Source organism: Vicia villosa, unplaced genomic scaffold (genome assembly GCF_029867415.1).
Source record: "Vicia villosa cultivar HV-30 ecotype Madison, WI unplaced genomic scaffold, Vvil1.0 ctg.003663F_1_1, whole genome shotgun sequence".
Taxonomy (NCBI): domain Eukaryota; kingdom Viridiplantae; phylum Streptophyta; class Magnoliopsida; order Fabales; family Fabaceae; genus Vicia; species Vicia villosa.
Genome location: NW_026706263.1, coordinates 37,496 through 109,584, shown reverse-complemented (window position 1 = coordinate 109,584; position 72,089 = coordinate 37,496). Strand labels below are relative to the sequence as shown.

The 72,089-nt window shown below is 37.6% G+C and overlaps 2 protein-coding genes across 2 annotated transcripts; one reads left to right on the top strand and one right to left on the bottom strand.

The window, feature by feature from the left end:
- The first annotated feature begins 12,766 nt into the window (after nt 1-12,766).
- LOC131641323 (probable CCR4-associated factor 1 homolog 11) lies at nt 12,767-44,760 on the top strand. The gene is made up of 2 exons (XM_058911625.1): nt 12,767-12,909; nt 43,887-44,760. The coding sequence occupies exons 1-2, from the start codon at nt 12,767-12,769 to the stop codon at nt 44,758-44,760; spliced, it is 1,017 nt and encodes a 338-aa protein (XP_058767608.1).
- A 16,438-nt stretch (nt 44,761-61,198) lies between these two features.
- Nucleotides 61,199-64,928, bottom strand: LOC131641321 (glutathione S-transferase T1-like; the record flags this gene model as incomplete). Its single annotated transcript, XM_058911620.1, has 4 exons — nt 61,199-61,892; nt 64,423-64,476; nt 64,689-64,749; nt 64,820-64,928. Coding segments are annotated over 4 exons (318 nt in total), but the record flags the coding sequence as incomplete, so codon positions are not given.
- Nucleotides 64,929-72,089: the final 7,161 nt, after the last annotated feature.

The following is a 72,089-nucleotide window of genomic DNA, read 5'->3' as shown; positions in this document are numbered from 1 at the left end:
GGGAGCCAAGGGTGTTTAAACAAACCTCTTCTTGCCACATTATTCCGAACTTCCTGTCCTCAAACAATCCTCCCTTCATCTCTATATACTATTCCCGGTCGCTCTTTAAGATCAAAACTCTTCAAAAATTAAAAATTCGGTCAAAATTTGGGAGAATGATTTTGTAGGTCTTACACATATTATACTAGCAATATAAATTAAAATGCAAAGAGTAAAACCTCCCCCAAACTTGAACGAAACATTGACCTCAATGTTTCAGAACAAGCTCGAGAGAGGTGACTCACAGAGGGTAATGCACTCCATAGCTTCCACTTGAAATGCCCCTTTTATTTCCTGAAAATAAAACAAACAAACAGAGAAATTAATTATTAAAACTGTGGGTTGCCTCCCACAAAGCGCTTCGTTTAACGTCGCATGGCTCGACGGTCCATTACCCTTTATTATGGAGGGTATTTTCTATTCCACACCTGATTGCTTTTCACCTCCGCAACCAAAAACTCATGAAGATGAAAGGCATGAACAACTTTTCTCTTCAACTCACTTACCACATTCTTCTTGACTTTCTTAGCCTTCTTCGGACTTTTGATAGCTTCATGAGTTGTTTCTACCCGAGATGCTATGCTTGAAACTTTTTCTTGGAGCTGCTCAGGCTTTTTGTCTTTTTTCTCACTTTCTGTCATACCACCAGAATTTTGATCATTTACAACCGCCCTATGTTTTTTAACCCCTAACATCTTCAAGGTTACTTCTTCATCAAAAGATCTCAGCGTTAGTGTCCCCTTTTCAATGTCGAGGTTGCAGCGGCCTGTTGACAAAAATGGCCTCCCAAGAAGGATAGGAGTTTCTTCGTCTTCTGGAATATCCATGATGTGGAAGTCAACAGGGAATACAAACTTATCAACTTCCACTAGTACATCTTCAGCTACCCCATATGATTTCTTAATGGTGTGATCAGCAAACCTTAACTGTGTCTTACTCTCACTAATCTTTTCCAATTCAAGCTTTTTAAAAATTGACAAAGGCATTAAACTCACACTAGAACCAGAATCGAGGAGTACCTTTTTAAAAGTTATGTTATTGATAGTGCATGGTATTGCCACCGCTCCCGGGTCTTTCCTCTTTATTGGGATCTTTCTTGCTGACGAGACTAAACCGCACTTCTCAGTTGCAATCTTTTGTTCTCCTTCCACTGATCTCTTTTTCGCCATCACCTCCTTCATAAATTTCCTATACAAGGGCATGTGCTCAAGTGCTTCGAAGAATGGTAGATTTACCTCTAACTTTTTGAACAAGGCAGTGAACTTCTCAAAATCTTTCTCTTTTGACTTCTTCTTTGTCACTCTGGAAGGGAAAGGTAGTTTGATCACCGGTTCAGCATCTTTCTTATTTTTTTCTTCAACTGGTTTAACCGATGGTAGCACAACTTCTGGTTCTTTCGGATTTTCTCCTATTTCTAAATCCACCTCTATTACCATAGGGTCATCTATTTCCTCTTTTTCTTTTTCAGATTCAGCCACTCTTTTGCTCCTTGTTGTAACTGCATTAATCTTCTCTTGGTCTTTCGGATTTTTCACAGTTGAACTCGGAAAGTTACCTTGTGCCTGTAGAGTGAGGTGCTGTGCTATTTGACCCACCTGAACTTCTAGATTTTTGATTGAAGCTGTGGTGTTCCTATGGTTGTTTCTTGTCTCTTCTTGAAATTGAATGCATTGTCCAGCCAATCTCTCGATAGCTACTTCCCACTCCGCTTTCTGAGGGCCTTGTTGTTGTTGTTGATCTTTCCAAGCGAAGTTGGGATGATTCTTCCACCCAGGATTATAGGTGTTAGAATAAGGATTATTTTGCCTCAAGAATTTGATTTCTTCAATTTTCTTGGGAGTCGCAACACAATAAACAGTTTGATGAGGACCACTGCAAATTTCACAGATTACAGGTTGAGCTTGTTGCACTTGAGCCACCTGTTGTGTACCTATATTCATAGCCTTCAATCTTTTTTCAACCTCTGCAGCTATTGCATCTTCAACTCGGATTTTTGAGGTTTCCAGCTTGAGATCAATGATTCCTTCTAGTTTACTGGCATACCTATCATACAACTCCAAATGCTCATTTGCAGCTATTGCTTCAATGATCTTGATGATACCAGAGGCTGTTGTGAAATTTGTTGAGCCTCCAGCTGCTGTGTCGATTAACTGCTTTGTTTTCATTCTCAGCCCGTTCACAAACATTTGCATCTGTTCAGTTTTGTCCATATTGTGTGTCGGACATGCCACCAAAGTCCTCTTGAACCTTTTATAGGCATCCCCCAAAGATTCTCCCTCCTTTTGCTTGAAGTTCAGAATTTCATACCTTTTTCGTAGAAAGACTGACGCTGGAAAATATTCATTTAGGAAAGCTTTTTCCATCTCTCCCCACGATGTGATACTGCCTGCTGGTAGCGAATAGAACCACTCCTCTGCCTCTTCTGCTAGAGTAAAAGGGAACATCCTCAATCTCTTTGCTTCTTCGGTATGACCATCAATTTTTAGAGTGGTGCTCATGGTCAAAAATCTCTACAGATGCTTGTTTGCGTCTTCGTTAACCTTTCCGGTGAAAGGTTTCCTTTCAAGCTGATTGATTGTGCTAGGGTGTAGTTGAAAATTTGCAGCATTTACCGGTTGGTTGACAATTGTTTGTCTTCCCCCCGGTGTGTTTGCAGCACCGTAGTCACCAAGGAGCCTCTCAGGAGGAGGAGGATTTTCACCCATGGTTTCTTCTTCACTTTCAGACTCTGAATCGGAGTGAACTGACACAATTTCCTCTTCAGGGCCCAGATTAGCCAACCGAGCTTGTCTACGCCTTGCGTGCAAAGTTCTTTCAATTTCTGCGTCAAAAAGAAATTCAGCTGAGGCCTTACCTCGCATACACAGATTAGATAAATATGAGAATTAGGAAAAATAAATAGTGCAGAAAATAAAATTTTAGTCGCAGAGCAACAAAATTCTAATTGAAATAAATCTAGAACTCTATAATCTTCGGCAGTCCCCGGCAACGGCGCCAAAAACTTGATAGGAAAATAGCAAGTGTACTATTTTTGCCTATGTAGTAGTAATGGGAAAATCCCAAGTATCGAATCTCAAGGACTGCTTGACGATATAGAGTTTTATCAGTGTTTCAATTAAATAAAAGTTCAAAAAGGTTGTTTTGATTGGTTTTGCAAATAAAGTAAATAAACAGAATAATGGAACGATGAACAGAGATGAGTAGATTGCTAGGGACGGTGAATGATTCTTCATGCAACGAATTCTCTGTCTCAATACAATAACATGCTTTTCATAGTTAATTACCGGTTCTTTAGAGTATCTAATCCTAAGGCCTTAGTGAAAAGATCTTTGACCTCACAACCTAATTACTATGTCCATAGATAATTACGGTTATGATCAAGCATTCCAATAACAAGAAATTCCGGTTACAATATGATATCCCTAGTCCTAGGTGATATAAATACTATATGTTCTTAATCATGTCCACAAATAATATGCCGTCCAGCTACACTATTCATTCATATTCAGAATCCGTTTTTTCGACGGATAAAGCATTATTAACGGATGAAGAACAAATTAACAAATATGAAAAGTAAAATAGTTATTGCATCAATGGAATAAATTCATCACAATCAGAATCAGGGTCACCCCCCTAGCAATGGGGGGTTTAGCTACTCATAAAAATAACGGAAAACATAGTTTTGATTGTAGACATTACAGATAAATGAAGGAATCAGATCTTCAATGGCTAATGCTCATAGAATCCTTCACTCCTTGCATCAATCTTGAATTCTCCAGCCTCTCTAATGTATTTTCGCACTCCAAACTGTCCAACCCTTGTCCAAACGCACTCTGCTCCTTTTATTTCTGACTGACCGGGCTTTTCAGCAAGAAAGCCCAAATTTTCTCGTGCACACGCGTGTGGGCACGCGTTTGGTGCTGTGACACGCGTCCTGGCAGGGGGCGGCATTTCTTTTGCAATTCTGACTTCTGGGACGCGTGTGGGCACGCGTCTGATGACTTGGGACGTGCTGGGAACGCATGTGATGTTCTGAAACGCGTGTGGGCACGCGTCTAGGCAGAGGTGTGCCTTTCTGGCTCCTTGCATGACATGGGACGCGTGTGGGCACGCGTTTGCTCAGGAGACTGCAATTTTCTACCCCCACACGCGTGTGAGGACGCGTTTGAGCAGCAGGGGATCCTTTTTCAAGCTCCACACGCGTCTGGAGACGCGTCTAGCCAGTTTGTGTGCTTTTCTTCAGTTATGTATTTTTTTTGCACTGATTTACCCTTTTTCATTCACCTGAGCCTACAATCACTGAAACACACAATCAAAGCATAAAATGCGGAAAAAGGAAATAACACATAAAATAAAATACTTCAAAGACAACTAAAAATAACGGTAAAAACACGTGTAAAAACCACTGATCAACCGCGTTAACGCCAAAGTCGATGCCCTAACTCAGAAGATCGAAAGACTCACTGTAGCACCTGTAGCCTCCATGGCCGCTGTAAGCCCCAATTGTGAAATATGCGGAACGTCTGGACATGCTGCACGCGAGTGCCATCTTTTGGCAGGAGTTTCCACTGAACCAGTAAACTATGCTCAAGGAAACCCTTACTCAAACACGTATAACCCAGGATGGAAAAATCACCCTAACTTCTCGTATAAGAACAATAATGCCTTGTACGCGCCTGGTCAAGCACCCAGTGTACCACTTGGATATCAAAAGGCACCCTTAGCTGCTCCTAATGTCCCTAGGAAGTCTAACTTGGAATTAATGATGGAAAATTTCATAGCTAATCAAACTCAGACTAATAAGGATTTCCTAAACCAAAACATGCACACCAATGAGCAAATTAAACAGTAAGCGACTAAAGTAGACGCGTTGGCCACTCACAACAAGATGCTTGAAACACAAATCTCTCAAGTGGCACAACAACAAGCACCTACTGCTGCACCTGCCGGGACATTTCTTGGACAGCCACAACTGAATCCGAAAGGACATGCTCATGCTATTATTCTGCGAAGTGGTAGAGAGATGGACGAACCAACTGACCCTAGGCTTAAAAACCATGCTATGTTCCAAAGCCCTAGCAAGACAACTGAGGAGGAAAGTAGACCCAAGGATAAACCAAGTAACCCGAAAGAGAAAGAGGACAAGGAAGGCGAGACGGAGGAAAAAGAAGCGCCATATGTACCTCCACCACCTTATAAACCACCTATCCCGTACCCTCAAAGGTTCGAGAAATCTAAAAGCATAGGGCAGTTTAAGAAATTTGTAGAACTTCTTAAATAATTGAACATTACAATTCCTTTTACAGAAGCTATTACACAAATGCCCTCATATGCTAAGTTCCTAAAAGAAATCCTATCGAATAAGAAGAAAATAGAAGACAATGAGACCGTAACACTCACTGCCGAATGTAGTGCGATAATTCAAAATAAAATGCCACCTAAGCTGGAAGACCCAGGAAGTTTCTCCATACCCTACAATATAGGAAAATTTGTCATAGACAAAGCTCTGTGTGACTTAGGAGCTAGTATTAGCCTAATTCCTTTGTCCATTTGCGAGAAACTAAACATGGGAGACTTAAGACCAACCAAGATGTCGATACAACTTGCAGACCTATCTGTTAAGTATCCTGTAGGTGTTCTTGAAAACGTACCCGTCCGCATCGGAAAATTCTATATTCCTACGGATTTCATAATTATGGACATAAAGGAAGACGTCAATACCCTTATAATCTTAGGAAGACCCTTTCTAGCTACCACTGGAACTATTATAGACGTAAAGTAAGGCAAGCTGACATTCGAAGTAGGTGAGGAGAAGGTCGAGTTTATTTTAACATAATTCCTTCAAGCCACAACTATAGAAGATACATGTTATCTGGTGGACGTTATTGATGGATGTGTAAGAGAGATAGGATTATCGGAAGAATCTTACTCTGAAGTTATAAAGATTCCGATGCCCCTGATTTTCGAAGATGACAATTGGCGTCCGGAATATCGAGACAATAGTTTAAGTGAATGCTTAGCTTTAACACCCAACCTTATGCCTTGCCCTAAGAAACCAACCTTGGACCTTAAACCATTACCCAAGACTCTTAGGTATGAATACCTAGACGATGAGCTCAAAAGACCAGTAATAGTTAATGCAGAGCTAGGAGCCACAGAGACCGAGAAGCTATTACAAGTGTTAAGGAAATATCCATCCGCGTTAGAATATAACAATTCTGATCTGAAAGGAATAAGTCCTTCCATATGTATGCATTGCATCATATTGGAAGAAGATTGCAAAACCTCTAGGGAACATCAAAGAAGGATTAACCCTACCCTGAGCACAGTAGTTAAAGATGAAGTTACCAAACTTCTGAATGCCAGAATTATATATCCAATCTCTGATAGTCAGTGGGTAAGCTCGGTCCATTGTGTACCAAAAAAGGGAGGCATAACAGTTACCGTAAATAAGTCAGACGAATCTATCGCCGAAAGAAAGGTGACTGGAGCAAGGATGTGTATTGACTATCGCAAATTAAACAAAGCCACAAGGAAAGACCATTTCCCTCTTCCCTTTATTGACCAAATGCTCGAACGCTTAGCAAAACACTCTTATTACTGCTACCTGGATGGTTACTCAGGGTTCTTTCAGATCCCAATTCATCCTGACGACCAAGAGAAAACAACCTTCACATGCCCTTATGGAACATTCGCTTATAGACGAATGCCGTTCGGATTATGTAATGCCCCTACGACATTTCAGAGATGCATGATGTCAATTTTCGCTGACTACATAGACAACATCATTGAAGTTTTTATGGACGACTTCTCTGTATGAGGGGAGGATTTCGAAGGATGCCTCTCAAATCTAGAAAAAGTATTGGACAGATGCGTACAAGTTAACCTCGTCCTAAACTGGGAAAAATGTCACTTTATGGTTAAACAAGGGATTGTACTTGGACATGTAGTCTTCGAAAGAGGGATTGAAGTCGATAAAGCAAATATCGAAGTAATAGAGAACCTCCAACCCCCAAAAACAGTTAGAGAAATACGGAGCTTCTAAGGACACGCAGGTTTCTACCGAAGATTTATAAAGGACTTTTTTAAGATCTCTAAACCTCTGACCAGCCCCTTAATGAAAGACGTAGAGTTTAATTTCAACGATGAATGTTTAGAAGCATTTGAAGTACTAAAGACAACCCTCATATCCGCACCCATAATGCAACCACCCGACTGGAATTTACCCTTTGAAATTATGTGCGATGCAAGCGACTATGCTGTAGGAGCAGTCTTAAGCCAAAGGAAAGATAAGAAACTCCACGCAATATACTATGCAAGTAGGACCTTAGACCATGCGCAAATGAATTACGCCACAACCGAAAAGGAACTCTTGGTCGTGGTCTTCGCGTTAGATAAGTTTCGTTCTTATCTGATAGGAGCAAAGATAATAGTTTATACCGACCATGTAGCCATTAGGTATTTACTAGCTAAACAAGATGCAAAACCAAGACTATTAAGGTGGATCCTACTGTTACAAGAATTTGATTTGGAAATCAAAGATAAAAAGGGAGCCGAAAATGTAGTAGCTGACCAGTTATCTAGGATGGAAGGTATTAAACCTGAAGAAACACCAATCAATGATGATTTCCCTTATGAACGCTTGATAGCACATTTAGAATCCGAAAGCGACACATTGGAACAACCTAAAGCGCAAACCAAAACCATTAAGACGCTAAGCATCGGAACCACACTGCCATGGTATGCTGATTTTGTCAATTACCTAGCGGCGAGAGTGCTTCCGCCTGACATGACCTATCAACAAAAGAAGAAGTTCTTCCACGATCTTAAACAATATTATTGGGATGAACCTTTGCTATTCAAGAGAGGCGCTGATGGGATATTCCGCCGATGTGTTCCGGAAGAAGAGATAGAGAGTATAATACATCATTGCCATGATGCCCCCTATGGTGGGAACGCAAGCACATCAAAGACGTGCGCAAAGATTCTACAAGCCGGTCTCTTTTGGCCCAATCTGTGGAAGGATGTCCACGTCGCTGTTAGAAATTGCGACCGCTGTCAGCGCACTGGAAACATATCTAGGAGAGATGAGATGCCAAAAAAGGGCATTTTAGAAGTAGAAATCTTTGATGTGTGGGGAATAGATTTTATGGGACCTTTTCCATTTTCCTTTGGAAATAACTACATACTTGTCGCAGTTGATTACATGTCTAAATGGATAGAAGCTGTCGCCTCACCCACAAACGATGCACAAGTAGTGATTAAGCTGTTCAAAAATATAATTTTTCCAAGATTCGGTGTACCAAGGCTAGTTATTAGCGATGGAGGATCCCACTTCATATCTAGAATTTTCGAAAAACTTTTAGTAAAATATGGAGTTCGACACCGTGTAGCGACACCTTACCACCCTCAAACGAGTGGACAAGTTGAAGTCTCAAATAGACAAATTAAGCAAATACTTGAAAGGACTGTTGCCACATCTAGGAAGGATTGGTCAACTAAGTTACACGAAGCATTGTGGGCGTATAGAACCGCCTACAAGACACCTATAGGAACCACGCCTTTCAAATTAGTGTGCGGTAAATCATGCCATTTATCGGTAGAACTAGAGCACAAAGCCTACTAGGCCATAAAAACCTTAAACTTAAGCTACACTACCGCAGGCGAAAGGAGGCTATTAGATATCAACGAGTTGGAAGAAATTAGATTGGATGCTTACGAGAATGCTAGGATTTACAAAGAAACGACAAAGAAGTGGCACGATAAATGCATCTCTAGGAAGGAATTCAATGAAGGAGATGTGGTGTTATTGTTTAATTCTCGACTTAAGCTCTTTCCTGGAAAACTTCGCTCAAGATGGTCTGGTCCATTCGAAGTTACCAAAGTATTTCCGAGTGGCGCTGTCGAAATTAAAGGAAAATCAAGTGATAACTTCATTGTAAACGGGCAGTGACTAAAACATTACCATATTGTTGAAAACAAAGACTACATTGACAGTCTTAAGCTCGTAGAGTTAATCGTCGAGTCAAAGAACTGGCCGTCGATTCGTCGAGCTTACAACATTAAACAAAGCTCTTTCGTGGGAGACAACCCATCCTTTAACTTTAATTTTCTTTTAAATTATTTTGATTTTAATGTTTTATTAAAATTTATTTTCTTTTCTTTCTAAATTTTATTTTCAAAATACTAACTCCATTTGTTTTAAATCATACTAACTTAAAACTTATTCTGATTTTAAAAAATTCCAGGGTACTAACCTCTTTTCTGACTTTAGAGATGAACTTCACTGATGATATGGTAGTTACTTTTGGGAGTGAGGATCAGCAACGACAATATGAGATTCTGGCACAGCGTGAGATGGGTCTCACCGCTTTTTTGCATGATGCGACTCTGACCGTTCTAGGTATTCGAGAAAGTGTGCACTTTATGCTTCATCAGATTGGATGGGAGGATCTCCTTTCCACCCGTACACCCACATTCCACAACCTGACTTTAGAGTTTCTGAGTTCCCTCCGATATGAGACTAGACTTGGATTAGGATTCAACAGAGGAAGAGTTTCATTCAGGTTGTTTGGATTCACCTACTGTTTCACCACCCGTCAGCTGGCCGAGTTACTAGGATTTCCTAAAGGCATGGATGCCTTAATGGAAGTCGATGATGAGTACTTCCCAGATAACATAGTTGACTACTTTTGGAGTACCATATCTGGTAGAAACCAGAATGATCTATGATTCTCTTCAGAAATCCACAATCCCGCCATTAGGTATTTCCACATGATACTAGATTTCACTCTTTTTGGAAAACCTTTGTGCGATACCTCGGTGACTAAGGATGAGCTAGGCATTATGATGTGTGTTTTCCAAGGCAGACCAGTTATGGGAGTATCATTTATGCTTGCTAGGGTGGTCGTTCTGGCCCAAGATACCATTGGTCCTATCCTTGTAGGTGGTCTTGTCACTAAGATCGCCCGTGCCCTATCCTTGAGAGGTCCGCTTGCTAGATTGATTCCTTATGGAGGATTCAAATCCATGGACATGGAGTTTTGCTTCAACAAGAGCCTGATTAGCAACTATGATTCTCCACCTTATCAGCTTCTCGTGAACTATGAGCCTGTTCATCATTTTGCCTTACCCTGCATTAGGTTAACAAGTGTTCACAAGAAAGAAAATTGGATATATGACTTGGAAGGACAAGGTGAAAACGATCTCGAGGAGGAAGAAAGTGATCCGATGACACCGACTGGCTACCATGACATTGATACTACACCGGATGAGGATGTGCCTATGGTTGACCATGTTGCTGCTATTGAGACCCTTCAGAACGACGTTGCTGTACATCGTACCGATTTAGGGATACTCCGAGGAGATTTCCACGGATTTATGGATTTGGTCACGGTAATTCTCGACAGTTTTTATCAGCATTTTCAGTCTGTCCTTGCTCCGAAAAGTGGCTAATTGAAGACCACTAATTTAGATTTCTAACTCTTACATTTAGACAATGAGGACATCGTCTAGTTTAAGTGTAGGGGAAGGAAATGCTTAGTTAGGATTTACCGCTTTAGTAGTTCTAATTTTCAGTTTTTCAATTTCAGTATTTTAATTAGTTAGTATTTCTATTTAAGACAAAATTTTAATAAAATTCTTTATTCTGTTTTTATTTTAATTAGTCAGCAATTTCTTTATTCTGTTTTTATTTTTCTTTTCTCTGCTTTAGTTCATCTGCAAATCTGTGTGTGTGCATCACAAATTTTGCTTCTGCTATGTGCTAATGTCTGTGTTCACTATAATATTCACTGCTATGGTTAATTAATAAATATTGCTGCTAATGTATATGTGGAACACAACAAAATATTAGTCTGCTACCTATGCTTTACTCTGCTACTGTTATGAAAATTTTGTACTGGTGTAGGCTATTTATTTACTCTGCTGAAAATTATATGCACCTCATAATAAAAGTTTGACTATCAGTCAAAAGTATTCATGTCAATTATGGTGGTCCAATAGCATAACATGCAGTTGGTCAAAGAATCTCTGCACTCACGCTGAACACACTGCACACACGCAAGACTGTCACACATGCATGAACATGCATGTGCCTGCCATCCGTCACATGGGGGTCCACGCCGACCGTCCCATTCCCACAAGTGACGTTCGTCGCTTTTTCTTCAAATGCAGAATGGCATTTGCTTCGTTCCCACTTCATAATCAACTCTTTTTTTTCCTCTGTGCTGTTCAAACTTCTCAGTGCTTAATCAATTCTCATTTTCATCTTCATTTCAAACCTCACAATAATTTCCATTCAATACTCAGTCAATTCTTTTTCAACCTTCACACCACTATATAATCCCACTGCAACAAACAGAACAACAACCATTTTTCTGCTATTTCTTCTACAATTTTTTTTTCATACTCCCTGCAGAACATTTATTATGGCCAACCTTAACAACCAAAACTAAGTCGAGTTTCCTGGTGTCATTTTCCGGAACGGAGAAGCGGGAGAAATTTAATGCAACCGATACCTAAATTTCTCTCAAAGAAGGGTGGTGTCATCAAGATTCGCCCATATCGAAAACTTGCGAAGTTTGGGGCTGTTCGAAAACGGTGTGCGAATATTGCTCAATAAAACGGGTTTATCATTCGTATGCACACTAGACTTCCCCACATACGAGGAGTTAACCTTGGAGTTCCTAAGCTCGTATATCTACAACACACCCACCGACGCTTCTCACAACCTCATCGGAACCGCTACCTTCCAACTATTCAATCGAGAGTACACCATGAATCAAGACAACCTAAGCGCGATCTTTGGATTCACTCGTGTTGAGGGAGTCAACTATAGAATTCCACCCGAGCTTGACTGGCAAAGAACCTCAAATGATATTTGGTGACGAATATTCGGTAATGAAAATGTCGCTCCCGACATGTGCTTCTCTTCTCAAATTCATAATCCGATCATGCGTTACTTCCACCGCATTTTAGCTAATACTATTTTCAGAAGGACTAACAGCAACAAAGTCAATGGTAAGGAGTTATAATTCTTTTATTGTGCTTTTGTCAACCATCGGATCAATGCCAACACTTTCATTATGTCTCACATTCAAGCTCTCGTGTCAAGAGAAGGAAACACACCATTTTGTGTAGGATGGCTTGTCACTGGTATAGCGCGAGCCCTCAATCTAAATGAAAGGCTTGAAAATCTACCTTCTCTACCACCCTTTTTTATGGATATCAACAACTGCAGAGCTGGTCACCTCATCAAGGCAAGACAAGACGGAAGGTACAACCTCATGGTGCGAAACAGGGAAGTTCGCAGTGTTATACTGCTAAACAGCGAGATCACTAGGATAGACCGCAGAGACAACTGGATCTATGATCTCGACGCACCTGCTCCTGGTGAGAACTTAAAGGATAATCAAAATGATGCGGATAATGTGGATGAGGTCGAACAGGAAATGGATCAAGGAGAACCCCAGCCTGATGAAACCCCCAACCCAATCCTGAAAATGTTACTGGACCATCTGGAGATGAACCTCAAAGAAGGAATCAACCAGTCACACTGGATGACGTGTATAGAGAAATGATACGCAACCACGAGGAAGAAACTCAGTGTCATCAGAGGATTGAGGCAGGGCAGAATGAAATGATGACACTGATGCGTCAAAAGCAAAGAGATCAACACGATTATGCGCAATGAAATGATCAAAGCATTACAGCCCTCACGGAAGAAATGCATTGTTTGACATATCGTGTTGAAGGCTTACATGAGTATGTGTACCATGCTGGGATAGTTCCGCCTAGAGACGGCGATGATGGTCGAAGAGGAGGAAGAGCACGAACCCGAGGCCGAGCACGAGGAAGAGGAAACGAGTAGTGAGTTTCCATCATTTCTACCACACAAAGTCGCATTGAGGACAACGCAAAGTTTAAGTGTGGGGGAGGAAGCTTCCTGCTTTTCTATCTATTGTCAGTAGATTTTAATTCCTAGTATTTAATTTCCAGTATTTCTTGTCATTACCCTAAAAAAAATTTTTAATTTCCTGTCATTTCAATCCATGTATTTTAAGTTCAATATATGTGATTATCTTTCAGTTGTCGAATTCTCCATCTACTTGAACCATAATTTTTTTTTATTATATGCATAGCCTAACACGCTCAAAAAGTATGCGGATACACAATTTAAAGATATGTTAGAACCGAAGCACTATTAAACAAAATCGCTACAGTCTTGACACTATAGAACCCCGATTTATGCAAGATTCAATTTGAGTACCTATTATTTCAAAGTCTTTAACCTCTAGCTTTAAAGTAGCTTCGAGTAGTTTATTCTGCAGTCGGCACCGTCTTAAACACAAACTACGTAGAGAGCAGATGAATATAAGTGAATGATCCTGAAATTTTTCAGTAAAGAATTTAAAAGATTGCACTGACTAAGCTAGGTGAACCTCACCCGGTCATTTAACCCAAAGGATGTATATCTCGCGAACAATAAAGAAACCTATTGTCAGTTGGTTCAAAAGTATCTAGTATTGAACTTGGTAGGGCAAATTACGGTTCGATCCCCCGCAGCTTACAATTTGTTAAAGAAGTGGGTACCACAGAAATGTGCCAGAGCCCCGTGCTAATAAGGATCAGAGTCACTAACCGGTTACTCTACTATGTGCGTGTGAAGATAAAGGGCTTAATGTGATTGCGCTCGAATGAAAACAAGCAAAATCTAGCGAAAGGATCTAAATGAGCTATAATAACATGATTTGAATTGGTCTGCATAAGCTGGAGTTGTCTGGTGTCACCACTGTGTCTTTAGTGTTTATATTGAGCTTCTGTATATCTAGCGACGTATCGCCACGACCGCGTACGAATCGAGATGATTGTCATGCATGTGTAAAACCTTTTTCTTTGATTGTTTGCTTGAGGGCAAGCAAAGTTCAAGTGTAGGGGAGTTTGATAACATGAAAACGTATCGTATATTTAGCTTAATTTACATGTATTATTATCTTATTTTATTTCAATTTTATTATTTTATTTCGTGTTATGCCAGTATTTTGTATTTATTTCAGGAATTTATTAAATCAGGGCTCGCAAAAGAAATGATCGAAAAAAGGAGCCAAAATGAAGAGAAATTGCTACAAGGGACACTTGAATCAACGGGGGTGCAAATAAGAAGCAAAAGGCCCAAAAGTAATGCTGCAAGCAAGCCCAACGTGCAAAGGAAGTGATGCACGTGACGAGTGGCACAAGGGAGTGCCTGCCGTCCGTCGCATACCCCCTCCTGCCGGTCGGCACCTCCCCATTTACTAGTGTGTGATGTGAGTCACACACTCAAGCCCAGAAGACATTACCCAGTTTCTCTCCGCCATTTTATCTTCCAAAAGACCCGCTACTGTTGTGAAACAAGTTCAAATCCAAGAATCTGCACCTCTATAAATACCCATCAAGATTAATTGAAAGGGTGACAAAGCTTTAACCTACTGCCGTCATTTTCTTTTCTCTGCAAATTTCAATTTCTGCTACTTCTTCCTATCCACTTCCTGCAATAGATTTCCACACCGGAAATACTATTGCAACTCAGTTTTTCTTTCTAGCTTCGAATTTAGTTTCAATTTTTAGCATTAGATTTAATTTTAGAATTTAATTCCAGTACCGGATTCGAGAACCAGTGCTGCAAGATTTCAATATTCAGTCTGCAATTTAATTCAGGTTTATTTATTAGCATTTATTATTAATTACTGTTTATGTTAGTTTATCAAATTATGTCCGGATTATTTTATACCTGCTATATCTGTTCTGTTTCGTCTATTAAAATAATGTCCGGTTAAATATCCCTTATCGGTATGTAAAGTCATATAACCGAGGGAATCTAGTGACGCTGTCGATGTAATTTATTAACTAAAATTTATTTATCTGGCTATAATTTCTAAAAGCTTAATTAAACTGTTTTATAACGAGAGTTAAAAACGATAGAAGTTAGGATCGATAAAAACAGAAGTTTGAGATTTTAACTGGACCTTAGAAATTAGGCATTAACCTTAAATACAGCGAGAACGCTTTAAGGGTAATTAGTTTTCATTTGTTTTCAAAAATCACTTTAAACTTTAATTGATACAGCGAGAGCGCTCACTTAGGTTTAATAGTGAAATCATAATCAATAAACACGAGAGTGTGAGAGGAAGGTTTTTAAACTAATGATTTCTACAGAAAAGTAATTTTAAATTACAATCCGCATTGATAGTTTACTAGATCCCCGACGTCCGACTATTACATACCGATATAATTATTCTTTGATTTAATTTAATTCTATTCTTTATTTTCCCCCGTCTGATCTCAATCAATCAAACGATAGCCTTAGATTTACATAGTAACGATTAACTACATTAAGGTCGATTCTTAGTCCTTTGGGTTCGATATCTTTTTAAAACTACACGATAGACTGTGCACTTGCAGTCATAATCACAGACATACCCACTTTGTCGCGATCAATGATATGAATGGATTATAATGTTGATTTGGAGACCCTTGAATCATAGTTTAAGCCATGGATTTATGTCCTAATTAAAGTCAACTCTCCAGATGAATTAGGTCAAAACCCTAATTTGGGCACCTGATGAATTTAAAATTTGTTGACCTTGAATTGAGCCATCCTTGGGCCTTGATTTTGATGGTTAATCATTTTAGCACATGAGGAATATTAGGCTTCTTTGTGGGCCTCAAAAACCTAATTTGCTCAGTCTCCTCTTGATCAGTCTCCTGTCTTGGAACACAAGCAACAAGCAACAATTTTTTTTTTGTATTTTGGGTCAGTAAATGATGTATGCATGATGATAATAATGATGATGATGATCCTAATATTTTAAATGAGGTGGGGTCTCAGTGGTCGAAAATTGGGATACAACAGCTGCCCCTATTTAAGTTCCTAATACCCGATGAGGGGGAGATAGAATCTTCGTCTCAGCACGGTAAGAGGGACTTAAATACAAAAGATAGCACAATTTGGACCCTGAAATCCCTCATGCATGATATGGTATGAATGCAATATATATATATATATATATATATATATATATATATATATATATACATATATTTTACATGGAATAAACAAGTAAACAACGTCCTTCCTTCAAACTAGGAGAAAGGGACCAGATCTACTAGGGGTACATAATAAATTGTCCCCGACGCTGGAGAGACTATGAAAAACTACAAATTGTTCCTGATGCTTGAGAGACTTTCACTTGCTGGGAAAGAAAAACATTAGTCTCCTCAATGAATTATCCCTGACGGTGAGAGATCTATCTTTCATTGGGAAAGAACATTAGAACATCGAGCTCCTCAATGAACTATCTCTGAAGCTGAGAGACTTATCTTTCATTGGGAAAGAACAAACTTCAATACGAACTGTCTATCCTGCTGGGGAAACTTACATTCATAAAGGATAACTACCATGTTCTGCAACAGACTGTCTTCATCATCTCGAGAAGGCTAACCATCCATTGGAACTCTTATCATGAACTATCTCTTACGCTGAGAAACCTACTGTCCACAAGTTTTTTCACCGGAAATATTTTGATTGAGGGACATACAAACTGCTCAAATTACTTGTTGTCGGTAATTAAAGTTGCGGTAACAATCAACTACCAGGGATATAAATCCAACTTTTGGAATCATAAAAGTAGCGGAAAAAATCAACTGCCAGGGATATAAATCCAACTTTTTGAGAGATTATAAAAGTAGCGGCAACAATCAACTGCCAGGGATATAAATCCAATTTTTTGTGAGAGATTATAAAAGTAGCGGCAACAATCAACTGCCAGGGATATAAATCCAACTTTTTGAGGAACCATAAACAGGTTCTGTTTAAGGAGACCAGGTCTTCAACTGTGCAAAATAAATGCACTTTCAATCTGGGATTTGCTGATCCATTATATCTGCTGGAGACAAAGTTCAATCCAAGACGGAGTTGAAAGAGACACCTAAACAAGACACTTCCCACTGAGGAACTGAGTTCAAAATGGGGGTTCATCCTATCTTTAAATAGATGAATAAGCTAAAATAAGATCTTCCCATGAGGAACAAACTCTCTGGGGAAATACAAAGATTATGGGTCTTTTTGCCTAAAGCTGGCGCTTTAAATGGAAAGAGCAAAGACATCACTTGGGGAGTAGTAGTTTTCATATCACTGAGATGCAAACAATGTGCATGTATGTATGAAAAACATGAATGGACGAATGAATTTTATGCTTATGCTAATGAAACAGACATATATAATAGAGACAACCACACTGGGGATGACAACATCGGGGCATAACCTGTAACACCCTTCTAAACCCCCGCGGCAATTATAATAATAATCAGAGTAAACATAAAAAAAGGATGTTACAATTAATAAAATAAAGAAAACTCCAAGTCGTTCGTCATGATTTTATTAGGAATAATCCACAAAATATCAAAACACATATTCAGCACAGCAGAATCTCATTCAACAGTATCGTAAGACATCACCAAACATAAATCAACGATACATAATCCCAAAAACAACAAAATAGAGTATCATAAGTAACTCTAAGACTATCGTTCCCAGTGTTACAAATCAGAGCATGACTCGACACGAACTACGAACTAGCCTAATGAGCTATCCTCACCAATCAAGATGCCGCTACTCCTTAATTTGAAAATATCAACATGTAAGGGTGAGTTTCATTCGAAATTAATAAGTATTATACAGTCATAAGTAATAAAATATCATAGCATTATCATTCACCCAATCATAACACATATTCATATTTTTAACAACTGATCAAGGCACCAAAATCAAACGCATCACCAATTATAATACACAATCATTTGATCATACTATATTACCATGCACATGAATGAACTGACACTATGCATGTGGTACCATACTTGGGCTAAACCCATCCAACTGATCTTTTCATCATTAAGATTCAGTCCAACCGGCACAAATTCCACACAATGGGAATTATGCCCACCATTTTGATCCACAACCTCACCGGGATCCATCACCAAATGCGTATGAATGAATGCATACATATGACATACTTGCAACATCACCGATCCGATGCTTCGCATCGTCTCATTACAACTCACCATACTATCACCAATAAGCATGCACATGTATTAGTAAGCATTCAAATCATATTAAATATACTTAGATTAAACATCATTCAATCACCGCAAGAATCAATATCGTTTCATCACCAACGCAACACATTGTTACATTCACACATATATGTACACAATACTACAATTAATCATTTAAATTAAATCAAGACTTAAAATAAAATCGGGCCACCACCCATTTCGTCAATTCATCATATAAAGCTCTTAATCAACTTCGCAACACCCAAAACGGCACTTAAAACAGATAAACGGTTTAAAAGATACGAATTTTAGAAAATAATTATTTTTCAAAAATACACAGCGGTAACCGGTTACAGCATGGCTGTTACCCGGTTACGCGTTTATGTCACCTATTCTCTATTATTAAAAATCTGCCTGTAACCGGTTACAGCAGGGAGGGTAATCGGTTACGGCAGTCAAAATAGCCCAGTTTTCCCATTTTTCCACGCGGTAACCGGTTACAGCATGGCTGTTACCCGGTTACAGCGTGCACAGACCCAAAAAAACTCAGTTTGACAGCACTGTTCCATTCCCCATTCATTCCACTTCATACCATTTCGATCACAAACTCAGAACAACACCAAAATACACGTTCAAACATACTTTAAACATGTTTTAACATTCATTAACAACAATACATATTCATCATCAATCAATTTCACCAAAATATACAAAATTATGAACATTTCATCAAAACCTAACAATTCCCCAAAACCCAACATATTCAATTGAATCAAACAACAATCCTAATCCATTCTACTACCCTTGATTGTATAATAATTACTAACCCGAAGAGTCCCCCCTTACCTCAGAGTCGAATCTTCGAAGGTCCTCTTCCTTTTTGGTTCCTCTTTTTCACGTATCTTCTCTGTTCTCTCTTTCAGCTTCTCTTTGTTTCTCCCTTCCTTCTTTTCTCAATTTCTCTTATTTTATGAAAACATAAAATAAATTAGTAATGGGCTCACTTGCTTAGCAACCCCCCACATTACTAACACCGCCATTTGGGCCAACGACTAATATTTTATTATTTCCCAAATAATTCCAATAAAATGTTAAATCCAAATAATTTAATTTAAAACTTAATTAAATTAATAAATAAGAATTTACGGGGTGTTACATAACCAGATACTCGTCCGATCATTATCGACGTCTCCTGGGGATAAAATTTGTTGGGGGAGGGGGTACTCTCAAATCAATCTTCATTATTGTTCGCTTCCCAAAGGTGTCACATGCAAGTATACATGTTTTGATTGTAGCAAGTAATAAGTATAAGAGTATCGTACCCACAGGGAGTGTTGTTACTTATATTTGATATTTGTATAAACTCTATTCTTTTGATTTAAGCATGAGCGGAGAAAAGAATAATTTTGGCCATATGAAGGTGTTATAGGACTTTTGGGAAATTTCAAGATGCCCTCTAAAAGACCCTTTTGGTTTCATCTCCATTGAATTTACCATTTTCATATACCACTCCTTGAGAAAAAATGACTTTTTGTTAACTTTCAAAAGGACCTGTAATGTTTTGGCTCATATCTCTCAAATGATGCATTTTTGGCCAAGTCCTTAGGGAGACAAAATTGTAGAGAATGAAATTTAATTCAGAATGAGATTTGGTTGGACAATTTATGATGAACCATGTTGTCATACCCCAAAATTTGCCCACACTTTTTAGTGACAAAAATTTTCGAAATTATTTTTAAAATTGGATTTTTATAAAATCTTGGATTCATTTACATCGACATCCTGAATTTTAAAAAATATTCGATTTAAAGTCTATGTTAAAATATAGTAGTTTACTCTTAAATTACTTATATTTTAATAGAAAATGCTAGCCGACGCTTCATACACTTTCAATTGCCTTTTTATTTCAAACAAATAACATAGCACAATTGGTAAGGAAGTAAGGCTTGCAAGCAAAAGGTCACAGGTTCAATTCCCGCTTGGTGCATTTTTATGTATTTTAACTTTTTTTTAATCTTTTTTACACCTGGACGCACCTGGACACAAGTACGTCCAGGTTCTTAATCTTGTTCATCAAGGAAGGTCCATGGGCCTTTGGGTTGGATCATTTCCTTTTTAGGATCGATCTTGACCTAATTTCAGTCTATAAATAGTGGCTCTCCACTCTCTCATTGTCATCAACAACTTTTCTAACCCTGATCAACATTTTCTCTTTTCACAACAACAATTAACCAACTGTTTTTACAAACTTTTTCTCATACGCTTTTCAATTTCTTTTCAAAGATTTCTTTTAGTTTTTGGCCAATGATGACACCTGAGGCCACCCTTTTTTTTTTAAAAATGATTTTACAATACATTTTGGCCGATGATTTATATATGAGGCCATCCAATTTATTTTCAATGTTTGTTTTGAACCAGATGATGATTCTCTGATGGTATTATTTTAAAAAAAAACTAACAATTTTCCATTCACAGGATCACATTCTTCTCACGTTTTTGTGGCCCTAAAACCTATCTCATTTTGTACAAATGTTTTCCATTCGTGAATGCATTAATGTACTATGTATATATTTACTAATACATATATACCTCTTTTTTATTCACTTTCGTTTTTAATTATTATTGAAATTGAAAGCAAATAATAATCTTATACAGTGATGTACATACACGTTTTAATCACTTCGTTTTCACGTCCTTTTTTTATGGTTTATATCTAAACAATATTAATCAATTTACTATACCATTCACAAAATTTCCATCATCACAGATCCAAAACAAAAATCATTCACCAAACATTAACTGTAGAAGATCATGAATTAATACATATATATTCTACATGAAAATTCTACATACATTTCTCAGATTAATGACATAACCTGTAAAATCATCAAACTACAGCAAGAATTCATTTTAATAACTTGTAAAAAGGATTCGGTGATTTTGTTTTGCAGAATAGAAGAAGAAGAATAATCAAAGGGGAGAAAGATTCAAAATCGAAAAAAGAAAGAGCGAGATTCGGATATCGTTGAAATCACGAAGCCGACATCACATCCCCGCCACCACCATGCCTGCAACATCACCGTCCGATGACTCCAAGCGCAGAAACAAGATCACAACATCATAGCTTCATCAACGAACAGCGGCAACAACAATTTCAGATCTTCGACAACAGGCTCTTTGCAACGCATTTGGGACAGCAATAATCTCAAACCACTAAAGCACAAATTCCCGAAAACCAGAAGGAGAGGATCAACGAGCAATCAGTTCAATTTGTACCTGGATCCAGAAAATTCCTCTTCGCTGGTAATCGTCCTCACTCTTTCGGAAAATTGTTTGTTGATTGTTATGTATTCATGCTTGTATCGTTGAAATTGCCATGGTCGAACAAAGTTGTTTATATTGTTGTTGTATGCTACCGTCGCCATGTTTGAATACCGTTAATTCCCTTGTTGCCGTCGTTGTGTTCATTGAGAGATATTTTCGAGTGAACACCGAGAGTTGAAACTGAGACTGTGCGTTTTGTTGAGAGGAGGTTCAATATTATGGTGAGAAAGCCAAACAAAAGAAGAAGAAAGTAAGAGACAGAGAAAGTGGGGCGGACCTCACTCACTTAGTTTAGGGTTTTTCCAAATTCTTTTGTTGTTTTGGGCTGATTGCCAAATGAGCCCAATTTAATTGCCATCCGCACCTTTATGCCACTCGTACACCCCCTCCTGAGTTGTAATTGTTTGGATTTACTTTGGGCTAATCCCAATGGGCCTAGCGCCCATATTCTTATTTACACCCCTGTTCCGATTTCTCACTCCCTTGGCAGACTTTCCTATTCACTTTGGGTTGATTTTCTCAATGGGCCCACACGAATTGCTATCTAGCACCCCCATATTTACTGGTTTTTTAGTCCATGTCTTTTGTTTGTTTATTATATTGCTTGATAAAAAACAAAAATACAAAAACATGTTAGTAATTAGAGCTTTATTTTTCTTATATAAAAATACCAAACATATTTGTTTCATGTATTAATTCTAATTCTTTTTGTTTAGATCTTCAATTAATATTTGTTCATATTTCTACTGCTTTTTTCATACATTATTTTGTGTTAATAACATTTTATTTTGATTATGAGGTACTAATTTTGGAGGACTTCTGCATTATTATGGGCACTTACGAGCTTTATTTTAATTTTTGTACATTTATCACTTTCGTTTGGGTTGTAATAGTAATTAGGGCTTTATCTTTTCTGCACTCCCTGGTTTATTGTAATTCCCCATCCCGAAGCCATGTAATAGCGTAGGACTTCACTTTCTGCTTTTACTTTCCGCACCACTTAACTGCTTAGATGTATGGTAATAGGATTGTATGGAAAGACTAATAACTGAACGTTAGCTCACTAACATCAAGATTAAAATAACTGAAAATAACACACTCTTTTTACTTGTTCACACACTCACCTCTAGGGTACGCCCCTCTCTGTTGCCTTCGATTTAATGGTCGTGCCCCTCGAATATAGAGGTACCCATTAGCAAATTGTCCCTCGATTAAAAATCATCAAAGATCATGGTCCCTCGATGACCCTCGGACTGTTGCCTACGAATACATGATCTAGTCCCTCGAATGGTTGCCTACGAAAGATCATTGTCCCTTTGAATTTGCTAAGGGTGCCTCTGCTTGTTGCCTTCAACGACCTCCGATGACCCTTCGATTGTCCCGAATACGTCCAATATAAACAAGGATTTCCTACTTCTACATAGTATGGATAATCCTAGGAATTTTAAAAGGTATAGAAAAAGATCAACTATTTAGGGTAGTGCTCTTAGTATGCCTAGCTCAATAAAAAACATCTTTTCAAAACTCTTTCGAAAAACTAAGGCTACGCATTTACGCTAAAGTCCTTATGTCCCTTTTCAATTCAAAACGAACAAACATGAGCTAAGCAAATTAAGAGCCCGTAGATAACTACGGATGAAAAGGGTGCTAGCACCTTCCCTTTTCATAACTTACCCCCCGAGCCCGTTTTCTTTAAAAAGGTCTTTTTCTGTACTTTTTACCTTTCCTAACATTGGACAAAATAAAAGTCGGTGGCGACTCTTGCTCACCGCAACATTGTTGCTTACAAAATAAAAGTCAGTTCACCGTGTTACAGAACTGGCGACTCTGCTGGGGATAAATAAAAGAGGGGTTACCTTAGAGCTTAGATCATATAATATGCTTGTTTTGTTTGCTTTACTTTTCAAGGTTGCTTGGGTTTTGAATGGAAGATGAATCCTATACCCGGATTCGAGTGCACCTTAAGATAGGAAGTGGCATAGTCATGGCGACCTCCTTCATGTATGTGGAGGATTGGTCAATATGAGAGTTCACGCTTAAGTTAGGCCTCTATGGGTGTTTGCATGCTTCTCTTGTATGAGGGAGGTTCGTGTGGATATCTGTGGGTGAGTCGGAGCTTAAGGACCTTTAGTTACCTTTAACCCATCTTGGCCTTTAGGAATGTAGTGGGGGGACTACTCTTGATGTATGTTGAGGGCATAGTCGCTACCCGATACTACAACTCAGATAGGTTCTTTCTCAAAGTATCATTGCATGGTATGTATGTATCATGTTCGAGGGTGCTTTAGAAGGACTGACCATTCTGAGTAACTTTGTAGAACCTGTTGCTGATTTCATCCTTATCCTTAGAAGTACCTATTTGGGAGGGGTAGTCACCTGGTCATACTTCACACAAGCCTTTAAACCTAAGGACTCTTGTGTGACTTGTTTGTTATCTAACCACTTGATTTCCTTGCAGGTTCTGTTTGTAGAACATACTTGTCCATACTACCTTATGCTTTTACATAACCTGTTGACTAACCTTTTTCAAGGATCTTAGGGATTCATGGCGCATAATTTCCAGGTAATAGGGAAGGACTATCAAGAGCCTAAATTTATGTCAAGGGGCAAGAGGATTTATTTTCCTCTGGCCAGATGCTTTTCAAACTTGAAAAAGAGCCTAAACTCCTATCAAGGGGCAAGAGGATTTATTTTCCTTTAGCCAGATGCCTTCACACTCAGAGGTACAATTCCTATCAAGGGGCAAGAGAATTTATTTTCCTTTAGCCACATGCCTTTAAACTCAAAAGTACCGTACCCCGAATTAGAGGCTATGACCCACTGGATATGGTGAGCTTGATTCTTATAGAAGGACGTCCAAAGATGAAAAGTCAAATTTCTCCAAACAAAGCTGCAACTAAAGTTTCCAAAGGACAAGCTTCTCACTTTCTTACTACTTTATTCGTACTATCCCTGAAGCTGTACACTTACAACTCTTGTGTGGCTTCGTCGGAATCCTCTCCCTAAAAATAATTTGCAGTTTCAGATACAAACGTCTGGTTTGTTTTCCACACTGGGGCACCTAGCCATTCGATTGATGATTATCAGCCGTTTAGAGACCAGGTTCAAGACCTAATTGCCATAAAGGTTGTCACATTCACACCTGCATGCCAGATTTGAAGTTCTTCTTCGACTCAATGGATCTTCTGAAGCAATAAGTCCATACAGAGGAAATCTCCTCAACTTTGACAATCTCTATATCATCATGCACTCATGCGTAGTCTTTCTTGTTTTGATTCAATACTGCTTATATGTCATGCTTGTTTGTTTTTGAACTATAATAATAATGCATTGTATATGTTTGCCTTGAAAAAAATTCATTCGCTCTCGCTCTAATATGTTTCCTCTTATTGTGATTCCAAACTCTAGGCGATAAAGCATGACAACTCCGAAGGGAGAATGACGAACATATAATACTCATAATCTCAAATGGTGTGCTTTCGAGTAAAACCCTGTTGATGATGTACAGGCATTGTTTCAAATCCCCAAACAATGGAGATATAAGGAAGTTAATCCCTTGTCAACCCTTTTGAGCCTTGAAGTAGGAGTTTCTTTTCTATGCAAAAAAAAAAACCTTCACATTTAACCTAGGGGCAGGGTAGTGTTCAGTTAATCTGATCGTGCATTCAAAATTCACCAGGAGTGCATATCTAAGGATACAACAATGGGTATCTTTCAAAAGGTTGAGGACAGTAAAAAACAAAATGGTTATCCCTCTCAATAGAAGGTCAAAATATGACGATACAACAACGACTATCCCTCGTCGACCAAGAAATGAGGCAGTACAATCTTTCCAACAAATCAAAGACATCTCAGGATCATACGACTTGCTCAAAAAAATAATAAAAAGGACGAATAAAAAAAAAAAGAAAGCCCGCTAAGTCAATAACTTGAAAACAAATGACTAAGGCAAAAGTTAGGGCATCCCGTTGGACTTCAAACTCAAAATTCAAAAGAATTTGTCCAGGCAAAAGTTAGGGAAACAAAAAAGATCCTCAACAAAAAGGGAAAATTCGTGTGTCTATAAATTCAAGATCGTGTGATCAGACACCAAGAATAGAAGGTAAGTGACTGCCATGTCCAAACACCTCATCAACTCCTCAATCGTACGTCTCAAGCTCCTCTTGAAGGATGAATGCTCGCATCGAGTTAACTGAACTTAGGTTGGAGAACATCACGAAGGGGGTGGGCACCAATAAAATTTTGAGCCTATATATCTTTTTTTCTAAAACCATGAACCTGGCCACGTTACAACCCTCAAAAGTCCTAATTGAAGCAGTGTTAATTCGAAAGCATACTGTAAACGAGAATACGGTAAACCGACTCCTAGGAGTTTTGCTAAAACGTTTGAGTTGGTATCACACCACTTTTCACAAAAATCGATGTTTTGACATCCTTTCAAAAAAAAAAAATCTTTTTTAAAATCTTCAAGACAAACATGAACTTTGCATTAGAATTATATTTCTCATACTAAACATTCTTTGCATATGAACAAGTACTTGACACCAGGAAAGCTTCCATCATGAGCTGCAGATGAAAAGTTTAATTCTCTCAAGGGACAAGTTGTCTTCAGAACTCCATTGAGTTCGAGCATGAACATCTCAAATTATAATCACCCTCAGGGGCACAAAAGCAGTCGAAATACTCCGTTGAGTAAGCGCTCAGATATCTGGGGCAATCAGGTCAAGATTCGAAGAATCTCTCAGAAGCGTTGGGCAATCAGGGGCATATGCCCAAGCATAATTGAAATTACCTCCAACCCTGATCAATCAGGGGCTTGATTCCTAAGCTCATGATACAGGGGCGTGTTGCTCATGATAACACAAATCCTAGAAAGTCCTCCCGACAGACAAAGTTGCTTCAGAAGCGCATCAAAAGGCAAAGATATTTCTTACGCTTGACTCAGTTGGCTAAAGGACAATATACACAAGGGGCATGGCATGGTATTATACCATTCATCTGAGGCAACCAAGTCAAGATCCAGAGAATCTCTCAAAGACGCTGAACAGCCAGAGGGGCAAGTTTATCACTTGGGGCATGTTGCATCGATCACAAATCTCAGCAAAAGCTATTTAGCTACTAGCAGCAGGATCCGTATCTCCTTCGAAGTTCTAATTCCAGTAATCTCAAAAATCAAGTATACCAAGTTACCGACTCCAGGGGCAAATAGACTTCCCCATGCAAAGGGCCACATATGGTTGAGAAAATGTTTTCCAACAGCAAGTGACATGGGGGCAATGAAAATTGAAATCTCAAGGGAACTTACCCACAAAGTTGTTTTCACAACAATATCCCCACAGAGTAATCCTCGAGGAGTTATCTTCAAGTAATCTCTTCCCAACAGAGACTTGGCTCCCCAACACTACAGGCTCTCCGATACAATCTTCTTCTCCAACCTGGTTTATTCAAAATCACTGTTCCCAGTAAAGTTGGCACTCACGAAACTTGGTCAGTTATCTATCTTTCTTATCCCCAGTCAGGGCACATCAGGATCAAATCACTCAAGCTACTTTCATCCCCAAGCGGTAATAAAAATCCCCAGCTGGATATCTTCGAACGGAAGATAGGAATTCTCAACACAATCACCTTGTCATCATCTCCAGCAGCATACAGAGATTTATTTTCTCAACCAGCAATTGCTATACAAAGTTACCTATATGCTTCGACTATATAGTCCATCCATGCATCATTCACAATACATACATAGCATACAACGTTCTCGTTTATTTCGAGAACCTCATTTACATTACATACATAACATATAACATTCTTGTTTATTTCGAGAACCTCATTACACAATACATGCATCATGACATTGCATAAAACTAATTTTTCCTCTTCAGGTCACTTCATAATCAAAAGAATATTATCATCCAAGTACAGTGCAAAGATGATCTTATCAACGAGTTAATTTTGACACTCATTCCAGACACAAATACAATTCTGAGGCTTCATTTTGGGTCTCTCTTCAAAGATAATTCAGAAACAATCAAAGAACTTCTCATCCTTTCTAGGAACCTTTCTAGGTAGTCTTGTTTAAGACATTTTATATCCTTTCTAGGAACCTTTCTAGGTAGTCTTGTTTAAGACATATCATATCCTTTCTAGGAACCTTTCTAGGTAGTCTTGTTTAAGACGTTTCATATCCTTTCTAGGCAGTCTTTTCTAAGACGTTTCCCATCCTTTCTAGGAGCCTTTCTAGGCAGTCTTTTCTAAGACGTTTCTCATCCTTTCTAGGAGCCTTTCTAGGCAGTCTTTTCTAAGACGTTTCGTATCCTTTCTAGGAGCCTTTCTAGGCAGTCTTTTCTAAGACGTTTCATATCCTTTCTAGGAACCTTTCTAGGTAGTCTTTTCTAAGACGTATCATATCCTTTCTAGGAGCCTTTCTAGGTCAGTCTTGTTTAAGACATATCATACCTTTCTAGGTTAGTCTTGTTTAAGACGTAACATAGTCTTTCTCAGTGGTCTTCTCTAAGACATATCTCCACCTTTTTAGGTAACCTTCTTTAACATATTTATCCAATCTTTTCTAAGACATCTCTTGCCCTTTCAAGGAGCTTATCATTTAATCTTCTACAAGACACTTCTTCTCGAGCTTTGTCCAAAGCCTAATCTCCTTTACATCAGTCAATGATCTACCCTATTCAGGAACCTCTTCAGGTAGTCTATAAGACATTACATCATTTTGATGAATCTCTCCTTCAGATACAATCAATGTAGTCTGAAAAGCATATGCTTTAGACAAACACCCGGATGGCATCTTTAAGCCCATCTCCAAAAAGCACTTCTGCTTGCACCTGTGAGTGCAAATTTTGTGATCTTCTAGTGTTCAATCCTCTTCCACCTTCAGATCACGATTGGCGAATACGCCAATCTACCTCTTCAGGTTTAAGAAGATTGAACAGGGGCAGCTGTCATACCCCAAAATTTGCCCACACTTTTTAGTGACAAAAATTTTCGAAATTATTTTTAAAATTGGATTTTTATAAAATCTTGGATTCATTTACATCGACATCCTGAATTTTAAAAAATATTCGATTTTAAGTCTATGTTAAAATATAGTAGTTTACTCTTAAATTACTTATATTTTAATAGAAAATGCTAGCCGACGCTTCATACACTTTCAATTGCCTTTTTATTTCAAACAAATAACATAGCACAATTGGTAAGGAAGTAAGGCTTGCAAGCAAAAGGTCACAGGTTCAATTCCCGCTTGGTGCATTTTTATGTATTTTAACTTTTTTTTAATCTTTTTTACACCTGGACACACCTGGACACAAGTACGTCCAGGTTCTTAATCTTGTTCATCAAGGAAGGTCCATGGGCCTTTGGGTTGGATCATTTCCTTTTTAGGATCGATCTTGACCTAATTTCAGTCTATAAATAGTGGCTCTCCACTCTCTCATTGTCATCAACAACTTTTCTAACCCTGATCAACATTTTCTCTTTTCACAACAACAATTAACCAACTGTTTTTACAAACTTTTTCTCATACGCTTTTCAATTTCTTTTCAAAGATTTCTTTTAGTTTTTGGCCAATGATGACACCTGAGGCCACCCCTTTTTTTTTAAAAATGATTTTACAATACATTTTGGCCGATGATTTATATATGAGGCCATCCAATTTATTTTCAATGTTTGTTTTGAACCAGATGATGATTCTCTGATGGTATTATTTTAAAAAAAAACTAACAATTTTCCATTCACAGGATCACATTCTTCTCATGTTTTTGTGGCCCTGAAACCTATCTCATTTTGTACAAATGTTTTCCATTCGTGAATGCATTAATGTACTATGTATATATTTACTAATACATATATACCTCTTTTTTATTCACTTTCGTTTTTAATTATTATTGAAATTGAAAGCAAATAATAATCTTATACAGTGATGTACATACACGTTTTAATCACTTCGTTTTCACGTCCTTTTTTTTATGGTTTATATCTAAACAATATTAATCAATTTACTATACCATTCACAAAATTTCCATCATCACAGATCCAAAACAAAAATCATTCACCAAACATTAACTGTAGAAGATCATGAATTAATACATATATATTCTACATGAAAATTCTACATACATTTCTCAGATTAATGACATAACCTGTAAAATCATCAAACTACAGCAAGAATTCATTTTAATAACTTGTAAAAAGGATTCGGTGATTTTGTTTTGCAGAATAGAAGAAGAAGAATAATCAAAGGGGAGAAAGATTCAAAATCGAAAAAAGAAAGAGCGAGATTCGGATATCGTTGAAATCACGAAGCCGACATCACATCCCCGCCACCACCATGCCTGCAACATCACCGTCCGATGACTCCAAGCGCAGAAACAAGATCACAACATCATAGCTTCATCAACGAACAGCGGCAACAACAATTTCAGATCTTCGACAACAGGCTCTTTGCAACGCATTTGGGACAGCAATAATCTCAAACCACTAAAGCACAAATTCCCGAAAACCAGAAGGAGAGGATCAATGAGCAATCAGTTCAATTTGTACCTGGATCCAGAAAATTCCTCTTCGCTGGTAATCGTCCTCACTCTTTCGGAAAATTGTTTGTTGATTGTTATGTATTCATGCTTGTATCGTTGAAATTGCCATGGTCGAACAAAGTTGTTTATATTGTTGTTGTATGCTACCGTCGCCATGTTTGAATACCGTTAATTCCCTTGTTGCCGTCGTTGTGTTCATTGAGAGATATTTTCGAGTGAACACCGAGAGTTGAAACTGAGACTGTGCGTTTTGTTGAGAGGAGGTTCAATATTATGGTGAGAAAGCCAAACAAAAGAAGAAGAAAGTAAGAGACAGAGAAAGTGGGGCGGACCTCACTCACTTAGTTTAGGGTTTTTCCAAATTCTTTTGTTGTTTTGGGCTGATTGCCAAATGAGCCCAATTTAATTGCCATCCGCACCTTTATGCCACTCGTACACCCCCTCCTGAGTTGTAATTGTTTGGATTTACTTTGGGCTAATCCCAATGGGCCTAGCGCCCATATTCTTATTTACACCCCTGTTCCGATTTCTCACTCCCTTGGCAGACTTTCCTATTCACTTTGGGTTGATTTTCTCAATGGGCCCACACGAATTGCTATCTAGCACCCCCATATTTACTGGTTTTTTAGTCCATGTCTTTTGTTTGTTTATTATATTGCTTGATAAAAAACAAAAATACAAAAACATGTTAGTAATTAGAGCTTTATTTTTCTTATATAAAAATACCAAACATATTTGTTTCATGTATTAATTCTAATTCTTTTTGTTTAGATCTTCAATTAATATTTGTTCATATTTCTACTGCTTTTTTCATACATTATTTTGTGTTAATAACATTTTATTTTGATTATGAGGTACTAATTTTGGAGGACTTCTGCATTATTATGGGCACTTACGAGCTTTATTTTAATTTTTGTACATTTATCACTTTCGTTTGGGTTGTAATAGTAATTAGGGCTTTATCTTTTCTGCACTCCCTGGTTTATTGTAATTCCCCATCCCGAAGCCATGTAATAGCGTAGGACTTCACTTTCTGCTTTTACTTTCCGCACCACTTAACTGCTTAGATGTATGGTAATAGGATTGTATGGAAAGACTAATAACTGAACGTTAGCTCACTAACATCAAGATTAAAATAACTGAAAATAACACACTCTTTTTACTTGTTCACACACTCACCTCTAGGGTACGCCCCTCTCTGTTGCCTTCGATTTAATGGTCGTGCCCCTCGAATATAGAGGTACCCATTAGCAAATTGTCCCTCGATTAAAAATCATCAAAGATCATGGTCCCTCGATGACCCTCGGACTGTTGCCTACGAATACATGATCTAGTCCCTCGAATGGTTGCCTACGAAAGATCATTGTCCCTTTGAATTTGCTAAGGGTGCCTCTGCTTGTTGCCTTCAACGACCTCCGATGACCCTTCGATTGTCCCGAATACGTCCAATATAAACAAGGATTTCCTACTTCTACATAGTATGGATAATCCTAGGAATTTTAAAAGGTATAGAAAAAGATCAACTATTTAGGGTAGTGCTCTTAGTATGCCTAGCTCAATAAAAAACATCTTTTCAAAACTCTTTCGAAAAACTAAGGCTACGCATTTACGCTAAAGTCCTTATGTCCCTTTTCAATTCAAAACGAACAAACATGAGCTAAGCAAATTAAGAGCCCGTAGATAACTACGGATGAAAAGGGTGCTAGCACCTTCCCTTTTCATAACTTACCCCCCGAGCCCGTTTTCTTTTAAAAAGGTCTTTTTCTGTACTTTTTACCTTTCCTAACATTGGACAAAATAAAAGTCGGTGGCGACTCTTGCTCACCGCAACATTGTTGCTTACAAAATAAAAGTCAGTTCACCGTGTTACAGAACTGGCGACTCTGCTGGGGATAAATAAAAGAGGGGTTACCTTAGAGCTTAGATCATATAATATGCTTGTTTTGTTTGCTTTACTTTTCAAGGTTGCTTGGGTTTTGAATGGAAGATGAATCCTATACCCGGATTCGAGTGCACCTTAAGATAGGAAGTGGCATAGTCATGGCGACCTCCTTCATGTATGTGGAGGATTGGTCAATATGAGAGTTCACGCTTAAGTTAGGCCTCTATGGGTGTTTGCATGCTTCTCTTGTATGAGGGAGGTTCGTGTGGATATCTGTGGGTGAGTCGGAGCTTAAGGACCTTTAGTTACCTTTAACCCATCTTGGCCTTTAGGAATGTAGTGGGGGGACTACTCTTGATGTATGTTGAGGGCATAGTCGCTACCCGATACTACAACTCAGATAGGTTCTTTCTCAAAGTATCATTGCATGGTATGTATGTATCATGTTCGAGGGTGCTTTAGAAGGACTGACCATTCTGAGTAACTTTGTAGAACCTGTTGCTGATTTCATCCTTATCCTTAGAAGTACCTATTTGGGAGGGGTAGTCACCTGGTCATACTTCACACAAGCCTTTAAACCTAAGGACTCTTGTGTGACTTGTTTGTTATCTAACCACTTGATTTCCTTGCAGGTTCTGTTTGTAGAACATACTTGTCCATACTACCTTATGCTTTTACATAACCTGTTGACTAACCTTTTTCAAGGATCTTAGGGATTCATGGCGCATAATTTCCAGGTAATAGGGAAGGACTATCAAGAGCCTAAATTTATGTCAAGGGGCAAGAGGATTTATTTTCCTCTGGCCAGATGCTTTTCAAACTTGAAAAAGAGCCTAAACTCCTATCAAGGGGCAAGAGGATTTATTTTCCTTTAGCCAGATGCCTTCACACTCAGAGGTACAATTCCTATCAAGGGGCAAGAGAATTTATTTTCCTTTAGCCACATGCCTTTAAACTCAAAAGTACCGTACCCCGAATTAGAGGCTATGACCCACTGGATATGGTGAGCTTGATTCTTATAGAAGGACGTCCAAAGATGAAAAGTCAAATTTCTCCAAACAAAGCTGCAACTAAAGTTTCCAAAGGACAAGCTTCTCACTTTCTTACTACTTTATTCGTACTATCCCTGAAGCTGTACACTTACAACTCTTGTGTGGCTTCGTCGGAATCCTCTCCCTAAAAATAATTTGCAGTTTCAGATACAAACGTCTGGTTTGTTTTCCACACTGGGGCACCTAGCCATTCGATTGATGATTATCAGCCGTTTAGAGACCAGGTTCAAGACCTAATTGCCATAAAGGTTGTCACATTCACACCTGCATGCCAGATTTGAAGTTCTTCTTCGACTCAATGGATCTTCTGAAGCAATAAGTCCATACAGAGGAAATCTCCTCAACTTTGACAATCTCTATATCATCATGCACTCATGCGTAGTCTTTCTTGTTTTGATTCAATACTGCTTATATGTCATGCTTGTTTGTTTTTGAACTATAATAATAATGCATTGTATATGTTTGCCTTGAAAAAAATTCATTCGCTCTCGCTCTAATATGTTTCCTCTTATTGTGATTCCAAACTCTAGGCGATAAAGCATGACAACTCCGAAGGGAGAATGACGAACATATAATACTCATAATCTCAAATGGTGTGCTTTCGAGTAAAACCCTGTTGATGATGTACAGGCATTGTTTCAAATCCCCAAACAATGGAGATATAAGGAAGTTAATCCCTTGTCAACCCTTTTGAGCCTTGAAGTAGGAGTTTCTTTTCTATGCAAAAAAAAAAAACCTTCACATTTAACCTAGGGGCAGGGTAGTGTTCAGTTAATCTGATCGTGCATTCAAAATTCACCAGGAGTGCATATCTAAGGATACAACAATGGGTATCTTTCAAAAGGTTGAGGACAGTAAAAAACAAAATGGTTATCCCTCTCAATAGAAGGTCAAAATATGACGATACAACAACGACTATCCCTCGTCGACCAAGAAATGAGGCAGTACAATCTTTCCAACAAATCAAAGACATCTCAGGATCATACGACTTGCTCAAAAAAATAATAAAAAGGACGAATAAAAAAAAAAAGAAAGCCCGCTAAGTCAATAACTTGAAAACAAATGACTAAGGCAAAAGTTAGGGCATCCCGTTGGACTTCAAACTCAAAATTCAAAAGAATTTGTCCAGGCAAAAGTTAGGGAAACAAAAAAGATCCTCAACAAAAAGGGAAAATTCGTGTGTCTATAAATTCAAGATCGTGTGATCAGACACCAAGAATAGAAGGTAAGTGACTGCCATGTCCAAACACCTCATCAACTCCTCAATCGTACGTCTCAAGCTCCTCTTGAAGGATGAATGCTCGCATCGAGTTAACTGAACTTAGGTTGGAGAACATCACGAAGGGGGTGGGCACCAATAAAATTTTGAGCCTATATATCTTTTTTTCTAAAACCATGAACCTGGCCACGTTACAACCCTCAAAAGTCCTAATTGAAGCAGTGTTAATTCGAAAGCATACTGTAAACGAGAATACGGTAAACCGACTCCTAGGAGTTTTGCTAAAACGTTTGAGTTGGTATCACACCACTTTTCACAAAAATCGATGTTTTGACATCCTTTCAAAAAAAAAAAATCTTTTTTAAAATCTTCAAGACAAACATGAACTTTGCATTAGAATTATATTTCTCATACTAAACATTCTTTGCATATGAACAAGTACTTGACACCAGGAAAGCTTCCATCATGAGCTGCAGATGAAAAGTTTAATTCTCTCAAGGGACAAGTTGTCTTCAGAACTCCATTGAGTTCGAGCATGAACATCTCAAATTATAATCACCCTCAGGGGCACAAAAGCAGTCGAAATACTCCGTTGAGTAAGCGCTCAGATATCTGGGGCAATCAGGTCAAGATTCGAAGAATCTCTCAGAAGCGTTGGGCAATCAGGGGCATATGCCCAAGCATAATTGAAATTACCTCCAACCCTGATCAATCAGGGGCTTGATTCCTAAGCTCATGATACAGGGGCGTGTTGCTCATGATAACACAAATCCTAGAAAGTCCTCCCGACAGACAAAGTTGCTTCAGAAGCGCATCAAAAGGCAAAGATATTTCTTACGCTTGACTCAGTTGGCTAAAGGACAATATACACAAGGGGCATGGCATGGTATTATACCATTCATCTGAGGCAACCAAGTCAAGATCCAGAGAATCTCTCAAAGACGCTGAACAGCCAGAGGGGCAAGTTTATCACTTGGGGCATGTTGCATCGATCACAAATCTCAGCAAAAGCTATTTAGCTACTAGCAGCAGGATCCGTATCTCCTTCGAAGTTCTAATTCCAGTAATCTCAAAAATCAAGTATACCAAGTTACCGACTCCAGGGGCAAATAGACTTCCCCATGCAAAGGGCCACATATGGTTGAGAAAATGTTTTCCAACAGCAAGTGACATGGGGGCAATGAAAATTGAAATCTCAAGGGAACTTACCCACAAAGTTGTTTTCACAACAATATCCCCACAGAGTAATCCTCGAGGAGTTATCTTCAAGTAATCTCTTCCCAACAGAGACTTGGCTCCCCAACACTACAGGCTCTCCGATACAATCTTCTTCTCCAACCTGGTTTATTCAAAATCACTGTTCCCAGTAAAGTTGGCACTCACGAAACTTGGTCAGTTATCTATCTTTCTTATCCCCAGTCAGGGCACATCAGGATCAAATCACTCAAGCTACTTTCATCCCCAAGCGGTAATAAAAATCCCCAGCTGGATATCTTCGAACGGAAGATAGGAATTCTCAACACAATCACCTTGTCATCATCTCCAGCAGCATACAGAGATTTATTTTCTCAACCAGCAATTGCTATACAAAGTTACCTATATGCTTCGACTATATAGTCCATCCATGCATCATTCACAATACATACATAGCATACAACGTTCTCGTTTATTTCGAGAACCTCATTTACATTACATACATAACATATAACATTCTTGTTTATTTCGAGAACCTCATTACACAATACATGCATCATGACATTGCATAAAACTAATTTTTCCTCTTCAGGTCACTTCATAATCAAAAGAATATTATCATCCAAGTACAGTGCAAAGATGATCTTATCAACGAGTTAATTTTGACACTCATTCCAGACACAAATACAATTCTGAGGCTTCATTTTGGGTCTCTCTTCAAAGATAATTCAGAAACAATCAAAGAACTTCTCATCCTTTCTAGGAACCTTTCTAGGTAGTCTTGTTTAAGACATTTTATATCCTTTCTAGGAACCTTTCTAGGTAGTCTTGTTTAAGACATATCATATCCTTTCTAGGAACCTTTCTAGGTAGTCTTGTTTAAGACGTTTCATATCCTTTCTAGGCAGTCTTTTCTAAGACGTTTCCCATCCTTTCTAGGAGCCTTTCTAGGCAGTCTTTTCTAAGACGTTTCTCATCCTTTCTAGGAGCCTTTCTAGGCAGTCTTTTCTAAGACGTTTCGTATCCTTTCTAGGAGCCTTTCTAGGCAGTCTTTTCTAAGACGTTTCATATCCTTTCTAGGAACCTTTCTAGGTAGTCTTTTCTAAGACGTATCATATCCTTTCTAGGAGCCTTTCTAGGTCAGTCTTGTTTAAGACATATCATACCTTTCTAGGTTAGTCTTGTTTAAGACGTAACATAGTCTTTCTCAGTGGTCTTCTCTAAGACATATCTCCACCTTTTTAGGTAACCTTCTTTAACATATTTATCCAATCTTTTCTAAGACATCTCTTGCCCTTTCAAGGAGCTTATCATTTAATCTTCTACAAGACACTTCTTCTCGAGCTTTGTCCAAAGCCTAATCTCCTTTACATCAGTCAATGATCTACCCTATTCAGGAACCTCTTCAGGTAGTCTATAAGACATTACATCATTTTGATGAATCTCTCCTTCAGATACAATCAATGTAGTCTGAAAAGCATATGCTTTAGACAAACACCCGGATGGCATCTTTAAGCCCATCTCCAAAAAGCACTTCTGCTTGCACCTGTGAGTGCAAATTTTGTGATCTTCTAGTGTTCAATCCTCTTCCACCTTCAGATCACGATTGGCGAATACGCCAATCTACCTCTTCAGGTTTAAGAAGATTGAACAGGGGCAGCTGTCATACCCCAAAATTTGCCCACACTTTTTAGTGACAAAAATTTTCGAAATTATTTTTAAAATTGGATTTTTATAAAATCTTGGATTCATTTACATCGACATCCTGAATTTTAAAAAATATTCGATTTTAAGTCTATGTTAAAATATAGTAGTTTACTCTTAAATTACTTATATTTTAATAGAAAATGCTAGCCGACGCTTCATACACTTTCAATTGCCTTTTTATTTCAAACAAATAACATAGCACAATTGGTAAGGAAGTAAGGCTTGCAAGCAAAAGGTCACAGGTTCAATTCCCGCTTGGTGCATTTTTATGTATTTTAACTTTTTTTTAATCTTTTTTACACCTGGACACACCTGGACACAAGTACGTCCAGGTTCTTAATCTTGTTCATCAAGGAAGGTCCATGGGCCTTTGGGTTGGATCATTTCCTTTTTAGGATCGATCTTGACCTAATTTCAGTCTATAAATAGTGGCTCTCCACTCTCTCATTGTCATCAACAACTTTTCTAACCCTGATCAACATTTTCTCTTTTCACAACAACAATTAACCAACTGTTTTTACAAACTTTTTCTCATACGCTTTTCAATTTCTTTTCAAAGATTTCTTTTAGTTTTTGGCCAATGATGACACCTGAGGCCACCCCTTTTTTTTTAAAAATGATTTTACAATACATTTTGGCCGATGATTTATATATGAGGCCATCCAATTTATTTTCAATGTTTGTTTTGAACCAGATGATGATTCTCTGATGGTATTATTTTAAAAAAAAACTAACAATTTTCCATTCACAGGATCACATTCTTCTCATGTTTTTGTGGCCCTGAAACCTATCTCATTTTGTACAAATGTTTTCCATTCGTGAATGCATTAATGTACTATGTATATATTTACTAATACATATATACCTCTTTTTTATTCACTTTCGTTTTTAATTATTATTGAAATTGAAAGCAAATAATAATCTTATACAGTGATGTACATACACGTTTTAATCACTTCGTTTTCACGTCCTTTTTTTTATGGTTTATATCTAAACAATATTAATCAATTTACTATACCATTCACAAAATTTCCATCATCACAGATCCAAAACAAAAATCATTCACCAAACATTAACTGTAGAAGATCATGAATTAATACATATATATTCTACATGAAAATTCTACATACATTTCTCAGATTAATGACATAACCTGTAAAATCATCAAACTACAGCAAGAATTCATTTTAATAACTTGTAAAAAGGATTCGGTGATTTTGTTTTGCAGAATAGAAGAAGAAGAATAATCAAAGGGGAGAAAGATTCAAAATCGAAAAAAGAAAGAGCGAGATTCGGATATCGTTGAAATCACGAAGCCGACATCACATCCCCGCCACCACCATGCCTGCAACATCACCGTCCGATGACTCCAAGCGCAGAAACAAGATCACAACATCATAGCTTCATCAACGAACAGCGGCAACAACAATTTCAGATCTTCGACAACAGGCTCTTTGCAACGCATTTGGGACAGCAATAATCTCAAACCACTAAAGCACAAATTCCCGAAAACCAGAAGGAGAGGATCAACGAGCAATCAGTTCAATTTGTACCTGGATCCAGAAAATTCCTCTTCGCTGGTAATCGTCCTCACTCTTTCGGAAAATTGTTTGTTGATTGTTATGTATTCATGCTTGTATCGTTGAAATTGCCATGGTCGAACAAAGTTGTTTATATTGTTGTTGTATGCTACCGTCGCCATGTTTGAATACCGTTAATTCCCTTGTTGCCGTCGTTGTGTTCATTGAGAGATATTTTCGAGTGAACACCGAGAGTTGAAACTGAGACTGTGCGTTTTGTTGAGAGGAGGTTCAATATTATGGTGAGAAAGCCAAACAAAAGAAGAAGAAAGTAAGAGACAGAGAAAGTGGGGCGGACCTCACTCACTTAGTTTAGGGTTTTTCCAAATTCTTTTGTTGTTTTGGGCTGATTGCCAAATGAGCCCAATTTAATTGCCATCCGCACCTTTATGCCACTCGTACACCCCCTCCTGAGTTGTAATTGTTTGGATTTACTTTGGGCTAATCCCAATGGGCCTAGCGCCCATATTCTTATTTACACCCCTGTTCCGATTTCTCACTCCCTTGGCAGACTTTCCTATTCACTTTGGGTTGATTTTCTCAATGGGCCCACACGAATTGCTATCTAGCACCCCCATATTTACTGGTTTTTTAGTCCATGTCTTTTGTTTGTTTATTATATTGCTTGATAAAAAACAAAAATACAAAAACATGTTAGTAATTAGAGCTTTATTTCTCTTATATAAAAATACCAAACATATTTGTTTCATGTATTAATTCTAATTCTTTTTGTTTAGATCTTCAATTAATATTTGTTCATATTTCTACTGCTTTTTTCATACATTATTTTGTGTTACTAACATTTTATTTTGATTATGAGGTACTAATTTTGGAGGACTTCTGCATTATTATGGGCACTTACGAGCTTTATTTTAATTTTTGTACATTTATCACTTTCGTTTGGGTTGTAATAGTAATTAGGGCTTTATCTTTTCTGCACTCCCTGGTTTATTGTAATTCCCCATCCCGAAGCCATGTAATAGCGTAGGACTTCACTTTATGCTTTTACTTTCTGCACCACTTAACTGCTTAGATGTATGCTAATAGGATTGTATGGAAAGACTAATAACTGAACGTTAGCTCACTAACATCAAGATTAAAATAACTGAAAATAACACACTCTTTTTACTTGTTCACACACTCACCTCTAGGGTACGCCCCTCTCTGTTGCCTTCGATTTAATGGTCGTGCCCCTCGAATATAGAGGTACCCATTAGCAAATTGTCCCTCGATTAAAAATCATCAAAGATCATGGTCCCTCGATGACCCTCGGACTGTTGCCTACGAATACATGATCTAGTCCCTCGAATGGTTGCCTACGAAAGATCATTGTCCCTTTGAATTTGCTAAGGGTGCCTCTGCTTGTTGCCTTCAACGACCTCCGATGACCCTTCGATTGTCCCGAATACGTCCAATATAAACAAGGATTTCCTACTTCTACATAGTATGGATAATCCTAGGAATTTTAAAAGGTATAGAAAAAGATCAACTATTTAGGGTAGTGCTCTTAGTATGCCTAGCTCAATAAAAAACATCTTTTCAAAACTCTTTCGAAAAACTAAGGCTACGCATTTACGCTAAAGTCCTTATGTCCCTTTTCAATTCAAAACGAACAAACATGAGCTAAGCAAATTAAGAGCCCGTAGATAACTACGGATGAAAAGGGTGCTAGCACCTTCCCTTTTCATAACTTACCCCCCGAGCCCGTTTTCTTTTAAAAAGGTCTTTTTCTGTACTTTTTACCTTTCCTAACATTGGACAAAATAAAAGTCGGTGGCGACTCTTGCTCACCGCAACATTGTTGCTTACAAAATAAAAGTCAGTTCACCGTGTTACACATGTGAAAGTTATGGCTGGTCAAAGTTCAATTGACTTTTAGTTCAAAAACCCTAATTTAGAAACTTTGACTTTTGATGACCATGAACCTTTTCTTGATGAATCATGATCAACCCTTGATCAAATGATGAGTGTGACCTCAAATCCTTGATATTGACCAAAAATCTTAAAGTTTGAATGTATTTTGACCACAGTTGACTTTTAGGTCAAACATAGTCGACTGTTGACCATTTGAGCAATCGACTGAGCAGTCTTGTGATGTAAGGCTTGCAACTTGGTATGAGGACACTTAGAATCATATGGGATGACATGGAGTCCACTTGAGGCCTTGGAAGTCCAATTTCCATGAGAGAAGTCAAAACCCTAGTTGGAGGCTTGTTGCTTAGGAAAAAGATAGGTGTGCCAAATCCTTGTGCAGTCTTGAGCAGTTGAGAGATTATGTGAGCCTGAGGAGACTGCTTGAACCAAAATTCTTTGAAGTATGGAGGGTAAATTTTGGGGTATGATAGCTTACTTCGGTTAGAGATCAGTCCAATTTAAAATCTCAAATTGATTCGTGAGTTCAGTCTGATTTAAAAGCTCATTGTGACTCAAGATGAGCTTAGTTTAAAATCTCATCTTAGTTTGTGGTCAGCCTGGTCAAAACCATGATTTGGTTCATGAGTCCAGTCCGGTTAAAAGTTCGTTTTGGTTCGATATAAATCTATAGAAAATATTGATTTAGCTTGAGGACTAACCGCTTCAAGTTCATGTTTGGAAGGAAGATTAATTGCTTTAATCTGATTTTTGGAAGGACGACTAACTGCTTCAATCTACAAGTTCGTGTTTAGAAGGAAAACTAACTGCTTCTCTTCGTTGTTCGTTGTTTAGTTGGAGGTTAGCCTGAAACTTCATTTTTCCTTGTATAAGGGGTTCAAGATTTTAACCTATTAAAAGCTCTTAGGCATTACTAGATACTTTCAATATCGAATCTCAGGGACATGATTAACTTTTCTTGACTGGGCATGTATAAATCACAAATGTAATTTCTCTTTTTCTTAACTATTTATTTTCCACATATTTACTTGACGCTGCTAATTTCTAAAATGTTTTTATCAAAATGTTTTTAAACACTGAAAAATGATAACAAATTTTTTTCAAACTATCATTTTTTTAAAGCCACAATCCACCTCCCTTCTTGTGCGTGGAGTCACATGTCCAACATTTTGTCTTAGTATTTTCTCTCTTTAGGATGTAGGGCTAAGTCTATAAGTGATTTTGTTATGATTTGACATGTTGTTGTCTTGTATGTTTAAAGGGTTTGTAATGAAGGTATCTTTAATGGTGTCTCAACAACAATGAAAGAAGTGGAAGAGAAAAGTTATTTTCCCCTGAAAATGGTTTTTAGGTAGATTAAAGGTGGACTTGTGCATTTTCTCTAACTAGCTTCAAAATCATATCCTTTGTCTAAACCAATTACAGACCGAGTGTTTTATCTTGATTCTAAGGTTGTTAGTGATTAGGGGATTTTGACTCTCTTTGTTGTCTTGTGATTTATCGACGACGGTCATGACAGTCTTAGATCTAGCTTGAACCCTATGACAAAATTTCTAGAGGTTTAGCTTTTTTCTACGAGATATTTTTGGTTTTTTTGGTTGTTCTGGTGCTTTTCTACTTTTTTATTTTATTTTTCTTGGTGTATCTTTTGTTTTTCCTTGAAGTGGTCTGTATAACAGTCTTTCTGCCAACACTTATCATTTTTTTTATATATATTTTGGTGATTTTCGCCTTTTTATTAGGGCCAGTTTGATTCAGCTTTAAAAAAATGGATTTTCTTTGTATTTTTCAAAATAGATTTTTTAAAACCGTTTTTCAAAATATTACAAGTTTTTTTATATTCGTTTTTTCTAAAATGAAACACTAATTTTGATATCTTATAACATAGACATACATAATTGAAGACCAAAACTTATTCAAAATCATAATTTTTTCAAAAAGTTATATTTTAAAAATGATTTTTATGAAAATCTATTTGAAATAACTTCAAAATTAAGTGATTTTTTGAAATTTTGATATTCAAATAAAATTTTCATTTGGAGTTTTTATAAAATATTTCTTTGTAAAATTTTTTTTCACAAAATTTGGTAACACTAAATCATTTTAAAAAAAAATCCAAAACAAACGGGCCCTAATATATTATTTTAGCAGTTAAGAAAACATTGGAATGCTTGCATCGAAACTAATATAAATATGACATTTTTCTTTCTTATTACATTTATTGAGGGGGAATACTTATGCAATTTTTTTAAATTACTTTAGGCCTTATATTTAATTCTCCAACTTTTTTAAGTCATCTTTTGGAGATTAAAAATGACTTTGTAAAAAATAGCCTTAGTTTATCTGTTCTGGATTCATCTCCATTTAAATAGTTATTGAATTAGTAAACAAATATTTTTGTATCTATTCTCATTTCTGTATATATGGCCTTATTCGGAATTTTTTTATTTATTTATCTCATACTAATTGTCACTATTTTGCACAACTAAATAAACATAATAAAAAAATAAATGTTAATATTATTGGTTTAAATTAAAGTAATATATTTTTATTTTAATAAATAGTACAAAATAAATTATTATAGTGACACTCTTAAGAGAGATAAATTGAATTAATGGAAGAAAACAATCGAAACAATAATAATTAAAATTACAATAAAAGTGACACCAAAAAAGCTACAATAAAAATTAAGTGATAATTTTTGGAGTAAACTTATATATATATATATATATATATATATATATATATATATATATATATATATATATATATATATATATATATATATATATATATATATATATATATATATATATATATATATATATATATATATATATATATATATATATATATATATATATATATATATATTATTTTTTTTAAGTAAATTTATAAAAGACTAATATCTATATGTTTGAAGTATTTATTAAAATATTCAATCAAAACCCACCAAATAATTATTTATTAAGATATTTTGGAAACTAACTTAATAAAAAATAGTATCATTAAATAATTTAATTTGATGCATTTTATACAAATATTTTTAATTTATTTATTGATATAAAAAAAATCTGAATTAAAAAGAAAATTTCCGTTCATAAATACAGTATTAGATAGATAGTCGAAACAGTCCACCAAATGATTGGTTAGTTGAATATTTGTAGCATAGAACTTGACTTTCTCATTAATCCCACTTTCCACTCAGACACTTTAACTAACAACCTTCCTAAATATAAGTATCGAGTATTAATTAAGAACATTAATACCAAATCAAATCTTGCCACTATCCAAATCTTTTCCGTGTTTAATTTAATATAAAACAGGTAAACATCTTCACATAACATCACACACAACTTAGTAATAGTATTTGCATAGCTCTCTCACTTCTGTTTCAACTAAACTTCAAAATCACTTCGCAATTAACAAACTCAACATGAACAATTCCAAAGAAATCATTATCCGTCAAGTGTGGGGTTACAATCTCGAATATGAATTTGGTCTTATTCGTCACGCTATTCATCGACACCATTTCATCTCAATGGATACAGAATTTCCGGGTGCTATTCATTCCCCCAAAATTGACCACCGTCATCTTCGGCCATCTGATCACTATCGTTTCTTGAAGGCCAATGTTGATGATCTCAAGCTCATTCAAGTTGGGCTTACACTTTCTGATCCAGAAGGAACCCTTCCTGATTTTGGAACCAATCATTGCTACATTTGGGAGTTTAATTTCAAAGATTTTGATGTTAACCGTGATCCTTGTAATGAAGATTCCATTGATATGCTTCGCCGTCAAGGGATCAACTTTGAGCGCAATTTATATCACGGTGTGGATTCAAGGCGTTTCGCTGATCTAATGTTCTCCTCTATACTTGTTTTCAACAAATCAATCATTTGGGTCACATTTAGTAGTGCTTATGATTTCGGATATTTGGTGAAGATATTGACCCGAATGAATTTACCCAACAAGTTAGAGGATTTTTTAAACGTGGTAGAAGTACTATTTGGAAAAAGTGTTTATGATATGAAATACATGATGAAGTTCTGCAACTCTCTATACGGTGGTCTCGAGCGAGTAGCTAACACACTTGACGTGCGTCGGGCGGTAGGAAAGTCTCACCAAGCTGCATCGGATAGTTTGTTGACGTTGCATGCATTCACAAAAATGACGAAGACTTATTTCAAAAATAATGAAGGTCCCAAGCATGCTGGAGTACTGTTTGGATTAGAAATGGCGGCTTATTGAGTAGAATAAGAGAATTGTAATAAAAATTGAAGTATATTAAATACTCATTCTTTGTATATCTTCTTTTTTTATTAAATGATAATGGCTTATCTCAATTCTGTTTTTCTAAATCTTTTGAGATCAATTAAGTGCCTGAATTATAAATCCTTTCCTTATTATTATTCAAACAATCAACTATTAGATCAAATATTTGTCAATGTTTAATTCATCCAAAATATGGTTTGTAAGAGGAAACAAGTACTTGGTTTAACAGAGTAAAGCATAAATTTTTTTTGTTGTGTGTAAAATATATATTAAATATGTGTATGGCTGAATCTAATATTGACAAGTCAAGGTTGTGACCATGCTTTATTTGAGCCAGTTGCTGTCATTTTCTTAGGGAAATTACTTTTATGGATGGACATCTGTTAAGTTTCTTCTGTATGTATTGTGAAGGAATGGTGCTTATTATTGATTTTCATTTTCTTTTTGAAACTCGAAACCACTCAATTTTAGAAAGAGCGTTTTGTATTTCAAAATATTGTTATGGAAGTTATACGAAACTAGTCTGAAGTAATACTCGATTATAATATCAAGATATCATAATATTTTTACATATCTTCTAACAACTGTTATGAATCCCATAATTTCAAGTGCATATTCACTGACGAATTCTTCTTAGGCTACGATATTTCAGTCTCGAAAAAAAGTTGAAGGCATGATTTTTACATTTTAGAATGTCTCTCCTAGTTTTAGATACCCTTGAATGTTGCCGCTGGAATTTCTTTTTAGCTCTATAAAGGATATCAATTCATGCAGTTGTTGAAAGTGGAGATCTGTTGCAGTTCTTCTATCCTTAATCCATCTAAGAACTTTCTTGTATGGGAATAATACTCGATCACGATCCTTCTCATCCAAAACCTACGTTTGTTTACATTCAAGAAAGATTTCAAGTTACTGAGGTAATTTGGTTTGGTGCAGCATCAATATCATCAGCAAGCGTAGTCATATTTAGTTACTTCGAGTAGTATGAGTTCACAACCCAGGCCGCGATTTGCTATAGACGGTTGAAAGCATCGAGAAGCCATTGAGTCAATACAGTGTTTGTTGCATAATTCACTGCAAAAAGGAATTGCAACTTCAGTCAGTCAAAGTTTGCTCTTCCACAGAACAGACTTTAATGCTTATGGCAATTATGAAGAAGTTACCTATGATAAATTGTCACACGTTATAATCCCTATCTATCTCCCAAGCTATCATAAAAGTAGAACAAGCTCAGCTTCAACTAGTCAAAGAAAATCACATTACATAAAGGAGACATCATATTTTTTAATTTAGATGTGTAAAACCCCTGCTCCATAACATAAATTAGAGTGATGCCAATCCAATACTGAGTTAATTTTGGCTCTCCTGAAAACATCAGTTTGGATACCTGAAACATCAAGAAGGAGAGGAGTTGAAACAACTAATAATTATAAGCCCTTTTATCCATAATATATATGGAAACTAGTTCTAATTTAGATTGCAAAAAATGTATGTCCGGGCAGAACCAAGTTGGATTCAGAATGAATACAATTCTCAAGTTATCTAATAAGTTGGTGTGTGTAACAGGTGTAGATAAGGATAGGGAAAAGAAGATACTCAACAACTTTGGATACAAGAGTTTTTGGGAGAGAATAGCAGAAGATTCACAAATCACACATACCAACAATATTCCTATTACAATCATTAAATAGATCTCATTCCCTCACGTATTCCTTGAGCCTACTAATTTCCATGCGCCTTCTCACTCCTTTGCGTGCTTCCACGATTTCCGGATGGTCACTAACAGAATTAGTCCCTGCATGTGGGTTCACATGTATAATTGGTGACTCATTAGTATCTAGAAGTTGTGTCCCACTTGATTTCATTACAATACCTTCCCCTTTAAAATCAACCTTGTCGTCAAGGTTGAAAAGAGGAAACCTCTGCTGCAAGCTAGCTACATCTTCCCAAGAAGCTTCCGTTATGGATTGCTGATCCCATTGAACTAAAACTTGGTGGACTTTTTGTGACCCTTTGATGATGGTTCTAGCTTGTAAAATCGCCACTGGCCCTATAATTGGTCCTGTATCAGTCATAGTAAGAGGAAGTGGCAGATATTGGTCTTGAGGGACACCCTTAAAAGGCTTCAATTGTGAAACGTGGAAAACTGGATGGATCTTAGCATGGTCAGGCAGCTTCAACTTATAAGCAACTTCACCGACTTTAGCTAAAACTTCAAAGGGGCCAAAGTATCTCATTCCCAGTTTTTGATTTTTTCTTAATGCCACCGGTTGCTGCCTGTATGGTTGCAATTTCACTAGCACCAATTATCCTACCTGTAATTGAACATCCCTTCGATGCTTGTCTGCTTGTTTTTTCATATACTGTTGAGCCTTTTTTAGGTTGCCTTTCAATTGCCGTAAGATTCTATCTCTCTCCAGCAACTCTTCTTGTAATGGTGGGGGGTCCAAAACTTGAGATACATATCTTGTCAACGTAGGAGGGTCCCTTCCATGTAAGGCCTTGAATGGAGTCATGTCGATGCTGGTTTGGAAAGCAGTATTATACTAATACTCTGACCATGTCAGAGCCTTAAACCAGGACTTAGGATTGTAAAATGTGAAGCATCTTAAGAATAATTCAAAGCCTTTGTTAAGCACCTCAGTTTGGCCATCTGACTGAGGATGGTAGGAAGAGCTCATGGCTAAGGTAGTGCCTTGCAATTTGAAGAGATGTTGCCAAAAAGAACTCGTGAAAACCTTGTCTCTGTCTGACACAATCGATTTAGGCATACCATGTAGCTTGACAACATTGTTCATAAAAGCTTCTGCTACTGACTTACTAGTGTAGTCAGACTTCATGGCTATAAAATGAGCATATTTGGTTAAACGATCCACCATTACCATAATAGTTGTATAGCCCTGTGAGGACGGCAGCCCTGTGATAAAGTCCATGGCTATGTCTTCCCACATCTGTGATGGTATAGGAAGAGGTTGCAGTAACCCAACAGGTGATGTATTAGCTAACTTAGCTTGTTGACATATCATACAATGCTGCACGAATTCTTGTATATCTTTCTGCAATGATGGCCAATAAAATTGAGCTTTGATTCTAGCAGCAGTTCTCGTAATGCCGGCATGACCTCCTATAGGAGAATTGTGATACTCTTGTAGCAATTTTCTAACCAAATCAGATGGGGTAGGAATCACAATTCTATTCTTCCAAAACAGCAAACCTTCTCTCAATGTGTAGTGCTGATGAGACTGAGTAGTTGTACTACACTTGTACATAATATCCAATAAGTGAGGGTTTGTTTGTAATGCCGCTTTGATTTCCTGAATTATTGTTGTCTGAGGTTCTGACCAAGTCAATGCCATCATTCTAGATAAGGCCTCAGCAGCTATATTCTCCCTGCCTGGCTTGTACTCAATAATGAAATCATACCCAAGAAACTTATGCAACCACTGTTGTTGTTCAGGTGTCTGCAGGGCCTGATCCATCAGATTCCTCAAGCTCTTTTGATCTGACCGAATTATAAATTTATGACCCAACAGATAATGTCTAAATTTAGCGATAGCTTCCGAAATAGCCAACATTTCCCTAAAGTAAGCAGACTTTTCTAATTACGTGGCACTAATTTTTTTGAAAAGTAAGCAATAGGATGGCCATCTTGTTGTAGTACTGCACCCACTCCAATACCCGATGCGTCAGTCTCCAATACAAAGGGTTTTTGAAAGTTTGGTAAAGCCAACACTGGTGCAGAAGTTATTGCTAACTTTAATTTTTGAAAAGCAGTATCTGCTTGTTGATTCCAGGCATAACTATTCTTTTTTAGCAAATCAGTTAAAGGAGCAGCCAAGTTAGCATATGACTTAATGAATTTTCTATAATACCCAGTCAAGCCTAAAAATCCTCTCAATTGCTTTATATTTTTAGGAATTGGCCATTCCAAGACAGCTTTGACCTTGTCTTTATCCATGGAAACACCTTCTCCATTCACAATGTGGCCTAAATACTCAATTTCTCTAACTCCAAATGAGCATTTAGATATCTTGACAAACAAGGTGTTCTCTTGTAAGACTTTGAGGACTTGCCTCGAGATGTCGTAAGTGTTCCATCCAATTAGTGCTATAGACCAATATATCATCAAAAAACACAAGGACATATTTTCTTAAGGCATTTTGGAATATGTGGTTCATTAAACTTTTGGAATATGGCCGGAGCGTTTGTCAATCCAAAAGGCATGACTAACCATTTATAATGGCCGTGATGAGTTCTAAAAGTTGTCTTGTACCTGTCCTCTGGCTGAACTAGTACTAATGGTAGCCTGATCTGAGATCCAATTTCAAAAAATATTTAGCTCCAAACAGTTCATCTAGCAATTCATCCACTGTTGGAATCGGAAAACAATCTTTGATTGTTAGAGCATTAAGAGCTCTGTTAGAACAAGATTTGTTCTGATCAATTATCTTAGTTTTGATGATAACAATAATATGAATTTTGCTTAAGATAATATGGTACTCTAATCCATTGCAATTTCCCTTTCAGGAAATATATAAAGAGTACGCATAATTCAGCGCTCAGAAGCTTTGTCTCAAAGGGTTCAGCATGCAACATCAGAACATGGTCTGGCAAGACATCAGAAGATGGTCGAAGCAGAATCAGAACATGGGTCTATGGAAGCATCAGAAGAACAAGAGAACAGAAGCACTGAAGTTCTGATGGTATCACGCTCAGAAGCACTTCAAGGTCAGAAGATCAGAAGATGCTATGCACCAAGCTGTTTGACTCTGATGATATTCAAACGTTGTATTCACAAACATCAGATCAGAAGGAAGTACAAGTGGCAAGCTACGCTGACTGACAAAAGGAACGTTAAAAGCTATTCTAGGCTACGTCAGTAGACACAGCGTGAACAAGGCTCGAGGTAGTTGACAAAAGCGTATAACATTAAATGCGATGCTGTACGGAACACGCAAAGCATTAAATGCATTCAACGGTCATCTTCTCCAACGCCTATAAATATGAAGTTCTGATGAGAAGCAAGGTTAACGATTCTGCACCAAAACAACTCATATTAAACTTGCTCAAACGCTGTTCAAATCAAAACTCAGAATCTTCATCTTCATCAAAGCTCACTACATTGCTGTTGTAATATATTAGTGAGATTAAGCTTAAACGATTAAGAGAAATATCACAGTTGTGATTATCGCTTTTAAGAAGCATTTGTAAACTCTTAGAATTGATTACATTAAGTTGTAAGGAACTAGAGTGATCGTGTGGATCAGAATACTCTAGGAAAGTCTTAGGAGTGAACTAAGCAGGTTGTAACTAGAGTGATCGTGTGGATCAGTAGACTCTAGAAAAGTCTTAGAGGGTATCTAAGCAGTTGTTCCTGGAGTGATCAGTGTGTGATCAGAAGACTCTGGAAGACTTAGTTGCTGACTAAGTGGAGAACCATTGTAATCCGTGCGATTAGTGGATTAAATCCTCAGTTGAGGTAAATCATCTCTGCGGGGGTGGACTGGAGTAGTTTAGTTAACAACGAACCAGGATAAAAATAACTGTGCAATTTATTTTTATCTGTCAAGTTTTTAAAGCTACACTTATTCAAACCCCCCCTTTCTAAGTGTTTTTCTATCCTTCAATTGGCATCAGAGCGCCGGTTCTAAGGTGCAAGCACTTAACCGTGTTTAGAAAAGATTCAGGAAGAGAAAAACGCTTCAGTAAAAGATGGTTGATAAAAGTGAAAAGTCTACACCTACACCTGCATCTACATCTGGCTCTGCTGAGCAATACAACGGTAACAATGGTTATACTAGACCGCCGGTATTTGATGGTGAAAACTTTGAATACTGGAAAGATAAACTGGAAAGTTACTTTCTTGGTCTAGATGGTGATCTATGGGATCTTCTGATGGATGGTTACAAACATCCAGTAAATGCCAGTGGCGTAAAGCTGTCAAGGCAAGAGATGAATGATGATCAGAAAAAGCTATTCAGGAATCATCATAAATGCAGAACTGTTTTGCTGAATGCTATCTCTCATGCTGAGTATGAGAAGATATCTAACAGGGAAACGGCCTATGACATATATGAGTCCTTGAAAATGACTCATGAAGGAAATGCTCAAGTCAAGGAGACTAAAGCTCTAGCTTTAATCCAGAAGTATGAAGCCTTCAAGATGGAGGATGATGAAGACATTGAAAAGATGTTTTCAAGATTTCAAACTCTTACTGCTGGATTGAGAGTTCTTGACAAGGGATACACCAAGGCTGATCATGTAAAGAAGATCATCAGAAGCTTACCCAGAAGATGGGGTCCTATGGTGACTGCATTCAAGATTGCAAAGAATCTGAATGAAGTTTCTCTGGAAGAGCTTATCAGTGCCTTGAGGAGTCATGAAATAGAGCTGGACGCAAATGAGCCTCAAAAGAAAGGTAAGTCTATTGTATTAAAATCCAATATCAAGAAATGCACTAACGCTTTTCAGGCAAGAGAAGAAGATCCTGAAGAATCAGAATCTGAAGAAGAAGATGAACTGTCCTTGATCTCCAGAAGGCTAAATCAACTCTGGAAGACCAAGCAAAGGAAGTTCAGAGGCTTCAGAAGTTCAAAGAAATTTGAACGTGGAGAATCTTCTGATGACAGAAGATTTGACAAGAAGAAGGTCATGTGCTATGAATGCAATGAGCCTGGACACTACAAGAATGAATGTCCAAATCTTCAGAAGGAAAATCCCAAGAAGAAGTTTCATAAGAAGAAAGGTCTTATGGCAACCTGGGATGAGTCAGAAGATGATTCAGACTCTGAAGATGAGCAGGCCAACTGTGCGCTGATGGCGACAGAAGATGACGAATCAGAATCTACATCAGAATCAGATTCTGAAGAGGTATTTTCTGAACTTACTAGAGATGAGTTAGTTTCCGGTCTAACTGAACTTCTGGAACTCAAGTCTCAGATTAGTCTCAAATACAAAAAGCTGAAAAAGCTATTTGAATTTGAAACAAAGAAGCTTGAGTTGGAAAATTCTGAATTAAAAGAAAAACTTTTAAAATTATCCAATAATGTTGGATCTCCTTCTGATTCAGAAAAATCCACTCCTAGTCTAAACCATATTCTGAAAGAATATGATTTAAGTTTCAGGAAGTTCTTATCTAGAAGTATTGGCAGAAGTCAGCTAGCTTCTATGATATATGCTGTGTCTGGAAACAAAAGAGTTGGCATTGGTTTTGAGGGTGAAACCCCATACAAGCTTGAATCTGTTGATGAAATGAAATTTACATACAAGCCATTGTATGATCAGTTCAAGTATGGCCACTCCCATGATATTAGGCACACTTCACATGCTCAAAGTTTTCACATAACACACACCAAAAAGCATGTGACACAACCTAGGAAATATCATGAAACTCACATTAAAAATTATCATGCTGTTCCTCCTATTGCTTACAATGTTAAACCCAAGTTCAATCAGAACTTGAGGAGAACTAACAAGAAAGGACCCAAGAAAATGTGGGTACCAAAGAAAAAGACTATTTCTTTTGCAGATTCTCTTGGTGACAAAGAAGATAAAAGTCAACATGACATGTCTCCTGGACTCAAGTTGGTCTCAACACCTGAAGGGAAGAAAGACTGTCTTCCAAGTTCTGGTACTTAAATCTGTTGAAGAAACTTTGTCTGAAGGAGATCAGAAAAGATAGTTTATCAGTCTTGAAATCATTTGTCTTGTTTGTTTCTCAAGCAATGGTGTTTCGTTCTTGAGTATTCTAAATGCTCTAAATGCTACAGAATATACAAAATTGAAACATTGGTTGTGGACGAATCAATAAACATCTGGTTTGATGATAAACTTGTTTCTGATGAAACAAAGAGCTTAAGAACTTCTGCAGATACAGTTTTGTCTTATCAGAAGCTGCAGAACAAAGAAGTGAATCTCCAGAAGCTGTGTATATCAGAAGTAATGGATCAGAAGATCATTCAGATTTATATCAGCACACTTCAGAAGGAGTGTTTCCAGAAGAGAAACGTGATCAGAATCTGAAGGCGTAAAGTCTATTCTGAAATTTACAGCTGTCATCTATTATCTGATGGTGAACACGTGCCTGTACGGTTAGTACAAAGCGTGCAGTTGAAAAGACGCCGACCTAGGTAACTGTTTTAAATCATTTCATTTACCACGTTCTCTCTCCTCACGTCACTCATCATTTAATAAAATTGATTTCTTTTGATTCTGGAACTGTTCAGTTTATATTTCTTATTTTTTTTTCCTTTTCAAATCCGTCTCTATATATTCTTTTCAAATCATTTCTTACATTTTCTTTTCGCTCCCTTGTCTCTCTCTCTTCTTGCATTCTCTCGTTTGAAAAGTTCTTAGCCGTTTTCTAAAAACCCTAATCGAAAACCCAGTTCGCTCTTCTTGTTAGTTTTTGTTCATTCTGCATCCATGGCTGCCTTCTCATCCCAAAATGCTGAGTCATCTGTTCCTCATCATCTCCAAGAAGAAACTTTGCAACTCACTCCTGTTGTTGCATGCTCCATTCCTAAAGATGAATTGGAAGTTCTGTGTGAACTCATGGTTGACTTTGACAACATTGAAGAAAACCAATTTCACCTTAAAGAAGACATCATCTTTCAAGGATGGACCTCGTTGTTTGCTGAGTTCGTTGGTCCAGTTTATCCGGATCTTGTCAAGGAGTTCTGGGCACATGCTGTGGTTGCTCCAAAATCTATACTTTCTTTCGTCCATGGAAAGTTTGTTGTTATTACTGAAAACATCCTAAGAATGATGTTTGATCTGAAAAACCCTGAAAGGGTTTATGAGTTTGATCAAAGGACATATTTGGGAGATGTTCTATCCACTCTCTATCTAAATGTCAAGAAAACAAAATACGTCAAGGATTTGAAAGATGTCTACAGAATCTGGACAAAGATCCTTCTTGGGTGTTTCTACCATAGGAAATCAACACATGCCCCGGATTTCATCAATAATGATCAAAGGTACATTCTGTATTGCATTGCCACTCAGAAGAAGGTTGATGCGATTTACATTATCTTCAACCATATTTGGAAAGCAGTAAAGGATTCCAGAAACGCTTTCAGAAAAGAAAATGGTGGAACAATCATTCCTTTTGGTAGAATTATTACAAACCTTCTGGTGCATTCCAAGATTGTTGAGAGTCTGGAGTCTGAAGGTATTATCAAAAACCTTGTTGTCACCTCTGGAGCCTGTCTGAATGCTTTTTCTTTGAAGAAGATGAAAATTATTGACACTATCCTCAAAGTTCCTAAACCTCTAGCTGGAACAAGAATCAGAAGAAAACCAGTACTAGCTGACTTTGAAACCTTCTTCAATAGTGAGGTACCTGAAGTCAGAACTAAGTATCTGAAGTCACAAAAAGAGGATAAGAGTCTTAAAGATCAAGACAAAGGTGCTCCTATTAAAGTGAATCGTAAGAAGGAAGAAAGGACCAAAAGAAAGTTTGATCATCCTGCTGCTACCACTAATAAAGAAATGGTCCCAAAAGAAGTCATTGCAAAGGTTGCTAAGGCTGTCTCTGCTGATTTTGAGAAGAAAAAGAAGGAAGCTGAGAAAAAGAAGAAGAAGTCTAATAACAATGCTGAGACTGTTGGAGTTGTTGAGAAGAAGAAAATCGGAAAAAGAAAGATGATTCTTCAAGAATCTGATGAAGAAAATATCTCTCAAGAGGCTGAGAATCAACCAGAAGTTCTGGCATATGTCAGAAGGAAAGAAATCGCTAGCGGCAAAACAAAGATTTTTGAAGAGCCGAAGAGTAAGAAGCAGAAGAAGACTGAGGATGTGGCCAAAGCTTTTCTGAGAGGTTCCAAAGGTATATGCATTTCTGAACCTAATTCTGTTCCTGCTGTTTGTTCAGAAGCTGCACCAATAGAGGTTGTCCCTACACCCGCACCAGAAAAAGCCACATCAGAATCACCAGTCTTTGTCCATGTTCTTACACCTCCATCTTCTCCTATAACCATTCCTTCCTCTCCACCTACCATAAATCCTGTTCTGGATATACCACCCCTTCAAACTCTCTTTCCATCTCAACCTTCTCTCAATGCCACTCTTGAATATACTCCCCCCACCTCTCAAAACAATCCTTGTGATTCTCCTTTTCCAACCTCTGCATCACATGAGCAGCTGCTCCGTGATTGCAACTACACTCCCAAGCCTCGTCCTGAAGCTGAAGTGGTAGTGTTAGATTCTGATACTGAAGCAGAATCTTCTTATAGGTTGGATAGAGAACCTCATCCGTACTTCACTTCCAACCCTGCCTTTTCAAAAACCCAAATAAAATCCCGCCCTGTATATCCTATTGGTGTAGTTTTTGAAAACATAAAGCGGAATCTCAGAAGTACCTTTGATACTCTCAGAATTGCTGAAAGTTCGGGATTGAATGATGTTGCTATGCGGAACTTTTGGAGGATCTTTCGCAGAGAATCAGATGCTCTGTTTTTAGAACTTCAGGAAGCCTGTGTAGCTGCTGCCCCACGGCCTCGTGGAATTCTGAGGAATTATGAAGATTTCTGGTTTGCTAGTCTCAAAGGTAGACATCTGTTGGAAGAGAAGCCCTTCTTGGATGAGATGGAACAATTAAGATTGGCCGCTGCGTTGGAAGCCAATCCTTGCAGGGAGATTGTGGTCTGGATACCTCAATATCCTGTTCTGCTAGGAGACTTCAAGACTCTTTTTGACTTTCTGAGGGAAAACCCTTCTAAGAAAGACCCAAGCTTGGTCATTCCAGAAGTTGTTGACCCACCAGAAGTTGAAGGTCCTTCTGCTCCAAGGAATCTAGCTGCCATTCTTCAGGCACTTGAGAATGGAGACTCGGAAATTCCTGCTGCAGAATATGGAGATGCTTCTATGCAAGAAGCAGATGCTGAAGATCATGTTGCTAAAACTGTTCCTGTTGAGGAAATCCCTGCAAATGATCTATCAATGGAAGCTGCAGATCAACATGCTATTCCTGTGGTTGAAAGCGGTGAAGCTTCTTCTGATGAATCTTCTCGTCTTGCAAGGACTCTGGAAGATATTCAGAAAAGACAGGATGAGCAAAGCTCACTCAACGCTGAGTATAGCGCTTTCATGGTGAGGCAAGAAGGACACAACAATATGGTTCAAGAGATGCTGACCAAGATCTTGTCAAGACTAGGGCCATCTTAGATTGAGTCTGTGTTGTTTCTTTCTTTTCGTTGCATCTGTCTTTGTGCATCTGATCTTTCTTATCTTCATGTACTTCGGTACCTGCTGTTTGAACTTCAATGAAATCATCTTCTTCCTCCGTGTGTTTCGTTGGTTTATCTCTGAATCTTTTTTTCTTTTTGATGTTATGACAAAAAGGGGGAGAAAGATAAATGATAAATGATTTGATTTAATCAGTTGCATTCACTAACAAGATCTGCAAGTTCTATATGGTTTAAGTGTTTTGCAGGTATAAAGAAGTGAAGAAAATCTTCAAAGCAAACACAAGAAGCTAAACCATGGAAACTGAAGCAAGCTGAGTGCTGTCAAGCTTCAGAAATCAGAAGCAAGAAAGAAGATAGAATTTAATCCATATTTGTCTATTTGATCTGACAATATTTGTCTATTTGATCTGACAAAATTCTATTTTTGCTCTGATACATTATTTTAGCCTATATGGCTCTGATACATATAATGTGTTCTAATATACATTTTATGTTCTGACTCGTTCATGCTGACTTTTGTCGTTTAGTTTTTTGTTCTGTAACATTTCAGGATGTAGAGATGCTCAGATGATGCTCTGGTACATTCAACAATGTTCTGATACAAATCTAGCATGAAGTGATGTTGGTAGAAATTCAAAGCTCTGAAGCTATCCGAGGGAAGCAGAAATCAGAAGCTGCAAATGTTCTAAAGATCCAGAAAACTCAAGTTCTGAAGCTGTCCTGAATGGAAGCAGAAATCAGAAGCTGTGAATGTTCAGAAGATCAAAGAAATTCAAGTTCTGAAGCTGTCCTAGATGGAAGCAGGAATCAGAAGCTATGAGTGTTCTAGGGATCTAAGGAAATTCTAGTTCTGAAGCTGTCCAATGGAAGCAGAAGTCAGAAGCTAGGAATTCTCTGAAGACAAGAAGCTTATATGATCGTCTCTACCGAAATAATCAGGGAAGTCTTTTATTAAAGTTCTTCGAGTATTTATTTCAGGGGGAGATTGTTAATCTCAGGGGGAGACATATTCATATGCTTATGCTATAGCTGTGTAATTTGTCTTTTGCCGTCTATTCTTTCTGATCGCAAATTCATATCATTTATATATGTTTTTGTCATCATCAAAAAGGGGGAGATTGTTAGAACAAGATTTGTTCTGATCAATTATCTTAGTTTTGATGATAACAATAATATGAATTTTGCTTAAGATAATATGGTACTCTAATCCATTGCAATTTCCCTTTCAGGAAATATATAAAGAGTACGCATAATTCAGCGCTCAGAAGCTTTGTCTCAAAGGGTTCAGCATGCAACATCAGAACATGGTCTGGCAAGACATCAGAAGATGGTCGAAGCAGAATCAGAACATGGGTCTATGGAAGCATCAGAAGAACAAGAGAACAGAAGCACTGAAGTTCTGATGGTATCACGCTCAGAAGCACTTCAAGGTCAGAAGATCAGAAGATGCTATGCACCAAGCTGTTTGACTCTGATGATATTCAAACGTTGTATTCACAAACATCAGATCAGAAGGAAGTACAAGTGGCAAGCTACGCTGACTGACAAAAGGAACGTTAAAAGCTATTCTAGGCTACGTCAGTAGACACAGCGTGAACAAGGCTCGAGGTAGTTGACAAAAGCGTATAACATTAAATGCGATGCTGTACGGAACACGCAAAGCATTAAATGCATTCAACGGTCATCTTCTCCAACGCCTATAAATATGAAGTTCTGATGAGAAGCAAGGTTAACGATTCTGCACCAAAACAACTCATATTAAACTTGCTCAAACGCTGTTCAAATCAAAACTCAGAATCTTCATCTTCATCAAAGCTCACTACATTGCTGTTGTAATATATTAGTGAGATTAAGCTTAAACGATTAAGAGAAATATCACAGTTGTGATTATCGCTTTTAAGAAGCATTTGTAAACTCTTAGAATTGATTACATTAAGTTGTAAGGAACTAGAGTGATCGTGTGGATCAAAATACTCTAGGAAAGTCTTAGGAGTGAACTAAGCAGGTTGTAACTAGAGTGATCGTGTAGATCAGTAGACTCTAGAAAAGTCTTAGAGGGTATCTAAGCAGTTGTTCCTGGAGTGATCAGTGTGTGATCAGAAGACTCTGGAAGACTTAGTTGCTGACTAAGTGGAGAACCATTGTAATCCGTGCGATTAGTGGATTAAATCCTCAGTTGAGGTAAATCATCTCTGCGGGGGTGGACTGGAGTAGTTTAGTTAACAACGAACCAGGATAAAAATAACTGTGCAATTTATTTTTATCTGTCAAGTTTTTAAAGCTACACTTATTCAAACCCCCCCTTTCTAAGTGTTTTTCTATCCTTCAAGCTCTACAATCACTGCAAAACCTCCAAGTTCCATCCTTCTTTTTCACCAAAATAATTGGTGATGAGAATGGACTAGTGCTGGGTTGAATGATCCCTTACTGCAGCCTTTCCTGAACCATGTTCTCTATCTGGGTTTTCTGGCTATGGGGGTACCTGTAAGGTTTGACCTTAACAGGATTTGAGCCTTCCAATAATGGAATAGTGTGATTTTGTGCTCTGACAGGGGGCAGAGATGATGGAGCATTAAAAATATCATTTTAAGTATGTAACATAACTGCAACTTCAGGTTCAATATCAGTAGGCAATTCTTTGAAGACATCTTCCTTCTCCTGGGATTTCAATATGGTGAAATATTCTACAATTGCATCAGTAGAGTGAAGTCTCTTAACCATTCACTGGCAGAAGGTGCAACTGTAGTCTCTCCTGTCAGTGTCACAAACTTCCCATTTAAGAAAAATTTGAGTGTCAATGCTGCATAATCAGCAACATGCGGCCCTAATGTTGCTAACCATGATGCTCCCAAGATAACATCTGCTCCAGCTACCGGTAATAAGTAAACTGGCACTTCCACTTTGTGGCCTTGCATCTCAATTGGTAAGTTTTTTATCACTTCTTCAGCAGTCATTATCTCTCCATTACCTACCAACACTTTGAAGATTGGTGCCGGTTTCACAGGTAATTTGAGAAACTTTGCTTTTCTTGGTTGCAAAAAACTACCCGAGCTGCCTCCATCAATGAGGATTTGCACCTGAATATGTTCAATTGAACCAGAAAATCTCAAGACACCCATGTTACTAGTCCCTTTCATGGCATTCAGGGATAGATGATGTTCAGTTTGGTTGGTCTCAAGGTTTTCGATGGTTAGGTCTGGTGGTTTAAGCATTGTCTCAAACAGTTGGTCTTCATCAGTTTCATCATATTGTAACAACATCAATTGCTTGTTAGGACACTTGTGTGTAAATGAAAACTTCGGCGGGTGACATTCTCTTGATATTAGGATTTTTTGGTTTAGGCTCATTGGTCGGGTTGGAGGTGTATTGAGGATGGGGGCCATATTTTTCTGGTTATTATCTGGTTTGTTGGTTACAAATCGGTTAGGAGTATAAGTGGTTGGGTTGGCTTTTTGTGGTTTGGTACTCAGAGGTATACTTCTCTTCATAAACCTTTGCTAATTAACAATGGATGTGGGTGTGTGAATCAATACATCACGACGGATATCAATATTGAATCCACTAATAAACCAATCAATCAGCACATCATTACTAAGACCATATACCCTATTAGCTAATGAAGTAAATTGCAGATAGTATTCAGAAACCGTACCAGATTGAGTAAGCTTAAACAGGGTAGCTCGAGGACATTCATAAATAGATGGACCAAAATCCAACTCTAAAGCTCGCGTAAACTCCAGCCATGACTGAAAAGGGTTAGATCGTTGCACCATTTGATACCACGGTACCACGTCCTTATCAAGATGTACCGGCGGAATGGTTAAACGATCTGAATCTGGGGTATCATAGTAACCGAAAAATTGTTCCGCACGGAAGATCCATTCATGCACGTTCGTACCATCAAATCGAGGAAATTCGAGTTTCACGTTTCTCACTTGAAACGACGGTTTGTTGATGAGTCCAGCACCATGGTTGTTTTTTGACGGAGTTTGTTGGATCAAAATGTCAAGCGCAGAATGAATTTGAGCAAACTTGGCTTCAGCACTCATCTGCATCGCCTCCATTCGATCGAATTTGGAAGAGTTTCCGGCTTCCAACCTTTCAAAGCGCTCACACATTCTCTTGAAATTGCTTGAGGTCCTCTGCATTGCGCTTGATCTCAGCTTGCATTTCCTTTGTTTTTGTGTCAGCCATGGTGTAGTGAAAGCACCAATGTAACAGGTGTAGATAAGGATAGGGAAAAGAAGAGTATTATAATACTCAACAACTTTGGATACAAGAGTTTTTGGGAGAGAATAGCAGAAGATTCACAAATCACACACACCAATAATATTCCTATTACAATCATTAAATAGATCTCATTCCCTCACGTATTCCTTGAGCCTACTATTTTCCTTGCGCCTTCTCACTCCTTTGCATGCTGCCACGATTTCTGGATGGTCACTAACAGAATTATTCCCTGCATGTGGGTCCACATGTATAATTGGTGACTCATTAGTTTCTAGAAGCTGTGTCCCACTTTATTTCATTACAGTGTGGCCTAAAAGGAAATGGCTTGAGCAAGTTTACTATTGTGTAACTTTGGTAACTTTAATCAAATAGTGTACAACTATAGCAGAGAAACAGACTAAGCTACTTGTAATTTGTTTGACGTGAAAGAGAAGAGAGACGAGTTGAAGAGAGAAGCTGATAACTTCTCTTTACTGGAAGAGAAGAGAAATGAGGTAGAATGACACCCTTGAGTATAATAGAGCTTGTTTGATTCCTTTCTTACAAGCTGTAAGGAATAAATATCAATTTAAAATTATTAACCATCTAAAATAAGTATAGAACTTGTTTGATTCCTTTCTTAAAACCTGTTTTTTAAAAAGTCAAATTGAAAAGCTTATTTAATTAATTTGTTCATAAAACTTTTTTGCAAAACAATTACTTTTATGAAAAAAATCTGGATCATACTTGTTTTTAAAAATAAATAAAAAATAGATTGTGTTGGTACTTGGTATACTTATCATCTAACAGACAAGTCTGTATACAAATTTATTGTCATATTTCTTCATAGCTAAATACTATACAGCAATGTACCAGCTCCTTTGAATTATTTTGCACGACAAACTTAAAAAACAGACAAACTAACATATGTAATGCCAATTCTGCATTAAGGACTTGTTGGTTCATGAATCTTTGAATCGGTTGAAATTTATTATCTGCTAAACTTAGCAATCTCAGTAATGAGTCTCAATACATAGTCAAGCCACAATTGCAACCATCAATGTATAAAATGTTAGACATGGCTAAATGGTGTCAAGTATGTTAAACACATGGTTGATAGGTCACATCTTTGAAATCATGGGAGCTTTATTCCCAGATTTAATTTGGCCATCTGCTTTACTAGATTCCCGCACTGAAAGCCTCGCTTTGAGTTTCTAGAGGACACATTATGAACTTCATCAAAATGTGACTTCGTTGCATTTTTTGTGCTCTCAATCCACCGTTGAACTTTCTTGTATGGGCCAATAATACGATCATGCTCTTTCTCGTCTAAAAGCTGCATTAAAAAATATGTAATTATCATCCATGCTATCAGCATTATGTTTGGCATGGCACAAATCTAGATAAACAGAATTTAATTAGATCAACATTAACTGTAGGAAAACCAAACTCAAATAGACGTGCCAGACCTCCCTTGTGTTTCTCGATTTTTCAACCATAGGATGCAAATTGAATTCAAGGAGACCACTAATCTCCTCTTACTTTTAATTTACTGAAAAGAGACCACTATGAAAATTGATTACTGAAAGCAAATAAACAAAAGGGTTATTTTTGTGCTATAACAACACAACTGCACCGCAGTGCAAATTCAGGTGATGCCAATCTAACACGGAGTGGATTTTAGCTTTCCTCGAAGCATCAGCTGGGTACCTAATGGTATGAGTCGAACAAAATAATTCAAAAATAGGAGAACGAAGTGTATATCTGCAATGAAGAAGGGACAACATAGCGAAAACAGAAAGAAACCTGCAGAATGTAATGACTAACATACACAAAGGTGAAATCTACTGGAGGATGCATGTCTTCTCTTTTAGTGACTATTAAGAAAAAGTGAATCTTACTGTAGGATGCCCATATAAATTAATTTAGTAAATAACATTAGTATCCAGAAAATTCCACTAACCAAGAAAATGCAAAAGTAGAAAGAGATGCCTAAAATTTCCACATGGATGTCATTGTGGAAAAGCGACAAGAGACAGGCAGATTCTTGCAAATTTCTTAGTATCAACAGACATATTGTGGACATGGCGCGAGTATTCTGTTTGAATCGAGGGCGAAACTAACTAGAACAACTACCAGAGAGAGATGGACTTCACTCGACTTGGACAACCTAGTGCCACAGCCGCCGAAACTGCCAGGTCCTGCCAGGTCCTTGGTGAAGGGTGGATTTACCTTTGGTTTGGTCGAACCCGCGCTGTTAATGCATACTCCTGTCATGCTATGTTTTTGGCTCAAACATACCACTCAAAATAGAGTGTATGACCAATACATGAGTTATCATGTTTCACGCCTTGCCCTGTCATTCTACTTCATGTTATGGGGTCCTAGTGGACACTTGTCTTATTTTTCAGAGTCACCTTGAGAACAAGGTGGATCTTTTTGGGGAACTATTGTTAGACCCTATAAGTTACTAGGAACCAAAAATATGAATGTGGCTGTTCTATTCTATCAAGCAGTTACTGATTTTAATATTGACCTTTAGTAGCAGTTAATTAGTAGTTATTTGGAATGTGTGAATAAAATGAGGAGACCGTATGTTAGATGGGATCATCTGGAAAATTAGAAGAGGATATTTAGAAGGGAGAGACCAAGCTCTCGAATTCTTGGAGGGGAGAGACCAAGACTCTAGAAATTCTTGGATAGGAATCCTTTATCTTTTATTCTATTTATGTCAAGACTGTGAGTGTTGTGTGCCTTTCTATTGAACTACCTATTCTATCATCAATAACAGTAAAATATTTCTATTATATTTTTCAATTTGGTACTTGTTTTTGTCAACGGGTATCAGAGTAGTTCTAATCTGGGGCAAAAAATTCAAAGAAGGGGAAAATGGAAATGCTGCAGTTTGACGGCGGCAGTGATGCCTATTGATGGCTGATTTGTATTGATAAAAGCATTTTGATGTTGTGGAACACCGGAGAGCGAGAAGTTTCTGGAGGCGGTGAAAGCCTTGAGAAACCGTGCTCTCATATGGTGGCAGTGGTGGAGTTAATGCCATCTACAAGCGAGTTGGCGAACGTTTCATGTTGCACTGCTTTGGCATTTTAAGTCAGAGTATAGAGACCTCCTACCTATATCTGATGAAGAAGAAAAATTTGAATAGGAAATGGAGTCGTCGATGCCTCACTAATTCAACCTTCAACAAGAAGAAACAAACCAAGGAAAGTTCGCTCTCATTCAAATAACGGAAGAGAGAAATGAGGAAAAGGTAGAAATTGTAAAAGTATAAGATGCCGAAAATTCCTCAGTGAATGTCATTGTGGAGAAACAACAAGAGACAAAAGGAAATTTTTCGTAATTTGCTTAGTATCAACAGAGACTTTGATTGACATGGTGGGAGTTAGGTGTTTGAATCGATGACTGGACTGTTTCCAAACGCGTCCTCAGTGAAGGGTGAATTATATTATGTATTAATCAAAATGGCATTATATAATGCCTGCTCCGGTCTGTCAAGCTATGTTTTTTTGTCAAACATACCACCCAAAATAGTATGTAAGTAGTTATCATGTTTCACGCCTTGCTCTGTCCCTCTACTTCAAGCTGTGGGACCCCGGCGGACACTTGGGTAACCTTCACCTTGAGGACAAACTTATTCAAAATGTCTATGAGATTAATGAGCGAAACTGATTAAATCAGTTATGGGAAAATTACTATCAATTATGAGGCAGTTACTTTATGGGATAGTGACGGTTAGCTAACAGGTGTTACTGCTGTGCTAGGTGATGTATAATTATAAAAGGAAGAGACCTTTAACCAAAGGAGTTATTGAATGGTTATTAGGAGAGCCGAGAGCCCCCAACTCTCGAACATTTGGGAATGGGAGAGCCAAGCTCTTGAATCTTGGTGTTTGTGTGTCCTATTGTTTTATATTTATTTCCCATAATTATTGTAATGTGTTTATGTGTAATATTCTGGTCTTGAATCATTCTCCAGAACTATTAGCAATAAAGTATTATTATTGTGCAATTACTTTCTGTTGGGTACCGGTTATATAAATTAATTAACTAACATTAGTATCCAGAAAATTCCACTAACCAATATTGTTTTGTGGAGATACAATACACCATTTAGCTAATGAAAGTAGTATCAAACACTTGCACAAGCAAATACCCTCCCTAGCATCTATTCATTCTCGTGTCTTGAATTCATAAAAAGATGGCGAAAGAGGTAAACTACTAACCAATGGTTTGCAACTCCAGAAAATGCAGAAGCAATATAGACAAGAATTGCATGACTGCAAAGAAGAAAATAACACATAAATTGTAGCACCAAACTAATTATAATAGCAGATTAAAATTATAGCAAGTATTTGGAATAACTTATATCAAGTTTATTTTTATTTATTGATAAGATAAACACTTATATTAGCCTGTTTGGATAATCACCTTAATTGGAGCTTATAGCACAAGTAACAAATCGATAGAATGAATGGAACAGTTGAAGTACCTCTCGAAACGCTTGTACCTTCCATCAACAATAGTATGAACTTTCTTGAGAGGGTTAGGCGCTAAAAGAAAATCAAATCAATTGAACTATTTCGAATTGAAAATGCGGTGGTTAGATAAGCATTTGATTACCTTGAAATTCAGGAGATAGATGCTGACGTTTGGAAAGTTGGATATGGATCTCCTCGAATTCAATTTCAAATTTATGATTATCAATTTTAATCACAGTATACGACTGTTTCTGACAAAACAGTCACTAGCATCTTATTAAAAGTTACTTGCAAGATCGGCTATACTAATCCTAAACTTTGTGTTGAGTTTTTCGTATGAATCAGTAATCAAGAAAGGATGGCGCAAAAGAATGCAATGTAAAGAAGAAATAAAGAAAATAAAACAAAATACTTAAAATATAAAACTGGAAATTGCTTTGAATCAAAATGTTGGAAGTAAACATACATTAAAAACAGCGAAACTCGTTTCTCTTTTAATAAGATGCGGGTACTTTGAGAGTAATTTTTCAATGCAATAAATTTGCGACCCCTAAACTGAATACAATAATTTGCTTAAATAGATCAAACGTATGAGTAACCATCGACGGTTACTATAGTCACACGTTGGGAATTTGTGTGAAATTCTCCTCCACTTCCCCATGTTCCGCTCCATGATTTGCAGATTTGAATTTATCTTTTTCCGCCCTTCTGTTTGAATCATGTCGACGTCGAACCAAACACCCTAGATGTTGTTTTGGTCGACTGGCTTCTTGGAGGTGTTCTACCAGTCAATAGCGCTCACACTTCTCACTAATGGGCTTTTTTATAAGAAGCCACCTATTTATTTGGGCCAACTTTCCTTTTGAGGCCCATAACCTTCTAGTTGAAAATCGCTTGTAAACACATTGTCCCCCAAAATGCCAATTTCGACGGAGATTATGTCGACGAAGAACTTGGGCATTTTGTTCTTCGTGTTTTTTCGACTGCACGTCTTTTCAAAATGACGTCACGCGTCATTATGACCCCTTTCTGCGCAATAGTTCCCTATGTCAATCCATCATTTCTTATGGTGATTCATAGTTTTTAGGGTGTGGACTTTCCAACCAAACTCTAATAACTTTCCCATTTCTTATCTGTCACCGTTGGATCGAATGACAACTGTCAGCCATCGACGAGTCTATTTCCATTTAAATACTCTCTTAGACAATCACCACTTCTTTCTTTCTCCACTTAACTATTTCTGCCACTTACTTAAGCCAACATTGTTGTATTTTTAGCGTTTTCTTCCCTTCATTCTTGCTAAAATGGCGGCTCTACTCCCGTTGATACAAGTGACAATCCTTTGACTTTTGTCCTTGGAGCTGACGCAAACCTCCCACTCGTTTGGCAACCGCCGTCTACTGATCCAAAACAGGTTGAGGTGTGGCAGAAACAGATGCTTATTCCATTCACAGTTTCTGGGGAACTTTTCGCTTTCTATGGGCCGTATCCAACCCGCAAAATTGATCCCAGGAAAGTTCAAAAGTTCTTTCCATGATTTAATCCTGCTAAACCTCTTGCTTTCGATCAAGAAAACCCTCTTGATATGAATTTTGTAGACCCTGCTATAGGGGCTTTTTGATCTATGCCGATTCCTAGCAAGCCAGATTATTTGGCTTGGCCGGAAAAAGTCCAAGGAAAAAAGAAAGCGCAATGGAAAGAAGCTGGCATCTTTGACGCGATCCAATTGTCGAGGAATGCCCATAGAATTAACCCTAATATGGTTACAACGTCGATTTTTTTGGGAAGGTTCCACTAACACCTTTCGACTCTCCTGTGGTATGTTATCCCCAACTCTCTACGACGTAGCAACCATTACTGGCCTTCCCCCTCTGGGCGAAATCTTCGACCCCACTCCATCGACCCTACTCACATTTCACTTCGACCGCGCTAGTTTCAAACATTACATCCCAGATCATCATGTTATGAACATTCCTGACGTCTCTAATGAGGAATATGTCGCCTTCCTTACTCTATGGCTTTCCTACTATCTGTTATGCCCTGGATCTTTACAAATAGCTAAAGGTTTTATCCCCTTGGCGATTCAAATTCACGAAGGTCGACAGATTTCTCTGGGCATGCTTCTGCTGGCGTACCATTATCATACTTTAGGTGTATCCTCTTCGAGGATTAAATATCTACCAAACAATCCCAAGGGACCGGCTAGTATGAGCACCGACTAGATTTCCCTCTGTCGGAAGGTGTTGAGCATTCTGTGAAGGATAGGTCTGTCGAAGGCCTGAGGCTATCCATGGTTACCCCCATGAAACTTATATCAGGTATGTATTCATGAAGTATACAAATATGTTTATTGAAACTACTAATTTTGCCGAGGCTAAGACCCCGTTTGCCAAAAGAATGGTCGGCCCAGCCTAGTTCAAAGATCCATTTCATGGTGTTAGTCTTAGACCAGCTGCTATATGGAATATTGCATGGAGAGAATTCTTGACTCAAACATTCCTATCCTTTCGCATCGACTCTAGGTCCAAAGGCTATGGCTTTGTGAGTTATCAGCCAAATCTAGAGGCCCGACAATTTGGCATTAGCCAAATGCTGCTGAAATCTCTCATATCCCATGATCAAGATGTCATTTGGGCAGGTTAATAATTGACCGTTGAAGAGTATGCTAGATGTATCCATTTTCACCATTGAAGAGTATTCTCCCAATTCCCTTAAAAAAATGATGGACGCCTTTGATACTTGGGAAAACAGTCGTCCTTCCACTGATGCATCCTCTGAGGCTTCGACTAAAATTTTGAAATCGACCTCTGATGCTGTTGTCGAAGGAGCTCAATCTAATAAGGTATATTTGCTTTTCTATAATGTTTCTTATATCCATTTGCTCATCTGTCCATTTTTACATATTACTCTTTTTCTCCAGAGACCGAAGCGCCCTTCGATCGTCAAACTGGTTTCCAACAAACCAAAGAAGGAGGAATTCCCTGTGCCTTTGCAACACCAACTATTAATTATTTAAACTTTTTAATGTATCGGCCTCGATTAATTACTAACCTTTGCATGCCCTTCTAGGTTTTTGGAGAAATTCCCTAACCATCCATCGATCAAAACAAGTCTGATAATAGTGAAGATTCCCCCATTTTCTCTTCATTCACCATTCCCACTCCCACCAAGATTAAGAAGGTGCAAAAAACTAAAAAAATTATTATCAAGACTGGCTCCTCAAAAGGTAGGAGTAGGACCACCGTTATTGATTCTCTAGTTCCTCCAAATACTAATCAGGAAGAGACCTCTCCACCTCGATAATCATCTCCCTCAGTTCCTCCTTCACAAGAACGAGACATTCAAACATCGAAAAAGGTATTCATCTTACCTTCTTTTCTATATGTACTAAATCATTTTTTCCTAACCAACTGCACCATTCTCGGAAGCAAGTCCATGTCGAAGTAGTTGAGACTACTCCATCTGTCCGAACAGATTCAGTTTGAGACACAAATGTTCTCGAGACTGAAAAGGATGATCTAGTCGACGTGACTTCCAACTCAACTCAGCCGGATAACCCTTCTCATGTTTTGACCAAAAATATTCCTCCATCTAATCTCGGAGAGAAAGGCGATGACGATGCACTAAAACTCTTACTAAAGCTCCTACTAAGGAAAATTCTGAACAACAAACTTCTATTGGTGAGACCTTGACGCATTCACCCTCCACTATCCTATAGCGGGGAAAATTTGAGATCAAAGCCATTGATTGACTTGACTCATATTTAGTGAAAGTCGCCACCGCGCTTTATTGTTTCCAAAGAAAATGAGAAAAGAGTGAAATAAACCTAAAAGAAGTTTTTAAATCAAAACTAATAAAAAGCAGAGATCTTACGTACGGATGTTGATTATACAAGGGGAGTGAGTTATCACCCCTCATATTTGTGGTACTCCACAGGAACCAGTTTGAAAATATGTGTGTTAAAAGATATTGTGCGCAAAAAATGGTTTTTTTAAAACGATGCTCGGCAAGACATAACGTCTTGTGCCTACACACCTCCTCAGTGCAATGGAGAAGTCAGAGCAAATGTAGTTCCACTTAAAAGAAAGACAAAAGATTTTAAAACTAGATAGACACTTTGTCATCTTAGTAGAGAATACTCAACCATTGATCTTAAACATGAGAACAAATGGATCCTTTGCATCACAAATGAAAGAAGAGCTCCAACTTGGATAAAATAACAAGTATGCCATTAACTCTTTCAAGTGGAAAAGGTTACATCATATCAATCAATATCAATGTCGTGGGATATTGCAACCCACTACAATAATTAATCTTGTCTAAACTTTTGAAAAGAGAGCCATTAAGGGAAAACAATTTTTAAAAGAAAATTTATAAAAAGAAGTTTGAAAACATAAGAAGGTTTTGAAAAGGGGAGAAGATTTTGATGACCCTACACCTGTCCCTTCACATCCAATGGATAGGATTTCCTACCAACTAATGGCATGGATAATACTATCTTCAAAGGAAATGGAATAGAATAGGAAAGACCAATACTTAGTGGATAGATGCTCCTAATTGCTTGCTCACACTCAAAAATCATTTTCACACCTCACGCTTTCAAAATAAAAATTTTCAAAACACTTTATCAACACTCTTGAGGACTGATACAAGAGTTATCATAAAGCAAACTGCCTTACTGTTGGCACTTTAAACAAATATTTTCAAAAAACACTTTGTATACATTCTTGAGGACTGATACAAATATTATTACAAAGTCTACCTTACTATTGGCACTCCAAATATTTTTTAAAAGCACACACACACAAATCAAACCAAGTGATCTAAGCAATTAAGAGCCCATGGATAACCATGGATACAAAGGGTGCTAGAACCTTCCCTTTGTATAACCTACCCTTTGAACTCAAAATCTATCAAGGTCTTTCCTGTTCTTTTCAGCCTTTACTTATTGGATAAAAGAAAAGTCAGTGGCAACTCTTACTAACCTGTTTACGGTGACTTCCGGTAAACAACCGCTAGTCCTCCAAACTATAAATATACTTTGGTTACTCGCAGGATCGACTAGATTGATCCTAGGACATAGTCAAATAGTTGTCTTTCGAGATAATTTGGTTCATGTTTGTTGGTCTTTTGTTTTGCTTCGAAAACTTGTTTATGGTATGAACATGTAAATAACTTGCGAAATAAACTAACAAAGTACACAACTAAAAATCAACTGATTATGAACGTAAATATAACTCTGATGAAAATGTAAAAGAAATGTAAATTTCAGAAATGTAAAGTGCAAGAATGTAAAGACTTATCGAAGAAAATAAAGAAACTTGAATCAAAGGAAAGACTAAGCGAAAAAGTAAAGGAAATTTAAAGACATTTCGATTCTGTAAATAGAAATACAAACATATTTAAAGTGTTGGTGTCATACTTACATTTCTCAGCGAACTCTTTCTTTTAACACTTGATACTTGAGTGATTTGTGAGTGATTTGTACAAAATGAACACCCTGGATCCTGATACTAAGACCCTCATTTATACTAATTCGACCCTAACGGTCCTACACTAGCGAAATGCCACGTTGCTCACATGCATGCGTTTCGAATCCCTGGGGTGCCATCTGTCCTCGTTAGGTTATACAGGATATTTCGAATTTCAAATCCTCCCGCTTGAATCCTCTTTCGATACGTGGCAATGTGTTCTTTAGTGAGAATGCAATGAAATACTACAAGTTTCAGTACTTTTGTATTTCAGAAAAACACTTAAGTCTCGAAGATAACCTATCTCGATTCAGCTTCGATTTCAACCATCTTCTGTAAGAACAAGCATACACTCACAAATGAGTTTTTGATTCATGTCAAACATCACAAGCAACCAAATACAAAAGCATAAATGAATGACTCAAGACAATGGAAGATTATGAAGCTCAAATCACTCAGAAAATGGTATTGCATCTGTTAGGTCGACCAAGCAAAGTCCTAGGTCGACTCAAAACCAGAGCAAACTCAGCAAAACTGACAAGGTCACTGTTAGGTCGACCTACCCACACTCCCAGGTCGACCTAAACTGAAGGGATTTACACATGTCACTGTTAGGTCGACCTACCCACACTCCTAGGTCGACCTAAACTGAAGAAAAGTCACAAAAATGCATTTCAACTGACTTTAGGTCGACCTAAACCTTCAACAGGTCGACCTAACTGGAAACAAATGACTTTAGGTCGACCTAAACCTTCAACAGGTCGACCTAAACCTTCAGCAGGTCAACCTAACAGATTTTAGGCCAACCTAACAGGTCAACCTAACTGGGACAACTTCAACTCTGCTTCTGTTAGGTCGACCTAAGCACTAAAGTAGGTCAACCTAATTGCTGAAAACTTCCCAAATTATGTGTTTTCTCTGCTCCAACATACCAGCAACTATATATATCATTCCATGTTAATTATTCATCAACACCAACGACTGAAAGATACACAAAGGCTTCTCATCTTCGTTCTTCGTCATCTCCAACACAATTACACATAATCATTCTTGCGTTGAGGGTTAGTGATCGAGTTCGATAACGTCCATGGAACGGAATTGAAGATTCCTAGTGGGTGAAGATTTGTGGGGTTTTTGGTGAATAAAATCCGAGGGTTTTGTCCTCCAAGATAGGTGTTTCTTGGGGGTTTTTATCAAGAGGCTTCATCGAGGATCCGGCTGAGTGTGAAGATTGAAGAACAAGGGTTCGAGGGAATTGAAGACACTGCAGAAAGGGGTCAAAGTGAAGCTCTTGGATAACCTTGATCTGACTCAAGATTAAGGGGGAAGAAGATTCAAAGGATCGACATAATTGGTTTATGGTTTATCGCTCTGTTATCTTCTTTGTATATACTACTTTCAACATTAATGAAAGATTACCCAATTTCAGTTTGGAATTGGGGGCAGACGTAGTCGTAGCGAGGACGATCGACGAACTGCCTAAACAAATATCGTGTTCTTGTCGCTTTTACTTTTTCATTTACATTCTGTTCATATTTGGTTATAATAGCAAATTGATCAACGATTCGAGTGTTAACATTGTGAATTAAGAACTTATATAAACATCACAATCTATCACATATTGAATCACCTTCAATTTGATCATTATCACCAAGTGTTTGTATATTTGTTTCTATCACTTTTACTGCATTGCAAACATTGTCCATCATACAAGAAGTTAATCTGATTTTCAATAAGAGCAACGCTTTGATTCTGCAACGTATACTCTTATCACTTACCTCAAGTTTTTTGTCTGGTTTTTTAAACACATATACAATCATTTCGATAGTGGTTCGGAATAGACGCGAGTCGATTCAGAATCACTTCCACTGAAAAGTCGTTTAACTCCGTAAAACTGTGAACGATCTATTCACCCCCCCTCTAGATCCTAAGGCCAGCGTC

Excerpts from the sequence above, each read along its gene's own strand:
- LOC131641323 (XM_058911625.1), top strand. The coding sequence starts at position 12,767 with ATGCATTGTTTGACATATCGTGTTGAAGGCTTACATGAGTATGTGTAC. Across the intron at positions 12,910-43,886 it reads CGAGGAAGAGGAAACGAGTA|CTCTCTCACTTCTGTTTCAA; the intron begins GTGAGTTTCCAT and ends GTATTTGCATAG.